At 51.6% G+C, this 70288-nt stretch overlaps 4 protein-coding genes across 4 annotated transcripts; 3 read left to right on the forward strand and 1 right to left on the reverse strand.

Moving 5' to 3' along the window:
• Positions 1-800: 800 nt before the first annotated feature.
• LOC309405979 (inositol 1,4,5-trisphosphate receptor-interacting protein-like 1) lies at positions 801-3121 on the forward strand (the record flags this gene model as incomplete). Its single annotated transcript, XM_082000960.1, has 1 exon — positions 801-3121. The coding sequence occupies exon 1, from the start codon at positions 1481-1483 to the stop codon at positions 3119-3121; it is 1641 nt and encodes a 546-aa protein (XP_081857086.1). The 5' UTR covers positions 801-1480.
• Positions 3122-23515: 20394 nt separating this feature from the next.
• LOC309405980 (inositol 1,4,5-trisphosphate receptor-interacting protein-like 1) lies at positions 23516-25477 on the forward strand (the record flags this gene model as incomplete). Its single annotated transcript, XM_082000961.1, has 1 exon — positions 23516-25477. The coding sequence occupies exon 1, from the start codon at positions 23930-23932 to the stop codon at positions 25475-25477; it is 1548 nt and encodes a 515-aa protein (XP_081857087.1). The 5' UTR covers positions 23516-23929.
• Positions 25478-51438: 25961 nt separating this feature from the next.
• Positions 51439-52977, forward strand: LOC309405981 (inositol 1,4,5-trisphosphate receptor-interacting protein-like 1; the record flags this gene model as incomplete). The annotated part of the gene is made up of 1 exon (XM_082000962.1): positions 51439-52977. The coding sequence occupies one exon, from the start codon at positions 51439-51441 to the stop codon at positions 52975-52977; it is 1539 nt and encodes a 512-aa protein (XP_081857088.1).
• A 2348-nt stretch (positions 52978-55325) lies between these two features.
• On the reverse strand, positions 55326-57139 carry LOC309405982 (inositol 1,4,5-trisphosphate receptor-interacting protein-like 1; the record flags this gene model as incomplete). The annotated part of the gene is made up of 1 exon (XM_082000963.1): positions 55326-57139. The coding sequence occupies exon 1, from the start codon at positions 56964-56966 to the stop codon at positions 55326-55328; it is 1641 nt and encodes a 546-aa protein (XP_081857089.1). The 5' UTR covers positions 56967-57139.
• Between the last annotated feature and the right edge of the window lie 13149 nt (positions 57140-70288).

A 70288-nucleotide genomic window follows, 5' to 3' on the forward strand; every position in this document is an offset into this window, starting at 1 on the left:
GTTTGTGTTTTGTGACTTTGAAAAGAACATAAAAGGTCTTATTTTATTAACAGCCAATAGACTCTTCACCCTTTGAATACCTCTGCATATGGTGCCTCACCCAATTCCCTGGGCAGCCTGTTCCAATGCTTGACACCCCTTTTGGTGATGAAGTTTCTCCTAATATCCAATGTAAACTTCCCCGGGTGCAACATGAGGCCCTTTCCTCTCTTCCTTTCACTTGTTACCTGGGAAAAGAGACAGAAGGATATCTGCTGTGTTTGCTTCTGCCCTCATCCTTACCCATAAGCACTCGACTTGGTCATCAGAATCATTGATTTCTATACCATCAAAACACTTCCTAACAGAGCCACCCCACCGCCTCTCCTTCCATGCCTATCCCTTCTGAAGAGCTTATAGCCATCTATTGCAGCACTCCAGTCATGAAAGTCATCCCACCATGTTTCTGTGATGGCAATTAAGTCATAGGTGTCCTGCTGCACAATGGCTTCCAGCTGCTCTTGTTTGCTGCCCATGCTGCGTGCATTGGTGTGGCTACACTTGAGCTGGACTATCGATTTCACCCCCAACATCAGCATGCCACCCCATGGCTCATCTCTAGTGAGCCTGATTTTACACCCTTTCTCCCTCAAATCTAGTTTAAAGCCCTCTCGATGAGGCCCACCAACTCGGAAGCAAGAATCTTAGAATTAGGAAAAACTTCATCACCCAAAGGGGTGTCAAGCATTGGAACAGGCTGCCCAGGGAAGTGGTTGAGGCACCATGACTGGAGGTATTCATAGGGTGTGTAGACGTGGCGCCTAGGGACGTGGTTTAATGGTGGAGTTGGCAGTCTTAGCTTTGCGGTTGGACTCGATGGTCTTCAGGGTCTTGGCCAAGCTGAGTCATTTTAGGATTCTAGGATTTACCCTGAAGGTTGTGCGGTGTGGAGTCAGGGCTGGGACTCGATGATCCTCGTGGGTCCCTTCCAGCTCAGGATATTCTGTGATGAAGAGAGTGCTGTTGGCAGGCAGAAGATCTTAAAAGCAAACTGTGGCACCGTGCAAGCTGCTGTGAAGAAAACAAACTCTAGCCCAGCCTTAAGCAGTACAAGGGGGCAGCTGTGAGTGGCTGAGCCAGGGTGGGGCCGAAGGGCAGGGCTGGCCGGCGGGCGTGCCTGTGATGCGTACTGATGCCTGTGACAGCACAGGGGACATGTCACAATGGGGGCGGTTATAAAGGGCGCCAGCAGGCAGCCCTGCCCCAGTGCGGCCTGGGCCAGCGGTGAGTGTGCACGTGGGGGAAGGCTGGGCTGGATGAGGGCCAGGGCAGGATCGCGGGCCCCCGGGTGGTGGGTTCTCAGCCTGCACCAAGGGCCCAGCCGCTCGCTGCAGCACCTTGGGCAGGGCACGGTGCCGCTGCTGCCAGGGCTGGGCACAGGCCTTGCTGCCTCCCAGCTGCCTCGCCCCCTCTGCTACCTGCCCCCAGCTCCCTGCGGCCCATGTCCTCGCTCCCCCACCGCCAGCTCCCTCCCTCCCCTCCTCATCTCACTCAGCCCCTTTTCTCTCTCCTTCTGCAGGCCATGGCCGCCACAATATTCTTCACTGTGGTGATGCAAATCATCATCCAGCACCCGCAGCTGGTGGGTGATGAGCTGGATGAGGCCACGCGCGAGCGCATGCAGCAGCGTGCGGAGCAGTTGAGCCAGGAGATGGCTCGGCTGCTGCAGGAGCTGGAGCAGAGCACCCAGCAGGAGCAGAGCACCCAGGAGCAGAGCACCCAGGAGCAGAGTGGCTTGGCCTGGGGAGCCCTGCTCTTTGCTGCCGTGCAGCAGTGGCAATTCTGGGCAGTTGCTGGTGTCCTGGTCCTGCTCTTCGGGTTCTGCTGGTGGCTCAGAACCAGAAGCCGTGAGGTGGACAGCAGCAGCGAAGAGGAAAGCTCCAGCAGTAGCACAGAGCAGGAGGAGGAAGAGGAGCAGGAGCAGGAAGAAAGTGAGGGAGAAGATCCTGATAATGAAAGGGATCTGGGCAGGATTTTTGCAAAGCGCATCAAGTGGCCAGTGCAGAACCTGGCCTACAGGAGGCAGGTGGTGGAGGAGCTGATGGGTGACCTCTTCCATGCATTCCAAGTGCTCTTGTCAAATACTTTCCTCCCGGTGCTGCAACCAGCCATCAGGGTGGGCAGCACCTTTGAAGGTTGGAGTCCTCGTGAGGATGATGCTGTTTACCGCCTGCTTATGCCCCTGCAGCCCCCCCGTGGGCACGTCTTCCACCTGGAGATGGGCACTGTGGAGGAGAGGCCAGTGAGGAACTCCAGGCTCCGCGTGGAGCTGGAGTGCACCTGCACGAGGGAGCCGCTAGATATGCTGTGCTTCCTCCACCAGCCCGAGGAGGAGCTGAGGAGAAATCAGGGTGCCAGCCTCCTAGGCTCCCTCTGCACTGGCCCCTACCTAGATGTGCAGAAAACTGCCCACTGGTTCCAGAATCTCGTGAGGTTAGCCTGGGAGGTGGTGCCTCAGTCACGTCGCTACGATATGAAGGTGCTGCCCTCCAGCCGCTCCTGCAAGCTCCAGCTGACAAATGCCTCCAGGAGAACCCTCTTCATTGAGATGATGTTTGGGGTGCAGCAAGGAGACTCAGACATCTTCCTAAGCAGCCAGACTACAGAAACCATCTTCACCCCAAGCACGATGTGGTCAGTGAGCTATGCTGTGGCAGAGGTGAAGTTCTTCAGGCATGTGGCCAGGCAGGCCCCACATGACAGCTTCCACCTCAAATGCCTGCAGCTCTGTGCCCGCATGCTGGTGGGCACAGGCTTTTCCACCTATACCTTGAAGACAGCTGTGATGCACCTCCTGACCACCATACCCCTGTCAGGCTGGCGCAGGAAGGATTTCCTGCTGCGGCTGGAGGATATCATGCGGTACCTGCGCTGCTGCCTGGAGGAAAAAAGCCTCAACCACTTCTTCTTTGGCAATGAGAGGGTGCCTGAGGAGATCGTCTTGCCCCCAGACTTCCAAGCGGCCGAGCCGCTCAACCTCTTCCAGCACCTGGCGCGGGATCCAGACGCCCATGCCGAGGCACTGCATGAGTTCGATGAGCTGCAAGATCGGCTCACAAGACTGCTGATCTACGGATGCTGAAAGAGGTCTTTATGCTCCGAGCTGTGTATGTGGCGGTCACAGCTGATGTCAGACGACCACCTCATACAGAAGGAAGAAGAGGGGAGAATGCGGGACACAGAAAGGGAAGGGAAAACCCTGCACAGCAGCCCTGTGCCAAGAGCAGTGGCGTTCTCCTCTCAGCAGTCTCCACAGCACAGCAGCTGGTGATGTCTACGATGGCTACAAAGATGGCTTCCGCCCTGCTTTCCCCTTGCACCGTCACGGTGATGTTGACGATGTCACATAGACCCAGAAATTCTTGCTGGCACCTCCAGCTGTGCAGAGCCCAAGCAAGAGGCTCTGCTGATGTGCCTCTTTCTGTTCACTGGGTGCCGGGTGGACAATCTACCCATCTTGACACTGCTCGGGGAGGTGGTCCCTCAGAACTAAGCACGCAGGACATGGAGAAGACGCTATTCACTTAGCATTGGGATTGCCGCTGCAAGCTTTCCGCCACAGCAAAAGCACACTCTGGGGAATCAGACTCGATGCAGCTGAAGAGGCTGTTGCGAGGAGCCTTGCAACAGAGACTCCAGGTACCAGCTGCACAGCGACCGCCCTCTCTCTTCGAGAGCCCATTCCTTCTCTGGACTTTACCCTGTGCAAAGTTGACAATAAATGGTGTGTTTGAACAAACGCTGCGTCTGTGAGTGCCTGTGCATCACTTTGTCAGGGAACATGGGCAGAGGGTGCTGACTGCTCAGCTGCCACAGCGTCAGGGAACATTTTGCAGAAGAGCTGCTGCGGTGGGCTCTGATTTCACTGAGTCTGCAATTAAGGCTCCACCACTGGTCCATGCTCCTAAGTTGGGGCAAGTGGAATAATGTGTCACCCTCCACATCTGTGCAAGACATACTCAATGTCTTCTTTGTTTCAGTCTTCACTAGCATTGTCTCCTCCCACACCTCCTGAGTGGAAGGCCAGCAAGACGGGGACTGGAGGAGCAAAGTCCCTCCCATAGTAAGAGAAGATGAGGTTCGAGACCACCTGCAGAACCTGAACATACACAGGTCTATGGGACCCGATGAGATGCATCCCAGAGCCCTGAGGGAAGTGACTGATACAGTTGCTGGTCTTCACAAAATTTCAAAAGCCATGGCAGTCAGGTGAAGTCCCTGGAGACTGGGCAAAGGGTGACATTTTTAAAACCGGTACCAAGGAGGACCCTGGGAACTACCAATCAGTCAGCTTCACCTCTGTGCCTGGGAAGATCAGGGAACAGATCCTCCTAGAAGCTATGCTAAGGCACGTGGAGGACCGGGAGGTCATTCGAGACAGCCAGCATGGCTTCACCAAGGGCAAGTCCTGCCTGACCAACCTAGTGGTCTTCTATGATGGAGCTGACCACATCAGTGGACAAGGGAAGAGCTAGAGACGTCGTCTATCTGGACTTCTGCAAGGCCTTTGACAAGGCCCCCCACAACATCCTTCTCTCTAAATTGGAGAGAGATGGATTTCATGGGTGGACTGTTTGGTGGTTGAGGAATTGGCTGGATGGTCACACCCAGAGGGTGGTGGTCAACGGCTGAACATCCAGATGGAGATCGGTGACAAGTGGTGTCCCTCAGGGGTCCATACTAGGACTAGTACTCTTTAATATCTTCATCCATGACATTGACAGTGGGATCGAGCGCACCCTCAGCACGTTTGCAGATGACACCAAGCTGAGTGGTGCAGCTGACACACCGGAGGGACGGGATGCCATCCAGAGGGACCTGGACAAGCTCGAGGAATGGGCCCGTGTGAACCTCATGAGGTTTCAACACGGCAAAGGGCAGGGTCCTGCCCCTGGCTCGAGATAAGCTCCATTATCAATCCAGGCTGGGCGAGGAAGGGGTTGAGAGCAGCCCTGCCCAGAAGCACTTGGGGGTACTGGTGGATGAAAAGCTGGACATGAGCTGGCAATGTGCCCTCGCAGCCCAGAAGGCCAGCCGTCTCCTGGGCTGCGTCCAAAGCAGTGCGTCCAGCAGGTCGAGGGAGGGGATTCTGCCCCTCTGCTCTGCTCAGGAGAGACCCCCCCTGCAGTGCTGCGTCCAGCCCTGGAGCCCTCAGCACAGGAAAGCTATGGACCTGTTGGAGAGGGTCCAGAGGAGGTGACAAAAATGACCAGAGGGATGGAACAGCTCTCGTATGAGGACAGGCTGAGAGAGTTGGGGTTCTTCTCTTCTGGAGAAGAGAAGGCTCTGGGAAGACCGTACTGTGGCCTTCCAGGACTTCAAAGGGACCTATAGGAAAGATGGGGACAGACTTTGTAGCAGGGCCTGTCGTGGCAGGACAAGGAGTAATGGTTTTAAACTAAAAGAGGGCAGGTTTTGCCTAGATCTAAGGAAGCAATGCGCACTGCAGCGGGGTTAGACTAGAGGACCTTTAAGGGTTCCTTCCAACCCAAACTATTCTATGATTCTACAATTCTATGATTCTATGGTTCTATCAATACCTGTATCACTCCCCACCTGGTAATGGTGCTGCCCTCCTCCCACTATTCCAAACTCCTTCAGGAGGACTGTTTTCATTGAGTTGACATTTGGCAGGGAGACAGGCAACTCAGACATCTTCCTAAGCATTTGGGAGGCCGAGGCCAGCTTTCCTGGCTGTTAATATCTCTCTGGTAGGACTGTACTTTTCAAGCAGCATTTGGTCATCTCATGATATCGTGTTAATCCTTCATGGGTCCTTAGTATCTTCAGCTGTATCTTTTGGGTTTAGATTGTCTTTAGCAGGAAATGTACGACTTGGAGTAGCTAGAGCAAGCATGTGGGAGCTGTCTGCCTCTGGATATGTATCACGCACCCAGTTTGGCAATATTTAGGTGCATTGTATTTATGTGGTGTAATTCATTTCCCCCTGCTTCATGGCAGAGGCCAGTAAGCATCACAGCCTGTGGCATTCCTCCTGCCCAAGGCATATGCCAGGGCATCTTTGATACTCCCTCTCCTTTAACCCTGGAATTAGTTTCTGTGCCCAAAGAGGAAAACTGCACTGGTAACTATGCTGGATAGGAGACCTTGTTTGAACACTGAGGGCTTTAAAGGTTACGTTCCAGAAGTGTTCACATACGGGAAGAAGGAACCGCTCTGCCGCCAAGTGGCCGAACATATTTCAGACGAAGGGTGTCTCTGGAAAACACAACTACTCTCAGCCGTAGCTCCCACACGCTCTGCTGCAAACCCTGCTCGTGACCCTGTTGCAAGAGGGACGGTCCCAGTCAGGCAGCAGAGCTCCTACGGGCTTGCTGGGTTGGTGCAGGTTTTTCTTAGCACTTGAGTGGACTTAAAGGAACTGCTGTGTTTTGGGAGGGGGATATTGATGGATATAAGGAAAAAAAAATCATAGAATCATAGAATACCAGGTTGAAAGGGACGTGAAGGATCATCTGGTCCAACCTGTCTCGGCCAAAGCACAGTTTAGACAAGATGGCACATCACCTTGTCTAGCCAAATCTTAAAAGTGTCCAACACTTCTCTGGGGACATTATGCCAATGGATGATTGTTGCCAATGTGAAAAGTTTTCCTCTTGTGTCCAGTTGGAACCTCCCCGGAAGGAGTAACTTGTACCCATGACCCCTAGTCTTTTCCAGGCGACTCCTTGTGAAAAGGGATTCTCCATTTTCTTTGTAGCCACCCTTTAAATACTGGACCATGGTGATAAGGTCTCCGCTAAGCCGCCTTTTCTCAAGGCTGAATAAACCCGGTTCTCTCAGCCTTTCCTCATATGGCAGGCTTGTTTCCTCTGGCAGGGTTGCTTTTCCTTTCTTTAAGACCACTGAAGATACCCTCCTCTGTGTCAGATTTCTCAGGCCACTCTCATACTTCACCTGGACTGGTGTTCCACCTGGGCTCCCAAACACCCGCACTGTCCCCTGGAAACTGCCCAAACCACAGGTGCTGAGGAGGAGCCGCCAGGGAGATGGTCTGGTCCTCTTGTTCCCCCGCAACACCTTTGTCAGTTACACCCCGTTAGGGCTTTTTGCCCTGGTCTTTGATTTTTCACAGTCCTAATTCTCTTGGTAATTCTCATGCATCTTGCCTACGCTTCCGGCCTTGGCCACCCATACCTGTCACCGGGTGATTGCCTCACGCTGTCACGGGTGAGGTTCATAGCTACTGCCCAGAGGTCCCAGTCCTCCAAATACGTGGAATTGCCTCCCTTGCGCTCAAGGAATTGACTCAACTCTCAGCACTGACATGGACAACTTGTTCTTCCTCTGTTCTCTCTGGTCTCTCCATGTGAGCTCCTGGGCAAAAGCAGCCTCCCTCCTTCAGTGTCTGACCGTACTGTGCGTATCCCAGCTGGGCTGTCTTCTAGCTGTCGTAACACCCCGTGGGGATGAGTTTCTGCCCAGTCGGCTCACTGGCACATCCCCTTGTATTGCTACCATTCTCCACCGTGTGACCTTTTTGTGTGCCAGCATCCCTCCACACATCCCCTTGCCCAGGCACTGCTTCGCCCACTGGAGGACAGAAATGGGGCTGAACTGGCTGGCCATCAGCCCTCCTTAATGATGCTGATCTTTGGCTGGCTTGCCCTGCTTGCTATGTGCAGTGAGGCTTGGGCAATGCCACAAATCTTACCCAAGCACCAAAAGTCCTTCGCAGCTATGGAAGGCCAGCGCTGTGCTTGCAGAGCTTCACCTTTAATGGAGCAAGCAGACTTTGTGCTTAACTATCAGGGCAATGGCTCTGAGGTTCTAGAGACTTATGAAGAGCATCTGAGGGAACTGAGATTGTTTAGTGCGGAGAACAGGAGGCTGAGGGGGGACCTTATCGCTCACTACAACTACTTGCAAGGAGGCTGTGGCGAGGTGGGTGTTGGTCTCTTTTCCCAGGTATCAAGTGATGGGAAGAGAGGAAACGGCCTCATGTTGCACTCGGGGAAGTTTATCTTGGATATTACGGGATTACAGAGTCACAGAATCATTAAGGTTGGAAAAGACCTTTAGGATCATCACGTCCAACCATCAACCCAACACCACCATGCCCATCAAACCATGTCCTGAAATGCCACATCTACCTGTTTTTTGAATACTTCCAGTGATGGTGACACCACCACCTCCCTGCGCAGCTGTCCTGGTTTCAGCCAGGATAGAGTTAATGTTCTTTGTAGAAGCTAGTGTGAGGCTATGTTTTGGATTTGGGATGAGAAAATGTTGATAACGTGCTGATATTTTAAGTTTTTGCTAAGTAGTCAAGGACAGTCCCGCTTCTCGTGCTGTCCTGCTAGCAAGAAGGCTGGGGGTGCACGGGAAGCTGGGAGGGGACACAGCTGGGACAGCTGACGCAGGCTGACCAAAGAGATATCCATACCATATAACATCATGCTCAGTATATAAAGCTGGGAGGAAGAAGAAGGAAGGGCTGGAGGGACATGGAGTTACGGCATCTGTCTTCCCCAGAAACTATTACGCGTGATACAGCCCTGCTTCCGAACACCTGCCTGCCATGGGGAGTAGTGAATGAATTCCTTGTTTTGCTTTGCTTGCATGTGCGGGAGAAGGATGGATTTCACAACTCTATGAGAGTTATATTCCGAAGCCGTTTATTGTCTTGTCTGACTCCAATATATATCATAATTTTCGCTTAGTCACTGCGCACACACTCATGATTGGTTACAACTTGTTACACACACTGTTGCAATTGGCTATATACAAAATATCACGCGCTGTCCACGCGCCCCTCACACAGTCAGGATTGTTGCTTGCAGGTGTTCCTGTTTTCCTCGCTTCTTCTTAGTTGCTTATCACAGCTCCTTCTCCTCAAGGCCGAGCCGTGCAGATATCCAGCTGTTTACCAGCTTCTCAGTGCCACAGCTCCTTCTCCTTAAGGTCGAGCCATGCAGGGTGATCCCAACATGCATGTGCAGCTTTTGCTTTATCTATTAAACTGTCTTTATCTCAAACCATGAGTTTTCTCACTTTTACTCTTCCGACTCTCTCCCTCATCCCACTGTGGCAGAGTGAGCAAGCGGCTGCATGGTGCTTGGTTGCCGGCTGGGGCTAGACAATGATAGTCCCTTTTGGTGCCCGATGTGGGGCTTGAAGGGTTTGAGATAATGACAGGCTTGATAAGAATGTGCTAGCTAGAATTTATAGCTGTTATTCCTCTTTAGCTATTAATTGGCATGCTCCTGTGTTTGGACACTGGGAACTACAGGCCTGTCAGTCTGACCTCTGTACCGGGGAAGATTATGGAGTAGTTGGTCTTGAAAGTGCTCACAGGGCATCTGCAGGACAACCAAGGGATCAGGCCCAGCCAGCATGGGTTCATGAAAGGCAGGTCCTGCTTGACGAACCTGATCTCCTTCTATGACCAGGTGACCCGCCTAGTGGATGAGGGAAAGACTGTGGACGTTGTCAACCTACACTTTAGTAAAGCCTTTGACAGCGTCTCCCACAGCATTCTCCTGGAGAAACTGGCGGCTCGTGGCTTAGACAGGTGTACTCTTCGCTGGGTGAGGAACTGGCTGGATGGCCGAGCCCAGAGAGTTGTGGTGAACGGCATTAAATCCGGCTGGCGGCCAGTCACAAGCGGTGTTCCCCAGGGCTCGGTTCTGGGGCCAGTCTTGTTCAATATCTTTATAGATGATCTGGATGAGGGAATTGAGTGCTCCCTCAGTAAGTTTGCAGATGACACCAAGTTGGGTGGGAGTGTTGATCTGCTGGAGGGTAGGAGGGCTCTGCAGAGGGATCTGGACAGGCTGGATCGATGGGCAGAGGCCAACTGTATGAGGTTTAATAAGGCCAAGTGCAGGGTCCTGCACTTCGGCCACAACAACCCCATGCAACGCTACAGGCTTGGGGAGGAGTGGCTGGAGAGCAGCCCGGTGGAAAGGGACCTGGGGGTGCTGGTTGACAGCCGGCTGAACATGAGCCGGCAGTGTGCCCAGGTGGCCAAGAAGGCCAACAGCGTCCTGGCCTGTATCAGGAATAGTGTGGCCAGCAGGAGTAGGGAAGTGATCGTGCCCCTGTACTCGGCACTGGTGAGGCCGCACCTTGAATCCTGTGTTCAGTTTTGGGCCCCTCACTACAAGAAGGATATTGAGGTGCTGGAGCGTGTCCAGAGAATGGCAACGAAGCTGGTGAGGGGTCTGGAGCACAAGTCTTATGAGGAGCGGCTGAGGGAACTGGGATTGTTTAGTCTGGAGAAGAGGAGGCTGAGGGGAGACCTTATTGCTCTCTACAACTACCTGAAAGGGGGTTGTGGCGACGAGGGTGTTGGTCTCTGCTCCCAAGTAACTAGCGATAGGACAAGAGGAAATGGCCTCAAGTTACACCAGGGGAGGTTTAGATTGGATATTAGGAAAAATTTCTAAACTGAGAGAGTGGTCAGGCATTGGAACAGGCTGCCCAGGGAGGTAGTGGAGTTACCATCTCTGGAAGTGTTCAAAAAACGTGTGGATGTGGCGCTTCAGGACATGGTTTAGGGGACATGGTGGCGCTGGATTAATGGTTGGACTTGATGATCGTGAAGGTCCTTTCCAACCTAGTGATTCTGTGATTCTGTGATTCTGTGACAAGGGGTAATGGTTTTAAAGTAAAAGAGGGCAGATTTTGACTAGCTCTAAGGAAGAAATGTTTCATGATGAGGGTGGTGCAACAATGGCACAGGTTGCCTAGGGAGGTGGTAGATGCCCCATCCCTGGACAAATTCCAGGTCAGGCTGGATGAAGCTCTGAGCAATGTGACCTAGTTGATGTCCCTGCTCACTGCAGGGGGCTGGGACAAGATGACATTCAAAGGTTCCTTCCAACCCAAAGATTCTGGGATGATTCTATGGTTCTATGCATCCACTCTTCCGGTAATGCTCCTTGACTCTGTGGCAGCTGAGCAGGCAGCACCCTCTGCCCGCGTGCCCTGACAAAGCGATGCACGCGCGCTCACGGACACAGCTTTTGTGTGTTAAACAAGAGATTTATTGACATCTTTGCACAGGGTAAAGCTCCCAGAGGAATGGGGTCTCTTGAAGAGGGCGGGTGGGTGCTTTGCCAGGTGGTAACGGGAATTTCTATTGCAAGACTCCTTGCAATGGCCCCTTCAGCTGCGTTGGGTCCCGCGCCCCAGAGCGTGCTTTTGCTGTGGAGGAACGGTGCGGCAGCAATTCCCACTGCCGACTGAGCAGCGAGCTCTCCGTGTCCAGCACCTCAGCTCCGCAGCACCAGCTCCCCAGGGAGTCTCTTCAGGCCTGGCCCTGTGCCTAAAGAACTGCACCTCTGCCATAGAATGGCTGCCTGGCCACGTCCTGCTGCTGGTAACACTGGCCACTGCCTACTCGATGCTCAGGGAGGTGTCTGAGTCACCTCGCTGCACCGCAAACATCATCTCCATCAGGAGAGCGCTGTCAACAGCATTTGTCATCCGGAGCCTGCAGGAGCGCCTGGAGGGCAGCACTGTGAGACGGCAGTGTCTCGAGTGAGGAAAAACCAGCCTGAGGGCTGCTTTCACCAACATTCGGAACCAGCGGGTGGTTTTCTCCACGTCTAGGTAGGGGCCAGTGCAGAGGGCGCCAAGGAGCCTGGCACCCTGGTTTCTCCTCAGCTCCTCCTTGGGCTGGTGGAGGAAGCACAGCATATCTAGCCACTCCCTCGTGCAGGTGCACTCCAGCTCCACAGGGAGCCTGGAGTTCCTCGCTGGCTTCCTGGTGGAAGATGCACCTGTGGGGGAGCTGGGGCTGCATCATCCTTATGAGGATTCCAAACTTTGAAGGCACTGCTCACCATGATGGCTCGCTTCAGTTGTGGCGTGTAACTATTCCTGGAAAGTTTTCAGCAGATACGGAGAAGTTCATCCACCAGCTCCTCCATGATCGTAAACAATTCTGGCCGCTCAGGGAGGGTTTTTGATGAAATCATGCCCACTACCAGCGCAACAGTGGGTTTTTCTTCTTGCTCTTTCTTGTCTGCCTTCTTTCTAGAGCTGCCTTCCTTGCTGTTGCTGGCAGGCTGTCGGCTTCTTGTTCTGAGCCGCCGGCAGAGCCTGAAGAGCAGAACCAGGACTCCAGCAACTGCCCAGAATTGCCACTGCTGCACGGCAGCAAAGAGCAGGGCTCCCCAGGCCAAGCTGCCCTGCTCCTGGGTGCTCTGCTCCTGGGTGCTCTGCTCCAGCTCCTGCAGCAGCCGAGCCATCTCCTGGCTCAGCTGCTCCGCACGCTGCTGCATGCACTCGCGCGTGGCCTCATCCAGCTCATCACTCACCAGCTGCAGGTGCTGGATGATGGTTTGCATCACCACAGTGAAGACTTTTGTGGCGGCCATGGCCTGTAGAAGGAGGGAGAGAATGGGTTGACTAAGATGAGGACGGAGGGAGCTGGCGGTGAGGGAACGGGGACGTGGGCCGCAGGGAGCTGGGGGCAGGTAGCAGAGGGGGCGAGACAGCTGGGAGGCAGCGAGGCCTGCGCCCAGCCCCGGCAGCGGCGGCACCGTGCCCTGCCCAAGGCGCTGCCGCTAGCGGCTGGGCCCTCGATGCAGGCTGAGAACCCACCACCCGGGGGCCCGCGATTCTGCCCCGACCCTCGTCCAGCCCAGCCTTCCCCCGCGTGCGCACTCACCGCTGGCCCAGGCCGCACTGGGGCAGGGCTGCCTGCTGGCGCCCTTTATAACTGTCCCCATTGTGACACGTCCCCTGTGCTGTCACAGGCATCAGTACGCATCACAGGCACGCCCGCCGGCTAGCCCCGCCCTTCGGTCCCACCCTGGCTCAGCCACTCACAGCTGCCCCCTTGTACTGCTTAAGGCTGGGCTAGAGTTTGTTTTCTTCACAGCAGCTTGCACGGTGCCACAGTTTGCTTTTAAGATCTTCTGCCTCCCAACAGCACTCTCTTCATCATAGAAGATCCTGAGCTGGAAGGGACCCACGAGGATCATCGAGTCCCAGCCCTGACTCCACACCGCACAACTTTCAGGGTAAATCCCAGAATCCTAGAATGATTCAGCTTGGCCAGGACCCTGAAGATCATCGAGTCCAACCGCAAAGCTAAAACTGCCAACTCCACCACTAAACCACGTCCCTAGTCGACACGTCTACACACCCTTTGTATACCTCCGGGCATGGTGCCTCAGCCACTTCCCTGGGCAGCCTGTTCCAATGCTTGACACCCCTTTTGGTGATCAAGTTTCTCCTAATATCCAATGTAAACTTCCCCGGGTGCAACGTGAGGCCCTTTCCTCTCTTCCTTTCACTTGTTACCTGGGAAAAGAGACCGACACTCACCTTGCCACAACCTCCTTGCAGGTAGTTGTAGAGAGTGATAAGGTCTCCCCTCAGCCTCCTGTTCTCTGCACTAAACAATCCCTGTTCCCTCAGAGGCTCCTCAGAAGCCTCTAGTACCTTCAGCAGCTTTGCTGCTTTTCTTGGGACGCACTCCAGAACCTCACTGTCTTTCCTGCAGTGAGGAGCCCCAAACCAAACACACTATTCGAGGTGCGGGCTCACCAGTGCCAAGTAGAGTGGGACGATGGCTTCCCGAGTCCTGCTGACCACACATTTCTGATACAAACCAGCATGAGATTGGCCTTCTTGGCCACCTGAGCACACTGCTGGCTGTCAACAAGTCCTCCAGGTCCTTTCCTGCCAGGCGGCTTTCCAGACACTCTTCCCGAAGCCTAAAGTGTTGCATAGGCTTGTTATGGCCCAGGTGCAGGATCCAGCACTTAGCCTTTTTCAATCTCATGCAGTTGGCCTCAACCCATTGATCCAGCCTGTCAAGATCCCTTAGTAGAGCCTTCCTACCCTCAAGCAGATCAACAACTCCTGCCCAACTTGGTGCACTCGATCCCCTCATCCAGATCATTGATAAGGTTCTTAAACAGAACTGGCCCCAATACTGAGCCCTGGGAAACACCACTTGTGACTGGCCAGCAACTACAGTTAACTCCATTCACCACAACTCTATCCCATATGTCTAAGAGCATTGTCCAATTGCTTCTTGAATGCCAACAGGCTTTGGGCAATGACCGTTTCCTCGGGGGACCTTGTTCCACTGCTTGACCACCCTCTCTGTGAGGAGTGTTTTCCTAATATCCAATCTGAACATCTCTTGACACAGCTTTAAGCCATTCCTTTGTGTCCTTTCACCAGGCCCTAGAGAGGAGAGATTGGCACCTCCCTCTCTGCTCCCCGTCCTGAGGAAGTTGTAGACAGCAATGAGGTCACCCCTCAGTCTCCTCTCCTCTAAGCTCAACAAACCCAGCGTCCTCAGCTGTGCCTCATAAGGACATGCCCGCTAGTCCTTTCACCATCTCTGTTGCATCATCTCCTTTGGACACATCCTAGCACTTTTATAGCCTGCTTCTCACGTGGAGGCCAAAGCTGTGCACAACACTCGAACTGACGCTGCCCCACTACTGATTATGGTGGGTCAGTCCCTTCTTTTGACCGGCAAGCTATATTGTGCCTAATGCAGCCCAGGAGAGGGCTGGCCCTTTTGGATGCCCGGGCATGCTCCTGACTCCTATTGAGCTTCCCATCAACCAAAACCCCCCCAGCCCTTTCCAAAGGCCATACACTTATGTTGGCAGCCTGCGTTCCCAAAGGAGAGTCCTCGCCAGCCAAGCCAGCCTTCTGCCCCTCTTGCTTGCTTGCAATACACTGGAATTGCCCACCCCCGTGCTCTTAAGAAATGGCTCTTCAAAAGTGAACGCCATTATAGACACCAATACCCTCAAAAGCAGATTCCCAGGGGAGCTCACAATCTGGCTCCTTGAGTAGCCGCAAGTCTGCTCTCCCAGAGTCCAGGCTAGTAGCTCTGCAGGCAGATTTTCCCATATCACCAAAGATTTTAAACGCAACCATTGCTTGACCACTGTGGCCATGAGAGCCATCAATCATTACTTCACCCACAAGACCACCTCTGTGTACAAACAAGAGGTTGAGGAAGGCACCTTTCATAGTCGGCTCCTGTAGTACCCATCTCAAAAAGAAATCTTCAACATGGGCTTCCGGAACTTCCTGGGACTCTTGAGCATGTCTGCTCTATGATGGTCCCAGTTAGCAGCTGGGAAGTTAAAGTCGTCCATAACGATGACATAGGGCAACTGATTGAGAGGTTTCCCTTGATTCCTTGTAGAATCATACCGGGGTGTCATCATCCTGGCTGGGTGATCCATAGCAGACTCCTGCAAGAACACCCGCTTTGTTAGCTTTTCCCCTAATCTTTACGCAGAGGCTCTCCACTGTGTCACCCTCAGCTGCAAGCTCTGTACAGTCCAACCCCTCCTCACCTGCCCTGCCTCTCTCTCCTGAAGAGCCTATGACCGTCCGTCACAGCACTCCAGTCACAGGACTCTTCCCAACAAGTCTCACTTATGCCAATGGTGTCGTAGCTCTGGGACTGAGCCAACGCCTCTAGTTCCTCCTGTCTATTCCTCACACCGCATGCATTTAGGCTGCAAACACTTCAAAAGTGCTCCGGGCTGCTCAGTACATCGTTGAGCAGAGTGAAAGTTCTCACTAGCACACTGTCTCTCAAACATTGTCAGGCCGCCCCATAGCTTATCGCTGGTAAGCCTGATATTATGCCTTCCCCCCTTCAAACCTGGTTCAAAGCTCTTTCCTAATTACTGAGCAAAGATACTTTTCCTCTCCTTGAGAAGGGTGAGTCTCGTCAGGCCCCAGCAGGCCTGGTGTCATGTAGATCATGCCATGACTGAAAATCCCATCTTCTGCCGGTCGAGAAGTTGCGCCGGCCTGTTTCTTTCCCCGTCATTCCCTACAACTGGGAGGACAGAGGAGAATACTGCCTGCACTCCTGATCCCTTTACCGATCTCCCCGAGGCCTCAAGTCTCTTTTGATTGCCCTTGGGCTTCTCGTCACAACTTCGTTGGTACCCACAGGAAAAAGCAAGAGCGGCTAATGATGTGAGGGCCGTACGAGGCTAGGAAGTTTCCTGGTAACGCCTCCAACCCGAGCCCCAGGGAGGCAGAACGCTTCCCAAATAGGCAGGTGTGCTCAGCAGTCCAGGGGAGAAGGCAAGGAATTCTTTCTTTTGCTTTGCCTGGGCATGTAGCTTTTGCTTTACCTCCTGAACTGTCCCCTCTCAACCCACAAGTTTTCTCACTTTTAATGGGGCAAGTGATTGAGAGGCTGTGTGCTGCCAAGCTGCCTACTGGGATTAAGCCACAACCCTTGGGAAGCCAATGCCCAGTGAACCATGAAACCAGAGCCCACTGCATCATGACTGGCAAACTGTCAACAACAGATGTGGAGAAGGCTGAGGTACTGAACGACTGCGTTGCCTCAGTCTTCACTGGCACTGTGTCTTCCCACACCTCTCAAGGGGCTGGCCTGCAAGACGTGTACTGGAGGAGCAAAGTCCCTCCCACTGTCTGAGAAGATCAGGTTTGAGACCACCTGAGGAACCTGAACATGCGCAAGTCTATGGGACCTGATGAGATGCATCCCAGAGCCCTGCAGGGATTCGCTGATGTAGTGGCCAAGCCACTCTCCATGGTATCTGAGAAGTCCTGGTAGTCAGGTGAAGTCCCTGGAGACTGGGCAAAGGGTGACATTGCACCCATTTTTAAGACCGGTACCAAGGAGGACCCTGGGAACTACCAATCAGCCAGCTTCACCTCTGTGCCTGGGAAGATCAGGGAACAGATCCTCCTAGAAGCTATGCTAAGGCACGTGAAGGTCCGGGAGGTCATTCGAGACAGCCAGCATGGCTTCACCAAGGGCAAGTCCTGCCTGACCAACCTAGTGGTCTTCTATGATGGAGCTGACCACATCAGTGGACAAGGGAAGAGCTAGAGACGTCGTCTATCTGGACTTCTGCAAGGCCTTTGACAAGGCCCCCCCCAATATCCTTCTCTCTAAATTGGAGAGAGATGGATTTCATGGGTGGACTGTTTGGTGGTTGAGGAATTGGCTGGATGGTCACACCCAGAGGGTGGTGGTCAACGGCTGAACATCCAGATGGAGATCGGTGACAAGTGGTGTCCCTCAGGGGTCCATACTAGGACTAGTACTCTTTAATATCTTCATCCATGACATTGACAGTGGGATCGAGCGCACCCTCAGCACGTTTGCAGATGACACCAAGCTGAGTGGTGCAGCTGACACACCGGAGGGACGGGATGCCATCCAGAGGGACCTGGACAAGCTCGAGGAATGGGCCCGTGTGAACCTCATGAGGTTTCAACACGGCAAAGGGCAGGGTCCTGCCCCTGGCTCGAGATAAGCTCCGTTATCAATCCAGGCTGGGCGAGGAAGGGGTTGAGAGCAGCCCTGCCCAGAAGCACTTGGGGGTACTGGTGGATGAAAAGCTGGACGTGAGCTGGCAATGTGCCCTCGCAGCCCAGAAGGCCAGCCGTCTCCTGGGCTGCGTCCAAAGCAGTGCGTCCAGCAGGTCGAGGGAGGGGATTCTGCCCCTCTGCTCTGCTCAGGAGAGACCCCCCCTGCAGTGCTGCGTCCAGCTCTGGAGCCCTCAGCACAGGAAAGCTATGGACCTGTTGGAGAGGGTCCAGAGGAGGCCACAAAAATGACCAGAGGGATGGAACAGCTCTCGTATGAGGACAGGCTGAGAGAGTTGGGGTTCACGTGATCAACATGTGGCTTAGGGGCTGGTGCCGTCATCAGAATTTTGTTTTTTTTGACCACGTGGCAGTTTACACGGCACCAGGCCTGCTCACAGCTGATGGAGTGCAACTGATGCCAAGGGGCAAAAGGATTCTTGCTCATGAGCTGGCAGGCCTCATTGAGAGGGCTTTAAACTAGATTTGGAGGGGGGAGGGGATAGAACCGGGCTCCCTGGAGTTGAACCTAGGGGTAGGTTCAACGTGCCAGAGTTGAAATCGATAGCCCAGCTCAGGTGCATCTACACCAATGCACGCAGCATGGGCACCAAACAGGAGGAGCTGGAAGCCATTGTGCAGCGCGACAGCTATGACGTAGTTGCCATCACAGAAACATGGTGGGATGCTTGTCATGACTGGAGTGCTGCAATGGATGGCTATAAGCTCTTCCGAAGGGATAGGCAGGGAAGGAGAGGTGGTGGGGTGGCTCTGTATGTTAGGGAGTGTTTTGATTGCATAGAAATTGAAGGTTGTGAAGACCAAGTAGAGTGCTTATGGGTAAGGATGAGGGGGAAGGCCAATGAGGCAGATATCCTGCTGGGAGTCTGTTACAGACCACCCAACCAGGACGAAGAGACAGATGAGACATTCTATAAGCGACTGGCGGAGGTCTCGCATTCGCTGGCCCTTGTTCTTGTGGGGGACTTCAACCTACCAGACATCTGCTGGAAGTATAACACAGCAGAGAGGAAACAATCTGGGAGGTTCCTGGAGTGTGTGGAGGATAACTTCCTGACGCAGCTCGTGAGTGAGTCTACCAGGGGAGGTGCCTTACTGGACCTGCTGTTTACAAACAGAGAAGGACTGGTGAGAGATGTGGTGGTCGAAGGCTGTCTTGGGCTTAGCGACCATGACATGATAGAATTCTCAATTGTGAGTGAAGTAAGGAGAGGGGTCAGCAAAACTGCTATCATGGACTTCCGGAGGGCAGACTTTGGCCTGTTCAGGTCACTGGTTGAGAGAGTCCCTTGGGAGACAGTCCTGAAGGACAAAGGGGTCCAGGAAGACCGGACAGTCTTCAAGAAGGAAATCTTAAAGGCGCAGGAGCAGGCGGTCCCCATGTGCCATAAGAAGACCTGGCGGGGAAGGCGACTGGCCTGGCTGAACAGGGAGATTTTACTGGGACTCAGGGAAAAGAGGAGAGTTTATCACCTCTGGAAGAAGGGGCAGGCAACTCACGAAGAGTACAAGGATCTTGTTAGGTCAAGCAGAGAAAATTAGAAAGGCAAAAGCCCAGCTAGAGCTTAGTCTGGCCACAGACGTAAAGGATAATAAAAAATGCTTTTACAAATATATTAACAACAAGAAGAGAGGCAAGGAGAACCTCCATCCCCTACTGGATATGGCGGGGAACATTGTCTCCAAGGACGAGGACAAGGCTGAGGTACTTAATGCCTTCTTTGCCTCAGTCTTTAATAGCCAGTCCAGGTATCCACAGGATATTCAGCCCCCTGAGCTGGAAGATGGGGATGGAGAGCACAATGTACTCCTCATAGTCCAGGAGGAAGCAGTCAAGGACATGCTAAACCACCTGGACACCCACAAGTCTATGGGGCCTGATGGGATCCACCCGAGAGTACTGAGAGAGCTGGCGAAGGAGCTTACCAAGCCACTCTCCATCGTTTACCAGCAGTCCTGGTTAACAGGGGAGGTCCCAGAAGACTGGAGGCTTGCCAATGTGACGCCCGTCTACAAGAAAGGCCGGAAGGAGGATCCTGGGAACTACAGGCCTGTCAGCCTGACCTCTGTACAATGGAAGATTATGAAGTGGTTGGTCTTGAGAGTGCTCACAGGGCATCTGCAGGACAACCAAGGGATCAGGCCCAGCCAGCATGGGTTCATGAAAGGCAGGTCCTGCTTGACCAACCTGATCTCCTTCTATGACCAGGTGACCCGCCTAGTGGATGAGGGAAGACTGTGGACGTTGTCTACCTGGACTTTAGTAAAGCCTTTGACAGCGTCTCCCACAGCATTCTCCTGGAAAACTGGCGGCTCGTGGCTTAGACAGGTGTACTCTTCGCTGGGTGAGGAACTGGTTGGATGGCCGAGCCCAGAGAGTTGTGGTGAACGGCATTAAATCCGGCTGGTGGCCGGTCACAAGCGGTGTTCCCCAGGGCTCGGTTCTGGGGCCAGTCTTGTTCAATATCTTTATAGATGATCTGGATGAGGAAATTGAGTGCTCCCTCAGTAAGTTTGCAGATGACACCAAGTTGGGTGGGAGTGTTGATCTGCTGGAGGGTAGGAGGGCTCTGCAGAGGGATCTGGACAGGCTGGATCGATGGGCAGAGGCCAACTGTATGAGGTTTAATAAGGCCAAGTGCAGGGTCCTGCACTTCGGCCACAACAACCCCATGCAACGCTACAGGCTTGGGGAGGAGTGGCTGGAGAGCAGCCCGGTGGAAAGGGACCTGGGGGTGTTGGTTGACAGCCGGCTGAACATGAGCCGGCAGTGTGCCCAGGTGGCCAAGAAGGCCAACAGCGTCCTGGCCTGTATCAGGAATAGTGTGGCCAGCAGGAGTAGGGAAGTGATCGTGCCCCTGTACTCGGCACTGGTGAGGCCGCACCCTGAATCCTGTGTTCAGTTTTGGGCCTCTCACTACAAGAAGGATTTTGAGGTGCTGGAGCATGTCCAGAGAAGGGCAATGAAGCTGGTGAGGGGTCTGGAGCCCAAGTCTTATGAGGAGCGGCTGAGGGAACTGGGGTTGTTTAGTCTGGAGAAGAGGAGGCTGAGGGCAGACCTTATCGCTCTCTACAGCTACCTGAAAGGGGGTTGTGGCGACGAGGGTGTTGGTCTCTTCTCCCAAGGAACTAGCGATAGGACAAGAGGAAATGGCCTCAAGTTACGCCAGGGGAGGTTTAGATTGGATATTAGGAAAAATTTCTACACTGAGAGAGTGGTCAGGCATTGGAACAGGCTGCCCAGGGAGGTGGTGGAGTCGCCATCTCTGGAAGTGTTCAGAAAACGTGTGGATGTGGCACTTCAGGACATGGTTTAGGGGACATGGTGGCGCTGGATTAATGGTTGGACTTGATGATCTTGAAGGTCCCTTCCAACCTAGTGATTCTCTGATTCTGTGTGATTCTCTTCTGGAGAAGGGAAGGCTCTGGGAAGACCTTACTGTAGCCTTCCAGGACTTCAAAGGGGCCTATAAGAAAGGTGGGGACAGACTTTGTAGCAGGGCCTGTCGTGCAGGACAAGGGGTAATGGTTTTAAACTAAAAGAGGGCAGGTTTTGACTAGATCTAAGGAAGAAATGCGCACTGCAGCGGGGTTAGACTAGAGGACCTTTAAGGGTTCCTTCCAACCCAAACTATTCTATGATTCTACAATTCTATGATTCTATGGTTCTATCAATACCTGTATCACTCCCCACCTGGTAATGGTGCTGCCCTCCTCCCACTGTTCCAAACTCCTTCAGGAGGACTGTTTTCATTGAGTTGACATTTGGCAGGGAGACAGGCAACTAAGACATCTTCCTAAGCATTTGGGAGGCCGAGGCCAGCTTTACTGGCTGTTACTTTCTCTCTGGTAGGACTGTACTTTTCAAGCAGCATTTGGTCATCTCACGATATCGTGTTAATCCTTCATGGGTCCTTAGTATCTTCAGCTGTATCTTTTGGGTTTAGATTGTCTTTAGCAGGAAATGTATGACTTGGAGTAGCTAGAGCAAGCATGTGGGAGCTGTCTGCCTCTGTCTGGATATGTACCACACCCCCAGTTTGGCAATATTTAGGTGCATTGTATTTATGTGGTGTAATTCATTTCCCCCTGCTTCACGGCAGAGGCCAGTAAGCATCACAGCCTGTGGCATTCCTCCTGCCCAAGGCATATGCCAGGGCATCTTTGATACTCCCTCTCCTTTAACCCTGGAATTAGTTTCTGTGCCCAAAGAGGAAAACTGCACTGGTAACTATGCTGGATAGGAGACCTTGTTTGAACACTGAGGGCTTTAAAGGTTACGTTCCAGAAGTGTTCACGTATGGGAGGAAGGAACCGCTCTGCCGCCAAGTGGCCGAACATATTTCAGACGGAGGGTGTCTCTGGAAAACACAACTACTCTCAGCCGTAGCTCCCACACGCTCTGCTGCAAACCCTGCTCGTGACCCTGTTGCAAGAGGGACGGTCCCAGTCAGGCAGCAGAGCTCCTACGGGCTTGCTGGGTTGGTGCAGATTTTTCGTAGCACTTGAGTGGACTTAAAGGAACTGCTGTGTTTTGGGAGGGGGATATTGATGGATATAAGGAAAAGAAAATCATAGAATCATAGAATTCCAGGTTGAAAGGGATGTCAAGGATCATCTGGTCCAACCTGTCTCAGCAAAAGCACAGTTTAGACAAGATGGCACAGCACCTTGTCTAGCCAAATCTTAAAAGTGTCCAACACTTCTCTGGGGACATTATGCCAACGGATGATTGTTGCCAATGTGAAAAGTTTTCCTCTTGTGTCCAGTTGGAAACTCCCCAGGAGGAGTCACTTGTACCCATGACCCCTTGTCTTTTCCAGGCGACTTCTTGTGAAAAGGGAGTCTCCATTTTCTTTGTAGCCACCCTTTAAATACTGGACCATGGTGATAAGGTCTCCGCTAAGCCGCCTTTTCTCAAGACTGAATAAACCCAGTTCTCTTAGCCTTTCCTCATATAGCAAGCTTGTTTCCTCTGGCAGGGTTGCTTTTCCTTTCTTTAAGACCACTGAAGATATTCTCCTCTGTGTCAGATTTCTCAGGCCACTCTCATACATCTCTTGGACTGGTGTTCCACCTGGGCTCCCAAATACCCGCACTGTCCCCTGGAAACTGCCCAAAACACAGGTGCTGAGGATGAGTCGCCAGGGAGATGGTTTGGTCCTCTTGTTCCCCCGCAACACCTTTGTCAGTTACACCCCATTAGGGCTTTTTGCCCTGGTCTTTGATTTTTCACAGTCCTAATTCTCTTGGTAATTCTCATGCATCTTGCCTACGCTTCCGGCCTTGGCCACCCATACCTGTCACCGGGTGATTGCCTCACGCTGTCACGGGTGAGGTTCATAGCTACTGCCCAGAGGTCCCAGTCCTCCAAATATGTGGAATTGCCTCCCTTGCGCTCGAGGAATTGACTCAACTCTCAGCACTGACATGGACAACTTGTTCTTCCTCTGTTCTCTCTGGTCTCTCCATGTGAGCTTCTGGGCAAAAGCAGCCTCCCTCCTTCAGTGTCTGACCGTACTGTGCGTATCCCAGCTGGGCTGTCTTCTAGCTGTCGTAACACCCCGTGGGGATGAGTTTCTGCCCAGTCGGCTCACTGGCACATCCCCTTGTATTGCTACCATTCTCCACCGTGTAACCTTTTTGTGTGCCAGCATCCCTCCGCACATCCCCTTGCCCAGGCACTGCTTCGCCCACCGGAGGACAGAAATGGGGCTGAACTGGCTGGCCATCAGCCCTCCTTAATGATGCTGATCTTTGGCTGGCTTGCCCTGCTTGCTATGTGCAGTGGGGCTTGGGCAATGCCACAAGTCTTGCCCAGGCATCAAAAGTCCTGCGCAGCTGTGGAAGGCCAGCGCTGTGCTTGCAGAGCTTCATCTTTAATGGAGCAAGCAGACTTTGCCCTGAACTACCAGGGCAATAGCTCAGTGACACGGAGGTCTTGTTTCACAATGTCAAGTAGGGTTAATAGATTACAAGGCTCATTGGCTTGATAACATAGATGGAGGGAAGGGAACAACATACCGTCTTGTTGCTTGATGGACAAGGAAGAAAATGCCACTCTATGGAATGGTCAGCATGTTAAAGTCTCCACGGTCTCTGCTCTTCTCATTCCCTTTGGCATACTGGGTATGTTGCACCATGTACCTTAACACAGCATAGCAATACTTTATAATGAGAGCTCCTTTCAGGTTAGAAACCTTTCCATGAACGGCCTCTAGCTGGAACCAGAGATTCATGGCCTGGGCCAGCGGTGAGTGCGTACGTGGGGGAAGGCTGGGCTGGCGAGGGACGGGGCAAATCGCGGGCCCCCAGGGGGTGGGTTCTCAGCCTGCACCGAGGGCCCAGCCGCTCGCGGCAGCGCCTTGGGCAGGGCACAGTGCCGCTGCTGCCGGGGCTGGGCACAGGCCTCGCTGCCTCCCAGCTGCCTTGCCCCCTCTGCTACCTGCCCCCAGCTCCCTGCGGCCCACGTCCTCGCTCCCCCACCGCCAGCTCCCTCCCTTCTCATCACACTCAACCCATTCTCTGCCTCCTCCTGCAGGCCATGGCCGCCACAAAATTCTTCACTCTGGTGATGCAAATCATCATCCAGCACCCGCAGCTGGTGGGTGATGAGCTGGATGAGGCCACGCGCGAGCGCATGCAGCAGCGTGCGGAGCAGCTGAGCCAGGAGATGGCTCGGCTGCTGCAGGAGCTGGAGCAGAGCACCCAGCAGGAGCAGAGCACCCAGGAGCAGAGCACCCAGGAGCAGAGCGGCTTGGCCTGGGGAGCCCTGCTCTTTGCTGCCGTGCAGCAGTGGCAATTCTGGGCAGTTGCTGGTGTCCTGGTCCTGCTCTTTGGGTTCTGCTGGTGGCTCAGGAAATGGAGGTCTGAGGCAGAGAGCAGCAGCGATGAGGAAAGCTCCAGCTGTGACACGGAACAGATGGAGGGACAGGAGTCAGAAGAGGACAATGATGATGCAGATGAGCTGGGAAGGTTTTTTGAGGAGCACATACAGTGGCCAGTGCAGAACCTGGCCACAGACTGCCCAGTGGTTGAGGAACTGGTGAACAACTTCATCCTTGTCTTCATGCAGCTCTTGACCAATAGTTTCTTTCCGGTGTTGCAAGCAGCCATCGCTGTGGGCAGTGCCTTCGAAGGCTGGAGTCCCCGTGAGGATGATGCTGTCTACCGCCTGCTTGTGCCCCTGAAGCCCCCTCGTGGGCACACTTTCCTCATGGAGCCGGGCACTGCTGGGGAGCTGCCGGAGAGGAACTTCTGCATCCTCGTGGAGCTGGAGTGCACCTGCATGACAGAGCAGCTGGCAGGAGAGATGCTGTGCTTCCTCCACCAGCCCGAGGAGGTGCTGAGGGGGAATCAGGACCCCAGCCTCCTACACACCCTCTGCACCAGCTCTTACCTAGATGTGCAGAAAACTGCTCGCTGGTTCCAACAATTGGTAAAAGCTGCCTGGGTGATTTTACCTCAGTCATCCAAATACAGTCTAACGCTGGTGCCCTCCAGCCGCTCCTGCAAATTCCAGGTTCAAGAAAGAGGCAAAAAACCCCTCCTAATTGAGATGATGTTCGGGGTGCAGTATGGTGACTCGGACATCTTTGTGAGCAGCCAGAGCACTAAAGCCATCTTCACCCCAAGCACGATGTGGTCAGTGAGCTATGCTGTGGCAGAGGTGAAGTTCTTCAGGCATGTGGCCAGGCAGGCCCCACATGACAGCTTCCACCTCAAATGCCTGCAGCTCTGTGCCCGCATGCTGGTGGGCACAGGCTTTTCCACCTATACCTTGAAGACAGCTGTGATGCACCTCCTGACCACCATACCCCTGTCAGGCTGGCGCAGGAAGGATTTCCTGCTGCGGCTGGAGGATATCATGCGGTACCTGCGCTGCTGCCTGGAGGAAAAAAGCCTCAACCACTTCTTCTTTGGCAATGAGAGGGTGCCTGAGGAGATCGCCTTGCCCACAGACTTCCAAGTGGCCGAGCCGCTCAACCTCTTCCAGCACCTGGCGCGGGATCCAGCCGCCCATGCCAAGGCATGGCATGGGTTCGTGGAGCTGCGAGATCGGCTTAAAAGACTGCTGATCTACGGATGCTGAAAGAGGACTTCATGCACAGAAGTGTGTTTGCAGGTTTCACAGCTGATGGCAGCTTTGATGGAGCCTTGCAACAGAGACTCCAGTTTCCAGCTGCACAGCGACCACCCTCTCTCTTCAAGAGTCCATTCCTTCTCTGGACTTTACCCTGTGCAAAGTTGACAATAAATGGTGTGTTTGAACAAACGCTGTGTCTGTGAGTGTCTGTGCATCACTTTGTCAGGGAACATGGGCAGAGGGTGCTGACTGCTCAGCTGCCACAGAGTCAGGGAGCATTTTGCAGAAGAGCTGCTGCGGTGGGCTCTGATTTCACTGAGTCTGCAATTAAGGCTCCACCACTGGTCCATGCTCCTACGTTGGGGCAAGTGGAATAATGTGTCACCCTCCACATCTGTGCATGACAGAATATGACTCGTGCAGTGCAGCAGATGGAGCAAAGGGCCCTGGAGCGGAGCAGCGTGTCCTGGGGAGCTCTGCTCTTTGATGCCTTGCAGCAGTGACAGGAATGGGACTTTCCTCTAGTCCTTGTCCTGGTCTTTGGGCTCTGCTGGCAGCTGAAGAAAAGGAGCCGTGAGGCTGTCAGTAGCAGTGAGGAAGAGAGCTCCAGCACTGTCATGGAGATGGAGGAAGAAGAGGAGGAGGAAGCAGAGGAGTCAGTGATGGGCAGGGGGAGGAAGAAAGTTGAGAAGATCCTTATGATGACAGCAATTTGGGGATGGTTTTTGCAAAGTGCATCCAGTGACCAGTGCAGAACCTCGCCTCCAGGCAGTGGGTGGCCGAGGAGCTGCTGGTGACTTCCTCCATGTTTTCAGATTGCTATTCTTGAGTGATTTCTTCCTGGTGCTGCAGCCAGCCTTTGAAGGTTGGAGATCCCTTGAGGATGATCATGTCGTGAGAGGCTCCTGCATCCGCATGGAGCTGGAGTGTACCTGCAAGAGGGAGCAGCTGGTGGAGAACATTTTGTGCTTCCTCCACCACCCTAAGGATGTGCTGAGTCAATAACGAATAATCACTGGTAACAACGGATGAGGATGTGAAATATGTTTATCTGATTCGTGTGATGAAGTGTAATCTTCTGTACTTTCATGGATTTCTCCTGCACCATAAAAAGGGGTATTTTACAGGAGAAAGTTAAACTACTTTGCTGGTATATCAGCTCAAACCAGTTTGACCACTGACCGCATAGTATTGTGTAAAGAAAGTGCATGCATAAGGTTTGGGGTCATCCTGGGGGCACGCCGAGGAAGATTCGAGAAGACTGTAGCAGGAGAAGAGGGCATGCGCTGAAGAAGACACGCCTGTTCATTAATATGTATTAGAAGACACGCCTATTCATGAATATGTATTGGCGAACAGGATCACGCTGAGGAAGATTCGAGAAGATTCTAGAAGGAGAAGAGGGCATGCGCCGAAGAAGACACGCCTATTCATGAATATGTATTAACGGACAGGATATAAACCAGGAACAGGAACTGTACCGCGTGCATCTTGGTGGAGCAGAGACTCCCGGCGCACCCAGCGCTGTTTGCTTGCCTCTATTCGCTTAATAAATTGCAAATTTGAATAGGAATCCTGTTTGGGACTAAATCATTTATAACAATTGGGGGCTCGTCCGGGAGGGTCTTGGTTCCTGAATTCTGACTTGATCTAGGAGGGGCGCCCCACCTTTTGGTGGCTCCTGATCGGGTCGGGTCAGGACTAAGGCCATCCTGAACCTGAATAGGGGCAAGCAAAGAATTTGATTTTTTTATGAGCTCCCTTGCCGGCTGCAGCAGTTTATTTTGCCCGTAATTCTGCGCGTGAAGATCTGAACGAAGACGACGGAGTCGTAAGTATTTAAGGTGTATACCGTTCGGTTGGGTAGGGTTCGGTTGCCTGTGTGTGTAAGAGTGTGACTGAGATGGAACCTAGTTCCGAAGCGATTGTGGAGGTCTTCTAACTGTGGTTCCAATCTCCCGCGAGGGACTTGGCCGGTGAAGGACCGAAGCGATTCTTAGAGGATTTGTGGGTGGGTGATTGATAGGTCCTAAACCCCCTGCAAGACACTCTTACTGGTAGCCAAGGGCTGTAGGAATTGCCACAGTAAAAATTCCTAGTTGGGTCAGACGAAATCGAGAACCCAGGACCAGAAGAAAGGGAGCGAATTACTAGAAATACCTCCGGAGAGTCCATTAGGAATAATGATTGAAAATCGGGATGATAGGGGCCCCAGAAAAGGAAAAAGTAAATTAAAATTAGTTCAATATTGTATGGTAGAATGGCCAAAAGAACCTTTGAGACCACATGTCTTTTGGCCCGTTTTTGGATCTTTTGAAGACTGGGTCTGCCAGGCCTTAAATATATATGTTAATTCAAAGGAACCTTTTAGTCAGGAGGAAAGTGATTATGCAGGATTATGGGACAGAACTTTACGTTCTTTTCCAGCCTCAATACTTACATTAAAAACAGATTAAAAGTTTGAGGAAGAAGAAGAGGGAAAAAGTGAAAAGGAAAATCTGTACCACCGTTGCCCCTATCTCCACCACCAACAGCACCGGAATTAGATCGACCTCCGGCTGCATGTACGAGAAGTAGGACTGCTGTATCTGAGGGAGCTTCTCTATATCCCTTATGAGAAGTACCCCTCGGAGGCAATCAGGGAGGCATCGAGTTTGTGGCAGTCCCATTAAATACCACAGATGTAAGAAATTTCAAGAAAGAAATGGGCACCCTATTAGATGATCCCCTCGGAGTAGCTGAAAAATTGGACCAATTCCTAGGCCCCAGTACTTATACCTGGGAAGAAATACAGTCCATTTTAGGGATCCTATTCACTGTTGAGGAAAGGGGAATGATTAGACAAGCTGGAATGAGAATTTGGGAAAGACAGAATCAGGCAGGACCCCCGGGAGATCAGAAATGGCCAAATGTGGATCCCCACTGGGATCATCAACAACCCCAAGGAAGACAAAATACGTTAATCATACAGGGAATAGGGGAAGCGGTTCCCCGAGGGCAAAACATTACTAAAGCATTTAATGAACAACAAGGGAAAGACGAATCTCCAACAGAATGGTTGGAGAGGTTGAGGAAAAACCTACAAATGTATTCTGGAATTGATCCGAACACAGTGGATGGAACCGCACTCCTTAAAACACAATTTATAGCTAAATCCTGGGGGAATATAAGAAGGAAATTAGAAAAATTGGAAGATCGGCAAGAAAGAAGATTAGAGGAGTTACTTAGAGAAGCCCAGAAAGTCTATGTTAGGAGGGACGAAGAAAAACAAAAAGCAAAAGCAAAAATTTTTGTAGCAGCAGTAAGGGAAAGTCAGAAAAATAAGACGCCTCCTGGAGAGAAAAGGGAAAAAAGAATAGAGCAGACACCCCGGGGACAGCCTTATCGAGAAAGATTTACAATTCCCGTCTGTAACAAGAGGGGACATGTTCAGAAGAACTGCCGTAAGCGGGAACAAGATGAGAAGATGTTCAAAGAAGACTAGGGGTGTCAGGGGCTCTATCTTCTGGGGACTTCAACATCAACAGAGCCCTTGATAAAATTATTAATTGGTCCGCATAAAGAGGAAGTTTTATTTTTAGTGGATACAGGGGCCAAAAAGTCAACCATTCAAAAACTTCCAAAAAGGAATAGAAAAAGGGAAGAGTTACGTGTCAGTAGTAGGAGCAAAAGGAGAGCCTTTTAAAGTAAATATATTGAAAGATGTAGAAGTAGAAACAGAAAAGAAAATTTGTCTTAATGATTTACTTTTGCTCCCTGAAGCGGAATACAATTTATTAGGAAGGGATTTGATTTTGAAGTTAAACTTGAGCATTCGGAATCAAGGGGACAAATTGCAGATTAAATTATACACTTTAACACAAGAGGATGAAGAAGCTATTAACCCCTCAGTGTGGTATAAGGAAGGGGAAACTGGAAAGATAAAAATGGACCCCATAAGGGTTCAAATAATAGATCCGCACCGCCCAATTAGAATCAAGCAATACCCTATACCTATGGAGGGTCGAAAAGGATTAAAACCTGTAGTTGACAGACTTTTGGAAAAAGGAACCCTAGAACCATGTATGTCACCTCATAACATGCCCATTCTTCCCGTGAAGGAACCGGACGGGTCATACAGGATGGTGCAGGACTTAAGAGCTGTAAATCAGCGAACAATCACTAAATTCCCTGTGGTGGCAAATCCTTATACTTTATTGAGTCATATATCTCCCAAACATACTTGGTATAGTGTAATAGATTTGAAAGATGCCTTTTGGGCCTGTCCTCTGGATGAGGGATCCAGAGATTATTTTGCCTTTGAGTGGGAGGACCCCGAAACAGGACGAAAACAACAATTAAGATGGACTGTGTTACCACAAGCGTTTACAGAGTCACCAAATCTATTTGGACAAACTTTAGAAAAAATTCTACAAGATTTCACAATACCTAAGGAGGTAAAATTATTGCAATATGTGTACGATTTATTAGTAGCAGGAGAAACTGAAGAGGGCATCCGAAAAGCCACCATTAAATTGCTAAATTTTCTAGGGGAAAAGGGATTAAAGGTGTCCCGATCAAAGCTACAGTTTGTAGAACAAGAAGTAAAATACTTAGGACACTGGCTGAGTAAGGGAAGGAAGAAGTTAGATCCTGATAGGGTATCTGGGATTCTATCCTTAAGACCCCCACAAACTAAAACGGAAATTAGGCAAATACTGGGATTATTAGGATATTGTAGACCATGGCTTGAAAATTATAGTGATAAAGTAAAATTCTTTTATGAAAAATTAACTAATAACCAACTTAAATGGTTTATTGAAGATGATCAGAGATTTGAGGAAGTAAAAAAGGCATTAATACAAGCACCTGTACTGAGCCTCCCAGATCTAGAAAAACCTTTCTATCTCTTTGTGAATACATCAAGCCAGGCAGCATATGGAGTTCTTACTCAAGACTGGGCAGGAATCAAAAAACCCGTGGGGTATTGTTCTAAGTTACTTGATCCAGTAAGCAGAGCATGGCCTGCTTGTCTCCAAGCTTTGGTTGCTACAGCATTATTAATAGAAGAAGTTAGGAAGATTACCTTTAGTGCTCCTTTAAAAGTGTATACCCCACACAATGTCAGAAATGTTTTACAACAAAAAGTGGAAAAATGGTTAACGGACAGCCGAATCCTAAAGTATGAAGCAATGCTAATAGACTCCCCTGACTTAGAACTGAGGGTGACTTCTGCTCAGAGTCCAGCACAATTTTTGTTTGGAGAACCATCAGAGGTATTACAACATAACTGTTTAGAGGTAATTGAGACCCAGACAAAGGTGAGACCAGATTTAAGAGATGCTGAGTTGGAAAATGGAGAAGCGCTGTTTATAGATGGCTCCTCCAGAGTGGTAGAAGGGAAGAGAAAATCGGGTTATGCAGTAATTAATAAGGACTTGGAACTTGTGGAATCAGGACCTCTGAGTCCATCATGGTCAGCTCAGGCTTGTGAGCTGTATGCCCTATGTAGGGCCCTGGAATTACTAAAAGGAAGAAGTGGGACAGATTCTAAATACGCATATGGGGTGGTCCACACTTTTGGAAAAATTTGGGAAGAAAGAGGTTTGATTAATACTCAAGGGAGGAATTTAATACATCAAGAATTAACAGTAAAGATTTTGAAGGCGTTAAGAGAACCAAAGGAGATAGCAGTGGTACATGTGAGGGGACACCAAAAGGGATGAGATTACCGAACTAGAGGAAATAACTTAGCAGATAAAGAGGCCCAGGAAGCAGCCTTGAGGGCTAAAGTTGCCAAAATTAATGTAATACAAACAAAGGAGGACACCAGCAAAGAAGAACGAGAGGAAAGAGAGAAGAAGCTTACGCCAGAAGAACAAACAAAATTGGAGAAAATAGGAGCTAAATTAGAACAAGGAAAGTGGACACTGCCTGATGGGCGAGAAATGTTGCCAAAAGCCTACACCAGGCGAATATTAGAACGTTTGCATGCGCAAACACATTGGGGTACAAAAGCGTTAAGTGATCATTTTCTTAAACAATTTGGTGGTATTGGAATTTTTGAAATAGCAAAGCAAATTACACAAGGTTGCTTAACCTGTCAAAAGGTAAATAAGACAGTGTTTCGACAAACAGCCATGGGAGGGAGAAAAACAGCTTACAGACCTTTTGAGAAAGTACAAGTCGATTTCACTGAATTGCCTAAGGTAGGGAGGATAAAATATTTATTGGTAATAGTAGATCATTTAACACAATGGGTAGAAGCGTACCCTGTAGCACGAGCTACGGCACAGATGGTGGTAAAAATGTTATTGGAACATTTGATACCTAGATATGGGATAATCCAGTACCTTGATTCTGACCAGGGCACACATTTTACTTCTAAAATAATAAAACTATTATGTCAATCATTAGATATACAGTGGGAATGCCACACTCCGTGGCACCCACAAAGCTCGGGGAAGGTAGAAAGAATGAATCAAACAATAAAACAACCATTGGCTAAATTAATGATTGAGACACAAATGCCCTGGACGAAATGTTTACCATTGGCACTTCTAAACATAAGAACGAAACCATACAGTGAGACTGGATTATTGCCATATGAAATGTTATATGGCATGCCTTATTTTCAAGGAATGCCTCTGGGGAACAATGTAATTGAGGATCATAGTATCCAACAATATATAATTACCATTGGAAAAAGATTAAAAGAATTAAGAGAGATTGGGATGGTGGCCCAAACACCACCTTTAGGATTTGCAATTCATCAGTTAGAACCAGGAGATAAAATTCTGATAAAAACATGGAAAGAAGGAAACTTATCTCCCTTCTGGGAAGGACCTTTCCTTGTTTTATTAACTGCAGAAACAGCTGTGAGAACTGCTGAAAAAGGATGGACACGTGTCACGAGTGAAAGGTCCAGTGAAGGAGTGGAAAGTCACATCTGGCTGAATTGCTGTGGGAATTTTATTGCGGCTACTCCTGTAATAGAAACAGGAGTGAAACATGAAATTCCCACAGTTGCTAAAAATCTATTTGTAAATCTTGCTGAAAACTCTGCTAAGTCATTGAATATAACTGTTACGTTTGTGGTGGAACAAATCAAGGTGAACGATGGCCATGGGAAGCTATGGAGAGAAATACAAGTAATCCCCCAAGTTTGGAAAACAATGGGAATGGGTAATAGGAAACAACAATGGGTACTCCAAACGTTGGCAAAAGAAGAACAGGAAAAAGGAGCTGGAACTAGAATTTGTCCTTAGTGTAGAAGGTGGTGTGTATTTGTAAGATTAGTGTTGCAGGCTAACTGGCAGTTTTCTGTAGCCATAAAGCCTTGCAAATAAAGAGGATTGCCAGGCTCAGGCAACTGCTCGGGTCTGGACAAACCACTGATCTATCAAAGCTCTGGCCTTCACAAGCAGTGCTCAATTAATTTGGGTGCTAAGAAAGCACCCCCCTAAAGGAAAGAAGAGGGCAAGACCGGAGGGGAACTGGTGTTGCGGCTTAAAAAGGGTCTGCCAAGGGCTGCAACCCCTTTGGGCTGTGACCGCCGATCACTATGGACCTGTCTGGACCTCTTCTAGTTCTACTTGGGGTGAGTTCCTTGACTCTGACTACGGCAAATAACTGCAGTCAATATTGGAACAAGTCCAGCTGGGGTTTACCCCAGAAAAATGGAAAAACCGAGGACCTTCTCCAATTGTACAGCCCGTACCTGTAATCAACAATAAAACCTAGTTTTTTCCTGTTACCCATAAATTAGGGAGAACAAATGGCCTCCTGAGAGACAAACTTGGAATGGAATCAATCTAGGAGGATTTTGGGGAGATTTTATGGGTGGTGATCGGCTTACTAAAATGGGGATAGTTGTATTGAGGATATGTGGGGGATTGTTACCAGATTAATCTACTCGGTTATACTCAATTGGAAATGAAAACACGAATCAATACTATAAAGAAAAAGATAGGGGATTGTGAAATATGTTAATCTGATTCATGTGATGAAGTGTAATCTTCTGTACTTTTATGGATTTCTCCTGCACCATAAAAAAGGGTATTTTACAGGAGAAAGTTAAACTACTTTGCTGGTATACCAGCTCAAACCAGTTTGACCACTGACCGTATAGTATTGTGTAAAGAAAGTGCATGCATAAGGTTTGGGGTCATCCTGGGGGCACGCCGAGGAAGATTCGAGAAGACTCTAGCAGGAGAAGAGGGCATGCGCCGAAGAAGACACGCCTGTTCATTAATATGTATTAGAAGACACGCCTATTCATGAATATGTATTAGCGAACATATAGCTGAGGAAGATTCGAGAAGATTCTAGAAGGAGAAGAGGGCATGCGCCGAAGAAGACACGCCTATTCATGAATATGTATTAACGGACAGGATATAAACCAGGAACAGGAACTGTACCACGTGCGTCTTGGTGGAGCAGAGACTCCCGGCGCACCCAGCGCTGTTTGCTTGCCTCTATTCGCTTAATAAATTGTAAATTTGAATTGGAATCCTGTTTGGGATTAAATCATTTATAACAAGGAGAAGGCTGAGGTACTCAATGTCTTCTTTGCTTCAGTTTTCACTAGCATTCTCTCTTCCCGTACCTCTTGAGTGGAAGGCCTGCAAGACAGGGACTGGAGGAGCAAAGTCATTCCCATAGTAAGAGAAGATGAGGTTCGAGACCACCTGCGGAACCTGGACATACTTCCCCGGGTGCAACGTGAGGCCCTTTCCTCTCTTCCTTTCACTTGTTACAGCATTTGTCAGCCGGAGACTGCAGGAGCACCTGGAGGGCCGCACTGTTACACGGCAGTGTCTCAAGTGAGGAAAAACCGGCCTGAGGGCTGTTTTCACCAACATTTGGAACCAGCGGGGACTTCTCTGGGGACATTATTCCAATGGACGATTGTTGCCAATGTGAAAAGTTTTCCTCTTGTGTCCAGTTGGAATCTCCCCAGGAAGAGTAACTTGTACCCATGACCCCTAGTCTTTTCCAGGCGACTCCTTGTGAAAAGGGAGTCTCCATTTTCTTTGTAGCCACCCTTTAAATACTGGACCATGGTGATAAGGTCTCCGCTAAGCCGCCTTTTCTCAAGGCTGAATAAACACAGTTCTCTCAGCCTTTCCTCATATGGCAGGCTTGTTTCCTCTGGCAGGGTTGCTTTTCCTTTCTTTAAGACCACTGAAGATACCCTCCTCTGTGTCAGATTTCTCAGGCCACTCTCATACTTCACCTGGACTGGTGTTCCACCTGGGCTCCCAAACACCCGCACTGTCCCCTGGAAACTGCCCAAACCACAGGTGCTGAGGAGGAGTCGCCAGGGAGATGGTTTGGTCCTCTTGTTCCCCCGCAACACCTTTGTCAGTTACACCCCGTTAGGGCTTTTTGCCCTGGTCTTTGATTTTTCACAGTCCTAATTCTCTTGGTAATTCTCATGCATCTTGCCTACGCTTCCGGCCTTGGCCACCCATACCTGTCACCGGGTGATTGCCTCACGCTGTCACGGGTGAGGTTCATAGCTACTGCCCAGAGGTCCCAGTCCTCCAAATACGTGGAATTGCCTCCCTTGCGCTCAAGGAATTGACTCAACTCTCAGCACTGACATGGACAGCTTGTTCTTCCTCTGTTCTCTCTGGTCTCTCCATGTGAGCTCCTGGGCAAAAGCAGCCTCCCTCCTTCAGTGTCTGACCGTACTGTGCGTATCCCAGCTGGGCTGTCTTCTAGCTGTCGTAACATCCCGTGTGGATGAGTTTCTGCCCAGTCGGCTCACTGGCACATCCCCTTGTATTGCTACCATTCCCCACAGTGTGACTTTTCTGTGTACCAGCATCCCTCAGCACATCCCCTTGCCCAGGCACTGCTTCGCCCACCGGAGGACAGAAATGGAGCTGAACTGGCTGGCCATCAGCCCTCCATAATGATGCTGATCTTTGGCTGGCTTGCCCTGCTTGCTATGTGCAGTGAGGCTTGGGCAATGCCACAAGTCTTGCCCAGGCATCAAAAGTCCTGCGCAGCTGTGGAAGGCCAGCGCTGTGCTTGCAGAGCTTCACCTTTAATGGAGCAAGCAGACTTTGTGCTTAACTATCAGGGCAATGGCTCTGAGGTTCTAGAGACTTATGAGGAGCATCTGAGGGAACTGAGATTGTTTAGTGCAGAGAACAGGAGGCTGAGGGGGGACCTTATCGCTCACTACAACTACTTGCAAGGAGGCTGTGGCGAGGTGGGTGTTGGTCTCTTTTCCCAGGTATCAAGTGATGGGAAGAGAGGAAACGGCCTCATGTTGCACTTGGGGAAGTTTATCTTGGATATTACGGGGTTACAGAGTCACAGAATCATTAAGGTTGGAAAAGACCTTTAAGATCATCACGTCCAACCGTCAACCCAACACCACCATGCCCATCAAACCATGTCCTGAAATGCCACATCTACCTGTTTTTTGAATACTTCCAGTGATGGTGACACCACCACCTCCCTGCGCAGCTGTCCTGGTTTCAGCCAGGATAGAGTTAATGTTCTTCATAGAGGCTAGTGTGAGGCTATGTTTTGGATTTGGGATGAGAAAATGTTGATAACGTGCTGATGTTTTGAGTTGTTGCTAAGTAGTCAAGGACAGTCCCGCTTCTCGTGCTGTCCTGCTAGCAAGAAGGCTGGGGGTGCACGGGAAGCTGGGAGGGGACACAGCTGGGACAGCTGACGCAGGCTGACCAAAGAGATATCCATACCATATAACATCATGCTCAGTATATAAAGCTGGGACGAAGAAGAAGGAAGGGCTGGAGGGACATTTGGAGTTATGGCGTCTGTCTTCCCCAGAAACCATTACGCATGATACAGCCCTGCGTCCCTGGAGATGGCTGAACACCTGCCTGCCCATGGGGAGTAGTGAATGAATTCCTTGTCTTGCTTTGCTTGCATGTGCAGCTTTTGCTTTATCTATTAAACTGTCTTTATCTCAAATCATGAGTTTTCTCACTTTTACTCTTCCGACTCTCTCCCCCATCCCACTGTGGCAGAGTGAGCGAGCAGCTGCATGGTGCTTGGTTGCCGGCTGGGGCTAAACAACGATAGTCCCTTTTGGTGCCCGATGTGGGGCTTGAAGGGTTTGAGATAATGACAGGCTTGATAAGAATGTGCTAGCTAGAATTTATAGCTGTTATTGCTCTTCAGCTATTAATTGGCAGGCTCCTGTGTTTGGACACTGGGAACTACAAGCCTGTCAGCCTGACCTCTGTACCGGGGAAGATTATGTAGCGGTTGGTCTTGAGAGTGCTCACAGGGCATCTGCAGGACAACCAAGGGATCAGGCCCAGCCAGCATGGGTTCATGAAAAGCAGGTCCTGCTTGACCAACCTGATCTCCTTCTATGACCAGGTGACCCGCCTAGTGGATGAGGGAAGACTGTGGACGTTGTCTACCTGGACTTTAGTAAAGCCTTTGACAGCGTCTCCCACAGCATTCTCCTGGAAAACTGGCGGCTCGTGGCTTAGACAGGTGTACTCTTCGCTGGGTGAGGAACTGGCTGGATGGCCGAGCCCAGAGAGTTGTGGTGAACGGCATTAAATCCGGCTGGCGGCCAGTCACAAGCGGTGTTCCCCAGGGCTCGGTTCTGGGGCCGGTCTTGTTCAATATCTTTATAGATGATCTGGATGAGGGAATTGAGTGCTCCCTCAGTAAGTTTGCAGATGACACCAAGTTGGGTGGGAGTGTTGATCTGCTGGAGGGTAGGAGGGCTCTGCAGAGGGATCTGGACAGGCTGGATCGATGGGCAGAGGCCAACTGTATGAGGTTTAATAAGGTCAAGTGCTGGGTCCTGCACTTTGGCCACAACAACCTCATGCAACACTACAGGCTTGGGGAGGAGTGGCTGGAGAGCTGCCCAGGGGAAAGGGACCTGGGGGTGCTGGTTGACAGCCGGCTGAACATGAGCCGGCAGTGTGCCCAGGTGGCCAAGAAAGCCAAGAGCGTCCTGGCCTGTATCAGGAATAGTGTGGCCAGCAGGAGTAGGGAAGTGATCATGCCCCTCTACTCGGCACTGGTGAGGCTGCACCTTGAATCCTGTGTTCAGTTTTGGGCCCCTCACTACAAGAAGGATGTTGAGGTGCTGGAGCATGGCCAGAGAAGGGCAACGAAGCTGGTGAGGGGTCTGGAGCACAAGTCTTATGAGGAGCGGCTGAGGGAACTGGGGTTGTTTAGTCTGGAGAAGAGGAGGCTGAGGGGAGACCTTATCGCTCTCTACAACTACATGAAAGGGGGTTGTGGTGACGAGGGTGTTGGTCTCCTCTCCCAAGTAAGCAGCAATAGGACGAGAGGAAATGGCCTCAAATTAGGCCAGGGGAGGTTTAGATTGGATACTAGGAAAAATTTCTTCACCGAGAGGGTGGTCAAGCATTGGAACAGGCTGCCCTGGGAGATGGTGGCGTCGCCATCTCTGGAAGTGTTCAAAAAACGTGTGGATGTGGCACTTCAGGACATGGTTTAGGGGACATGGTGGCGCTGGATTAATGGTTGGACTTGATGATCTTGAAGGTCCTTTCCAACCTAGTGATTCTGTGAGTCTGTGATTCTGTGATCTTAAAAGAGCTTAAGATCACCTGACAGTATTTCCCTATGATGCACATGACCTACAAGTCAGGATGCTTTGGAAGGCTACATGTCCTATAAATATTCCACTGCTGGAATTGCCTGATGCAGCATGGGAGCTGCCTGACTTTTGGAGTGTGGTGGGAGAGGAGGTTCACCTCTCACCACCCAGAAGAGACTACAGTTCCCATGATGCAGTGCGAAATGGGGTGGAGGGGAAGAGACTGCGGCTGCCAAGAAGTGTTTCCATGTGAGGAGAACCTTTCTACTAAATACATGAAACAAGGGAATCCATCGCTATAAAAGTAGAAGGACAAATCTGAGTTTTCCTTGTACAAAATTTTGGGGTTTGGAGTGCAAGTAAGTGCTGGAATGTCCCAGGGTGTCAGCGTGAATTTTGCTAACCTGCAAGGCCAGGCTTTGCAGATGGGGTCCCTGCACCCAAGAAAACCCCACTTGCTCTGTCACATTCTATGGGACTGCCAACTGCCAGCACAAGTGAGAGCCCTTCCTTGGTCTTTGCGTTCGGCAAAGCCCCAGTTTGGGCAAACCCTGAATGCCCTATTAAAGCACATCAGATTTACACTGGCATGAAGGACAATGACGGAGGACAGGCAAGCTCAACAAGCTGCTGATGCGATACAGCTCAGGCTACAGCTTTCTGCCTTTGTATCGCTGAAGCCTTAAGGTTGGCTCATACGTGGGGTAGGCTGACCTTCAGCAGCTCTCCTGCTAACAAGCACAGGGCACCCTAAGGGTGTGTTTTCTCACCTGGTATCTCAGCACAGACAAGAGCCTAAATAAAACTGCAGGAACTTTCCCGTTTGCAGCAGTGGGAGCACGGATCAGAGCAGTGCCAGCAGCAGCAGCCATGAAAAAGAGCAGATGCTGAGCACCACTGCCAAAATTAACCAAAGTGCCTGCAAGAAGCAACTGTGTAAGATCCTCCCACGCACCATTCTGCATAGATGTGCCTTCTATGTCCTCTGTCTGCTCTCAACATGTCACATTTTCTCCAGCTGAGGGTCGCCTGCGGGATGGGGTCCTAACCTGGGTGATCCGAGAAGCCCCATAGCTGAGCTAACCAGAGACCCTCACCCAAATCTTACACTCGGGCACCAGTGAACAGCTCTGAAATCACTCAGCAGCCAACACCCCTCCATATTAACAACCACGAGTATGTAGACGCATCAGAGCAATAGCAAAGTGCACCGTGTGTGGCAGGACCAGCTCAGACCAATAGCTGGGGAAGCAGGAGAAATGATAAGGGACTTTATTTATTAGGCACTGGGTCAAAAACCCCATCTTCCAGGCCCAAGTGTTTCATTTGTGCCCCTGCCAAAGAGAAGCCACTGCTAATAACAGGATGAACAACTCCACAAAATATATACTGTGGAGCCAAAGGTCCTCGATACAGGGAAAGCTGCCTCCCCTGTGACAGAGCGAGGCTGGAATGAGCATGACCTGTGCTGCTGCAGGTCCAGCATCCTTTCCCCACACGGTCTCCAGCACCGCTTCAGCCGCCTGGCAGGGAGGACACAGGTGAATTCCTCCCCTGGCTTCACAGACCCCCGGGCCAGGCAAGGAAGAGGAGTGTGCAGGGAAGAGACCATCAGCAGGACGCAGCAGCTTCTTGCAGCCATAAATCTCAGAAATTGCAAACATACATCAATGTTTGTCATTTTTGGGTTTTGTTTCTTGTTTAGTTTTTTTTTTTTGACTATAAGACTTGTGGCATTCTCAGTGTTGGAGACATGGATTTGACTTTTCTGCTCTCAATCCTGCCTAGATCAGTGTCAAAAAGGTGCCTCCACCCCCTCTTTCTTCTGTTATGGCATGTGATTTTAAGGGTTTTAATGCGTAACACCAATTCTCTCTCCCCAGCTTGTGCTCAGGAGCTGGGAGAGCAGCTGACCCCCCCAGCTTTAACCTGCAAGCAGGCAGGATTGTGCGATAGCGTAACTGGGCCGTGGCAGATTGCCAGTGGGTTAGCTGCCAGCACGCTTCCCAAAGCCATGTTCTAGCCTATCCGGAAGACTCATCTGTATGGCTGGAGTCAACTCACAGCTGCCAGCATCTGGGCTATATCCTGCCCCAGATTCATCCTGCCAACAATTCAGAGGGCTGCAGCAGGACGGCAGGGTGGAAAACAAAAGGAACCTCAGCAAGTCAAGTCTCCTTCACACCTGGGCTGTCTCTGTCTTCCTCTGCTCTCATGGCCATCTTGTCAAAGCCTTAACCCATGTAAGAAATACTGAAATAATATTGAAATTCCTTTACTAATTCATAATAATACACAATAAAAAGATAGTAATAACTCTATTGTATGATAAATGATAGTGAAACAGTACAGAGTCATTAACACTTGCACAGCAGTTTCCATTAACTGTTACATGCCACATGCATGATTCCAGGAAGCGTGTTGTTTGGAAATAGCAACTTTTCCACCATTCCCTACCAGCTTTTTGTGTATATGTCATTTTAATCTGCTTGGAAAACACAGGCTGTGATTGACATGGATAAAAGTCTTTATCCATTCAATCTCTCACCCTTTCAGCTTGCCACACATTTCTTCCAGCTTGCAACTCAGCTCGGAGCAGTCAAAGCATGTGAATAGGGACTACAGGGATCACAATCTTTCAGCCTTTTCTGGAGGAAGGTCTAGCCCTGGCAGAAATAAACCAACCGACCACGCCCTGGCATGAGACTTTCCCGCTATCTCTGACCCCACCAAAGGCTATGCTCCTGTCCCAAGGGCGAGGGTAGAAAGCAAGATGAGGAGAGCACATGGAAAAGGAGCTGCATAAGCTCTAGCATCAGAATGAAGTTGCTACTAATGATTTTATGAAATGACTCTACAAAACACTATTTCAGCCAAAGCCTGCTCCCCATCATGACCCTTAGGTCTCACCCACAGCTTGCGAAACTCATGGGGAAAGCTTCATCAATGCCATGAGCCAGCGGTTTCGATAGTCTCCGGAAGAAATACAAAGATGTATTGTCCTCTGAGGTGATGCTTTGGCCAGAGCTTAACCCTGGGGAGATGCCAGTGCCCACAGACAGCAGGTGCTGTGGACAACTCAGTATAGCACCACGAGGGGTACTGCTGTATCGTGCTTGCACAGAGAGGAATTCAAGCCACAGTGGTTGCACTCCAGCCACGATTCAGCTCTGCCACTCTGCCAAAGCCTGGAGACCTCGGTCTGGTTCAAGTTGGTCCTTGGGAGCTGCCACTCTCACCTCCCGTGTGACTGGCTCAGTGGTGACCAAAAGCCCCTGGCAACGCCTGTGTGTGCTTTACTCCTTCCTTGTGCTGGGGCAGTCAGGTCTTTCGTGCAACTGCTGCCATGTCCTGTTACAGCACTCCACGCTTGACACAGGCTGTTTCGCTTTCCTCCCCCACTCGTGTTGCCTTAACAAGACTACAGACCAACTATAGACAATGGAGGATCGATGTTTTGGAGAAGGTAAGAATGTCTTTAGCTTGTTATGCTATCTTCAGGACCATAGTGGAATACATGAATCTCTGGCTCCAGCTAGAGGTTGTTCATGGATAGGTTTCTAACCTGAAAGGAGCTCTCATTATAAAGTATTGCTATGCTGTGTTAAGGTACATGGTGCAACATACCCAGTATACCAAAGGGAATGAGAAGAGCAGAGACCGTGGAGACTTTCACATGCTGTCCATTCCAGACAGTGGCATTTTCTTCCTTGTCCATCAAGCAGCATCAAGCTCCGTGTGGAGCTGGAGTGCACCTGCACGAGGGAGCAGCTAGATATGCTGTGCTTCCTCCACCAGCCCGAGGAGGAGCTGAGGAGAAACCAGGGTGCCAGGCTCCTAGGCACCCTCTGCACTGGCCCCTACCTAGACGTGGAGAAAACCACCCGCTGGTTCCAAATGCTGGTGCAAGCAGCCCTCAGGCTGGTTTTTCCTCACTCGAGACACTGCCGTCTCACAGTGCTGCCCTCCAGGCGCTCCTGCAGGCTCCGGATGACAAATGCTGTTGATAGCGCTCTCCTGATGGAGATGATGTTTGCAGTGCAATGAGGTGACTCAGACACCTCCCTGAGCATCGAGTAGGCAGCGGCCAGTGTTACCAGCAGCAGGACGTGGCCAGACAGCCATTCTATGGCAGAGGTGCAGTTCTTTAGGCACAGGGCCAGGCCTGAAGAAACTCCCTGGGGAGCTGGTGCTGCAGAGCTGAGGTACTGGACACGGAGAGCTCGCTGCTCAGTCGGCACTGGGAATTGCTGCCGCACCATTCCTCCACAGCAAAATCACGCTCTGGGGCGCGGGACCCAACGCAGCTGAAGGGGCCATTGCAAGGAGTCTTGCAACAGAGATTCCCGTTACCACCTGGCACAGCGCCCACCCGCCCTCTTCAAGAGACTCCATTCCTCTGGGAGCTTTACCCTGTGCAAAGATTTCAATAAATCTCTTGTTTAACACACACATCGCTTTGTCAGGGCACGCGGGCAGAGGGTGCTGCCTGCTCAGCTGCCACAGAGTCAAGGAGCATTACCGGAAGAGCTCATGCATAGAACCATAGAATCATCCCAGAATCTTTGGGTTGGAAGGAACCTTTGAATGTCATCTAGTCCCAGCCCCCTGCAGTGAGCAGGGACATCGTCAACTAGGTCACATTGCTCAGAGCTTCATCCAGCCTGACCTGGAATGTGTCCAGGGATGGGGCATCTACCACCTCGGAAGAGTAAAAGTGAGAAAACTCATGGTTTGAGATAAAGACAGTTTAATAGATAAAGCAAAAGCTGCACATGCAAGCAAAGCAAGACAAGGAATTCATTCAATACTCCCCATGGGCAGGCAGGTGTTCAGCCATCTCCAGGGAAGCAGGGCTGTATCATGCGTAATGGTTTCTGGGGAAGACAGACGCCATAACTCCAAATGTCCCTCCAGCCCTTCCTTCTTCTTCGTCCCAGCTTTATATACTGAGCATGATGTTATATGGTATGGATATCTCTTTGGTCAGCCTGCGTCAGCTGTCCCAGCTGTGTCCCCTCCCAGCTTCCCGTGCACCCCCAGCCTTCTTGCTAGCAGGACAGCACGAGAAGCGGGACTGTCCTTGACTACTTAGCAACAACTCAAAACATCAGCACGTTATCAACATTTTCTCATCCCAAATCCAAAACATAGCCTCACACTAGCCTCTATGAAGAACATTAACTCTATCCTGGCTGAAACCAGGACAGCTGCGCAGGGAGGTGGTGGTGTCACCATCACTGGAAGTATTCAAAAAACAGGTAGATGTGGCATTTCAGGACATGGTTTGATGGGCATGGTGGTGTTGGGTTGACGGTTGGACGTGATGATCTTAAAGGTCTTTTCCAACCTTAATGATTCTGTGACTCTGTAATCCCGTAATATCCAAGATAAACTTCCCCGAGTGCAACATGAGGCCGTTTCCTCTCTTCCCATCACTTGATACCTGGGAAAAGAGACCAACACCCACCTCGCCACAGCCTCCTTGCAAGTAGTTGTAGTGAGCGATAAGGTCCCCCCTCAGCCTCCTGTTCTCCGCACTAAACAATCTCAGTTCCCTCAGATGCTCCTCATAAGTCTCTAGAACCTCAGAGCCATTGCCCTGATAGTTAAGCACAAAGTCTGCTTGCTCCATTAAAGGTGAAGCTCTGCAAGCACAGCGCTGGCCTTCCACAGCTGCGCAGGACTTTTGATGCCTGGGCAAGACTTGTGGCATTGCCCAAGCCTCACTGCACATAGCAAGCAGGGCAAGCCAGCCAAAGATCAGCATCATTATGGAGGGCTGATGGCCAGCCAGTTCAGCTCCATTTCTGTCCTCCGGTGGGCGAAGCAGTGCCTGGGCAAGGGGATGTGCTGAGGGATGCTGGTACACAGAAAAGTCACACTGTGGGGAATGGTAGCAATACAAGGGGATGTGCCAGTGAGCCGACTGGGCAGAAACTCATCCCCACGGGATGTTACGACAGCTAGAAGACAGCCCAGCTGGGATACGCCCAGTACGGTCAGACACTGAAGGAGGGAGGCTGCTTTTGCCCAGGAGCTCACATGGAGAGACCAGAGAGAACAGAGGAAGAACAAGTTGTCCATGTCAGTGCTGAGAGTTGAGTCAATTCCTTGAGCGCAAGGGAGGCAATTCCACGTATTTGGAGGACTGGGACCTCTGGGCAGTAGCTATGAACCTCACCCGTGACAGCGTGAGGCAATCACCCGGTGACAGGTATGGGTGGCCAAGGCCGGAAGCGTAGGCAAGATGCATGAGAATTACCAAGAGAATTAGGACTGTGAAAAATCAAAGACCAGGGCAAAAAGCCCTAATGGGGTGTAACTGACAAAGGTGTTGCGGGGGAACAAGAGGACCAAACCATCTCCCTGGCGACTCCTCCTCAGCACCTGTGGTTTGGGCAGTTTCCAGGGGACAGTGCGGGTGTTTGGGAGCCCAGGTGGAACACCAGTCCAGGTGAAGTATGAGAGTGGCCTGAGAAATCTGACACAGAGGAGGGTATCTTCAGTGGTCTTAAAGCAAGGAAAAGCAACCCTGCCAGAGGAAACAAGCCTGCCATATGAGGAAAGGCTGAGAGAACCGGGTTTATTCAGCCTTGAGAAAAGGCGGCTTAGCGGAGACCTTATCACCATGGTCCAGTATTTAAAGGGTGGCTACAAAGAAAATGGAGACTCTCTTTTCACAAGGAGTCGCCTGGAAAAGACTAGGGGTCATGGGTACAGGTTACTCCTCCTGGGGAGATTCCAACTGGACACAAGAGGAAAACTTTTCACATTGGCAACAATCATCCGTTGGAATAATGTCCCCAGAGAAGTGTTGGACACTTTTAAGATTTGGCTAGACAAGGTGCTGTGCCATCTTGTCTAAACTGTGCTTTTGCCAAGACAGGTTGGACCAGATGATCCTTCACGTCCCTTTCAACCTGGTATTCTATGATTCTATGATTTTTTTTCCTTATATCCATCAATATCCCCCTCCCAAAACACAGCAGTTCCTTTAAGTCCACTCAAGTGCTAAGAAAAATCTGCACCAACCCAGCAAGCCCGTAGGAGCTCTGCTGCCTGACTGGGACCGTCCCTCTTGCAACAGGGTCACGAGCAGGGTTTGCAGCAGAGCGTGTGGGAGCTACGGCTGAGAGTAGTGTTTTCCAGAGACACCCTCCGTCTGAAATATGTTCGGCCACTTGGCGGCAGAGCGGTTCCTTCTTCCCGTATGTGAACACTTCTGGAACGTAACCTTTAAAGCCCTCAGTGTTCAAACAAGGTCTCCTATCCAGCATAGTTACCAGTGCAGTTTTCCTCTTTGGGGACAGAAACTAATTCCAGGGTTAAAGGAGAGGGAGTATCAAAGATGCCCTGGCATATGCCTTGGGCAGGAGGGATGCCACAGGCTGTGATGCTTACTGGCCTCTGCCATGAAGCAGGGGGAAATGAATTACACCACATAAATACAATGCACCTAAATATTGCCAAACTGGGTGCGTGATACATATCCAGACAGAGGCAGACAGCTCCCACATGCTTGCTCTAGCTACTCCAAGTCATACATATCCTGCTAAAGACAATCTAAACCCAAAAGATACAGCTGAAGATACTAAGGACCCATGAAGGATTAATACGATATCATGAGATGACCAAATGCTGCTTGAAAAGTACAGTCCTACCAGAGAGAAAGTAACAGCCAGTAAAGCTGGCCTCGGCCTCCCAAATGCTTAGGAAGATGTCCGAGTTGCCTGTCTCCCTGCCAAATGTCAACTCAATGAAAACAGTCCTCCTGAAGGAGTTTGCAGTAGTGGGAGGAGGGCAGCACCATTACTAGGTGGGGAGTGATACAGGTATTGATAGAACCATAGAATCATAGAATTGTGGAATCATAGAATAGTTTGGGTTGGAAGGAACCCTTAAAGGTCCTCTAGTCTAACCCCGCTGCAGTGAGCATTTCTTCCTTAGATCTAGGCAAAACCTGCCCTCTTTTAGTTTAAAACCATTACCCCTTGTCCTGCCACGACAGGCCCTGCTACAAAGTCTGTCCCCATCTTTCCTATAGGTCCCTTTGAAGTCCTGGAAGGCCACAGTACGGTCTTCCCAGAGCCTTCTCTTCTCCAGAAGAGAAGAACCCCAACTCTCTCAGCCTGTCCTCATACGAGAGCTGTTCCATCCCTCTGGTCATTTTTGTGGCCTCCTCTGGACCCTCTCCAACAGGTCCATAGCTTTCCTGTGCTGAGGGTTCCAGAGCTGGACGCAGCACTGCAGGGGGGGTCTCTCCTGAGCAGAGCAGAGGGGCAGAATCCCCTCCCTCGACCTGCTGGACGCACTGCTTTGGACGCAGCCCAGGAGACGGCTGGCCTTCTGGGCTGCGAGGGCACATTGCCAGCTCACGTCCAGCTTTTCATCCACCAGTACCCCCAAGTGCTTCTGGGCAGGGCTGCTCTCAACCCCTTCCTCGCCCAGCCTGGATTGATAACGGAGCTTATCTCGAGCCAGGGGCAGGACCCTGCCCTTTGCCGTGTTGAAACCTCATGAGGTTCACACGGGCCCATTCCTCGAGCTTGTCCAGGTCCCTCTGGATGGCATCCCGTCCCTCCGGTGTGTCAGCTGCACCACTCAGCTTGGTGTCATCTGCAAACGTGCTGAGGGTGCGCTCGATCCCACTGTCAATGTCATGGATGAAGATATTAAAGAGTACTAGTCTTAGTATGGACCCCTGAGGGACACCACTTGTCACCGATCTCCATCTGGATGTTCAGCCGTTGACCACCACCCTCTGGGTGTGACCATCCAGCCAATTCCTCAACCACCAAACAGTCCACCCATGAAATCCATCTCTCTCCAGTTTAGACAGAAGGATGTTGTGGGGGGCCTTGTCAAAGGCCTTGCAGAAGTCCAGATAGACGACGTCTCTAGCTCTTCCCTTGTCCACTGATGTGGTCAGCTCCATCATAGAAGACCACTAGGTTGGTCAGGCAGGACTTGCCCTTGGTGAAGCCATGCTGGCTGTCTCGAATGACCTCCCGGACCTTCACGTGCCTTAGCATAGCTTCTAGGAGGATCTGTTCCCTGATCTGCCCAGGCACAGAGGTGAAGCTGACTGATTGGTAGTTCCCAGGGTCCTCCTTGGTACCGGTCTTAAAAATGGGTGCAATGTCACCCTTTGCCCAGTCTCCAGGGACTTCACCTGACTGCCAGGACTTCTCAGATACCATGGAGAGTGGCTTGGCCACTACATCAGCGAATCCCTGCAGGGCTCTGGGATGCATCTCATCAGGTCCCATAGACTTGCACATGTTCAGGTTCCTCAGGTGGTCTCAAACCTGATCTTCTCAGACAGTGGGAGGGACTTTGCTCCTCCAGTACACGTCTTGCAGGCCAGCCCCTTGAGAGGTGTGGGAAGACACAGTGCCAGTGAAGACTGAGGCAACGCAGTCGTTCAGTACCTCAGCCTTCTCCACATCCGTTGTTGACAGTTTGCCAGTCATGATGCAGTGGGCTCTGGTTTCATGGTTCACTGGGCGTTGGCTTCCCAAGGGTTGTGGCTTAATCCCAGTAGGCAGCTTGGCAGCACACAGCCGCTCAATCACTTGCCCCATTAAAAGTGAGAAAACTTGTGGGTTGAGAGGGGACAGTTCAGGAGGTAAAGCAAAAGCTACATGCCCAGGCAAAGCAAAAGAAAGAATTCCTTGCCTTCTCCCCTGGACTGCTGAGCACACCTGCCTATTTGGGAAGCGTTCTGCCTCCCTGGGGCTCGGGTTGGAGGCGTTACCAGGAAACTTCCTAGCCTCGTACGGCCCTCACATCATTAGCCGCTCTTGCTTTTTCCTGTGGGTACCAACGTAGTTGTGACGAGAAGCCCAAGGGCAATCAAAAGAGACTTGAGGCCTCGGGGAGATCGGTAAAGGGATCAGGAGTGCAGGCAGTATTCTCCTCTGTCCTCCCAGTTGTAGGGAATGACGGGGAAAGAAACAGGCCGGCGCAACTTCTCGACCGGCAGAAGATGGGATTTTCAGTCATGGCATGATCTACATGACACCAGGCCTGCTGGGGCCTGACGAGACTCACCCTTCTCAAGGGGAGGAAAAGTATTTTTGCTCAGTAATTAGTGGGGTCGATGGAAAGAGCTTTGAACCAGGTTTGAAGGGGGGAAGGCATAATATCAGGCTTACCAGCGATAAGCTATGGGGCGGCCTGACAATGTTTGAGAGACAGTGTGCTAGTGAGAACTTTCACTCTGCTCAACGATGTACTGAGCAGCCCGGAGCACTTTTGAAGTGTTTGTAGACTAATGCACGCGGTGTGAGGAATAGACAGGAGGAACTAGAGGCGTTGGCTCAGTCCCAGAGCTACGACACCATTGGCATAAGTGAGACTTGTTGGGAAGAGTCCTGTGACTGGAGTGCTGTGACGGACGGTCATAGGCTCTTCAGGAGAGAGAGGCAGGGCAGGTGAGGAGGGGTTGGACTGTACAGAGCTTGCAGCTGAGGGTGACACAGTGGAGAGCCTCTGCGTAAAGATTAGGGGAAAAGCTAACAAAGCGGGTGTTCTTGCAGGAGTCTGCTATGGATCACCCAGCCAGGATGATGACACCCCGGTATGATTCTACAAGGAATCAAGGGAAACCTCTCAATCAGTTGCCCTATGTCATCGTTATGGACGCCTTTAACTTCCCAGCTGCTAACTGGGACCATCATAGAGCAGACATGCTCAAGAGTCCCAGGAAGTTCCGGAAGCCCATGTTGAAGATTTCTTTTTGAGATGGGTACTACAGGAGCCGACTATGAGAGGTGCCTTCCTCATCCTCTTGCTTGTACACAGAGATGGTCTTGTGGGTGAAGTAATGATTGATGGCTGTCATGGCCACAGTGGTCAAGCAATGGTTGCGTTTAAAATCTTTGGTGATATGGGAAAATCTGCCTGCAGAGCTACTAGCCTGGACTCTGGGAGAGCAGACTTGCGGCTGCTCAAGGAGCCAGATTGTGAGCTCCCCCAGGAATCTGCTTTTGAGGGTATTGGTGTCCATAATGTTGTTCACTTTTGAAGAGCCATTTCTTAAGAGCACGGAGGTGGGCAATTCCAGTGTATTGCAAGCAAGCAAGAGAGGCAGAAGGCTGGCTTGGCTGGCGAGGACTCTCCTTTGGGAACGCAGGCTGCCAACCTAAGTGTATGGCCTTTGGAAAGGGCTGGGGGGGTTTTGGTTGATGGGAAGCTCAATAGGAGTCAGGAGCATGCCCGGCTGTCCAAAAGGGCCAGCCCTCTCCTGGGCTGCATTAGGCACAATATAGCTTGCCGGTCAAAAGAAGGGACTGACCCACCATAATCAGTAGTGGGGCAGCGTCAGTTCGAGTGTTGTGCACAGCTTTGGCCTCCACGTGAGAAGCAGGCTATGAAAGTGCTAGGATGTGTCCAAAGGAGATGATGCAGCAGAGATGGTGAAAGGACTAGCGGGCATGTCCTTATGAGGCGCAGCTGAGGACGCTGGGTTTGTTGAGCTTAAAGGAGAGGAGACTGAGGGGTGACCTCATTGCTGTCTACAACTTCCTCAGGACGGGGAGCAGAGAGGGAGGTGCCAATCTCTCCTCTCTAGGGCCTGGTGAAAGGACACAAAGGAATGGCTTAAAGCTGTGTCAAGAGATGTTCAGATTGGATATTAGGAAAACACTCCTCACAGAGAGGGTGGTCAAGCAGTGGAACAAGGTCCCCCGAGGAAACGGTCATTGCCCAAAGCCTGTTGGCATTCAAGAAGCAATTGGACAATGCTCTTAGACATATGGGATAGAGTTGTGGTGAATGGAGTTAACTGTAGTTGCTGGCCAGTCACAAGTGGTGTTTCCCAGGGCTCAGTATTGGGGCCAGTTCTGTTTAAGAACCTTATCAATGATCTGGATGAGGGGATCGAGTGCACCAAGTTGGGCAGGAGTTGTTGATCTGCTTGAGGGTAGGAAGGCTCTGCTAAGGGATCTTGACAGGCTGGATCAATGGGTTGAGGCCAACTGCATGAGATTGAACAAGGCTACGTGCTGGGTCCTGCACCTGGGCCATAACAAGCCTATGCAACACTTTAGTCTCCGGGAAGAGTGTCTGGAAAGCCGCCTGGCAGGAAAGAACCTGGAGGTCTTGTTGACGGCCGGCAGTGTGCTCAGGTGGCCAAGAAGGCCAATCTCATGCTGGTTTGTATCAGAAATGTGTGGCCAGCAGGACTCGGGAAGTCATCGTCCCACTCTACTTGGCACTGATGAGCCCGCACCTTGAATAGTGTGTTTGGTTTGGGGCTCCTCACTGCAGGAAAGACACTGAGGTTCTGCAGCGCATCCCAAGAAAAGCAGCAAAGCTGCTGAAGGTTCTAGAGGCTTTTGAGGAGCATCTGAGGGAACTGGGATTGTTTAGTGCAGAGAACAGGAGGCTGAGGGGAGACCTTATCACTCTCTACAACTACCTGCAAGGAGGTTGTGGCAAGGTGAGTGTCGGTCTCTTTTCCCAGGTAACAAGTGAAAGGAAGAGAGGAAAGGGCCTCACGTTGCACCCGGGGAAGTTTACATTGGATATTAGGAGAAACTTGATCACCAAAAGCGGTGTCAAGCATTGGAACAGGCTGCCCAGGGAAGTGGCTGAGGCACCATGCCTGGAGGTATACAAAGGGTGTGTAGACGTGTCGACTAGGGACGTGGTTTAGTGGTGGAGTTGGCAGTTTTAGCTTTGCGGTTGGACTCGATGATCTTCAGGGTCCTGGCCAAGCTGAATCATTCTAGGATTCTGGGATTTACCCTGAAAGTTGTGCGGTGTGGAGTCAGGGCTGGGACTCGATGATCCTCGTGGGTCCCTTCCAGCTCAGGATATTCTGTGATGAAGAGAGTGCTGTTGGCAGGCAGAAGATTTTCAATGCAAACTGTGGCACCATGCAAGCTGCTGTGAAGAAAACAAACTCTAGCCCAGCCTTAAGCAGTACAAGGGGGCAGCTGTGAGTGGCTGAGCCAGGGTGGGGCCGAAGGGCGGGGCTGGCCAGCGGGCGTGCCTGTGATGCGTACTGATGCCTGTGACAGCACAGGGGCGTGTCACAATGGGGGCGGTTATAAAGGGCGCCAGCAGGCAGCCCTGCCCCAGTGCGGCCTGGGCCAGCGGTGAGTGCGCACGTGGGGGAAGGCTGGGCTGGACGAGGGCCAGGGCAGAATCGCGGGCCCCCAGGGGGTGGGTTCTCAGCCTGCACCGAGGGCCCAGCCGCTCGCGGCAGCGCCTTGGGCAGGGCACGGTACCGCCGCTGCCGGGGCTGGGCGCAGGCCTCGCTGTCTCCCAGCTGCCTCGCCCCCTCTGCTACCTGCCCCCAGCTCCCTGCGGCCCATGTCCTCGCTCCCCCACCGCCAGCTCCCTCCCTCCTCATCTCATTCAACCCATTTTCTCTCTCCTCCTGCAGGCCATGGCTGCCGCAAAATTCTTCACTGTGGTGATGCAAATCATCATCCAGCACCCGCAGCTGGTGGGTGATGAGCTGGATGAGGCCACGCGCGAGCGCATGCAGCAGCGTGCGGAGCAGCTGAGCCAGGAGATGGCTCGGCTGCTGCAGGAGCTGGAGCAGAGCACCCAGCAGGAGCAGAGCACCCAGGAGCAGAGCACCCAGGAGCAGAGCGGCTTGGCCTGGGGAGCCCTGCTCTTTGCTGCCGTGCAGCAGTGGCAATTCTGGGCAGTTGCTGGGGTCCTGGTCCTGCTCTTTGGGTTCTGCTGGTGGCTCAGGAAAAGGAGGTCTGATGCAGAGAGCAGCAGCGATGAGGAAAGCTCCAGCTGTGACACGGAACAGATGGAGGGACAGGAGTCAGAAGAGGACAATGATGAGTTGGGAAGGTTTTTTGAGGAGCACATACAGTGGCCAGTGCAGAACCTGGCCACAGACTGCCCGGTGGTTGAGGAACTAGTGAACAACTTCATCCTTGTCTTCACGCACCTCTTGACCAATAGTTTCTTTCCGGTGTTGCAAGCAGCCATCGCTGTGGGCAGTGCCTTCGAAGGCTGGAGTCCCCGTGAGGATGATGCTGTCTACCGCCTGCTTGTGCCCCTGATGCCCCCTCGTGGGCACACTTTCCTCATGGAGCCGGGCACTGCTGGGGAGCTGCCGGAGAGGAACTTCTGCATCCTCGTGGAGCTGGAGTGCACCTGCATGACAGAGCAGCTGGCAGGAGAGATGCTGTGCTTCCTCCACCAGCCCGAGGAGGCGCTGAGGAGGAATCAGGACCCCAGCCTCCTACACACCCTCTGCACCAGCTCTTACCTAGATGTGCAGAAAACTGCTCGCTGGTTCCAACAATTGGTAAAAGCTGCCTGGGTGATTTTACCTCAGTCATCTAAATACAGTCTAACGCTTGTGCCCTCCAGCCGCTCCTGCAAATTCCAGGTTCAAGAAAGAGGCAAAAAACCCCTCTTAATTGAGATGATGTTCGGGGTGCAGTATGGTGACTCGGACATCTTTGTGAGCAGCCAGAGCACAAAAGCCATCTTCACCCCAAGCACGATGTGGTCGGTGAGCTATGCTGTGGCAGAGGTAAAGTTCTTCAGGCATGTGGCCAGGCAGGCCCCACATGACAGCTTCCACCTCAAATGCCTGCAGCTCTGTGCCCGCATCCTGGTGGGCACAGGCTTTTCCACCTATACCTTGAAGACAGCTGTGATGCACCTCCTGACCACCATACCCCTGTCAGGCTGGCGCAGGAAGGATTTCCTGCTGCGGCTGGAGGATATCATGCGGTACTTGCGCTGCTGCCTGGAGGAAAAAAGCCTCAACCACTTCTTCTTTGGCAATGAGAGGGTGCCTGAGGAGATCGCCTTGCCCGCAGACTTCCAAACGGCCGAGCCACTCAACCTCTTCCAGCACCTGGTACAGGATCCAGCCGCCCATGCCATGGCATGGCATGAGTTCGTGGAGCTGCGAAATCGGCTTAGAAGACTGCTGATCTACGGATGCTGAAAGAGGACTTCATGCACCAAGCTGTGTTTGCGGGTTTTACAGCTGATGGCAGCTTTGACGGAGCCTTGCAACAGAGACTCCAGTTTCCAGCTGCACAGCGACCGCCCATTTGCTCTTCGAGAGCCCATTCCTTCTCTGGACTTTACCCTGTGCAAAGTTGACAATAAATGGTGTGTTTGAACAAACGCTGTGTCTGTGAGTGTCTGTGCATCACTTTGTCAGGGAACATGGGCAGAGGGTGCTGACTGCACAGCTGCCACAGCATCAGCGAGCATTTTGCAGAAGAGCTGCTGCGGTGGGCTCTGATTTCACTGAGTCTGCAATTAAGGCTCCACCACTGGTCCATGCTCCTAAGTTGGGGCAAGTGGAATAATGTGTCACCCTCCACATCTGTGCATGACAGAATATGACTCGTGCAGCGCAGCAGATGGAGCAAAGGGCCCTGGAGCGGGCTTCTAGGAGGATCTGTTCCCTGATCTTCCCAGGCACAGAGGTGAAGCTGGCTGATTGGTAGTTCCCAGGGTCCTCCTTGGTACCGGTTTTAAAAATGTCACCCTTTGCCCAGTCTCCAGGGAATTCACCTGACTGCCATGGCTTTTGAAATTTTGTGAAGACCAGCAACTGTATCAGTCACTTCCCTCAGGGCTCTGGGATGCATCTCGTCGGGTCCCATAGACCTGTGTATGTTCAGGTTCTGCAGGTGGTCTCGAACCTCATCTTCTCTTACTATGGGAGGGACTTTGCTCCTCCAGTCCCCGTCTTGCTGGCCTTCCACTCAGGAGGTGCGGGAGGAGACAATGCTAGTGAAGACTGAAGCAAAGAAGACATTGAGTACCTCAGCCTTCTCCTCATCCGTTGTTACCAGTGATTATTTGATATTTACTCAGCACATCCTTAGGGTGGTGGAAGAAGCACAACATGTTCTCCACCAGCTGCTCCCTCTTGCAGGTACACTCCAGCTCCATGCGGATGCAGGAGCCTCTCACGACATGATCATCCTCAAGGGATCTCCGACCTTCAAAGGCTGGCTGCAGCACCAGGAAGAAATCACTCAAGAATAGCAATCTGAAAACATGGAGGAAGTCACCAGCAGCTCCTCGGCCACCCACTGCCTGGAGGCGAGGTTCTGCACTGGCCACTGGATGCTCTTTGCAAAAACCATCCCCAAATTGCTGTCATCATAAGGATCTTCTCAACTTTCTTCCTCCCCCTGCCCATCACTGACTCCTCTGCTTCCTCCTCCTCTTCTTCCTCTATCTCCATGACAGTGCTGGAGCTCTCTTCCTCACTGCTACTGACAGCCTCACGGCTCCTTTTCTTCAGCTGCCAGCAGAGCCCAAAGACCAGGACAAGAACTAGAGGAAAGTCCCATTCCTGTCACTGCTGCAAGGCATCAAAGAGCAGAGCTCCCCAGGACACGCTGCTCCGCTCCAGGGCCCTTTGCTCCATCTGCTGCGCTGCACGAGTCATATTCTGTCATGCACAGATGTGGAGGGTGACACATTATTCCACTTGCCCCAACTTAGGAGCATGGACCAGTGGTGGAGCCTTAATTGCAGACTCAGTGAAATCAGAGCCCACCGCAGCAGCTCTTCTGCAAAATGTTCCCTGACGCTGTGGCAGCTGAGCAGTCAGCACCCTCTGCCCATGTTCCCTGACAAAGTGATGCACAGGCACTCACAGACGCAGCGTTTGTTCAAACACACCATTTATTGTCAACTTTGCACAGGGTAAAGTCCAGAGAAGGAATGGGCTCTCGAAGAGAGAGGGCGGTCGCTGTGCAGCTGGTACCTGGAGTCTCTGTTGCAAGGCTCCTCGCAACAGCCTCTTCAGCTGCATCGAGTCTGATTCCCCAGAGTGTGCTTTTGCTGTGGCGGAAAGCTTGCAGCGGCAATCCCAATGCTAAGTGAATAGCGTCTTCTCCATGTCCTGCGTGCTTAGTTCTGAGGGACCACCTCCCCGAGCAGTGTCAAGATGGGTAGATTGTCCACCCGGCACCCAGTGAACAGAAAGAGGCACATCAGCAGAGCCTCTTGCTTGGGCTCTGCACAGCTGGAGGTGCCAGCAAGAATTTCTGGGTCTATGTGACATCGTCAACATCACCGTGACGGTGCAAGGGGAAAGCAGGGCGGAAGCCATCTTTGTAGCCATCGTAGACATCACCAGCTGCTGTGCTGTGGAGACTGCTGAGAGGAGAACGCCACTGCTCTTGGCACAGGGCTGCTGTGCAGGGTTTTCCCTTCCCTTTCTGTGTCCCGCATTCTCCCCTCTTCTTCCTTCTGTATGAGGTGGTCGTCTGACATCAGCTGTGACCGCCACATACACAGCTCGGAGCATAAAGACCTCTTTCAGCATCCGTAGATCAGCAGTCTTGTGAGCCGATCTTGCAGCTCATCGAACTCATGCAGTGCCTCGGCATGGGCGTCTGGATCCCGCGCCAGGTGCTGGAAGAGGTTGAGCAGCTCGGCCGCTTGGAAGTCTGGGGGCAAGACGATCTCCTCAGGCACCCTCTCATTGCCAAAGAAGAAGTGGTTGAGGCTTTTTTCCTCCAGGCAGCAGCGCAGGTACCGCATGATATCCTCCAGCCGCAGCAGGAAATCCTTCCTGCGCCAGCCTGACAGGGGTATGGTGGTCAGGAGGTGCATCACAGCTGTCTTCAAGGTATAGGTGGAAAAGCCTGTGCCCACCAGCATGCGGGCACAGAGCTGCAGGCATTTGAGGTGGAAGCTGTCATGTGGGGCCTGCCTGGCCACATGCCTGAAGAACTTCACCTCTGCCACAGCATAGCTCACTGACCACATCGTGCTTGGGGTGAAGATGGTTTCTGTAGTCTGGCTGCTTAGGAAGATGTCTGAGTCTCCTTGCTGCACCCCAAACATCATCTCAATGAAGAGGGTTCTCCTGGAGGCATTTGTCAGCTGGAGCTTGCAGGAGCGGCTGGAGGGCAGCACCTTCATATCGTAGCGACGTGACTGAGGCACCACCTCCCAGGCTAACCTCACGAGATTCTGGAACCAGTGGGCAGTTTTCTGCACATCTAGGTAGGGGCCAGTGCAGAGGGAGCCTAGGAGGCTGGCACCCTGATTTCTCCTCAGCTCCTCCTCGGGCTGGTGGAGGAAGCACAGCATATCTAGCGGCTCCCTCATGCAGGTGCACTCCAGCTCCACGCGGAGCCTGGAGTTCCTCACTGGCCTCTCCTCCACAGTGCCCATCTCCAGGTGGAAGACGTGCCCACGGGGGGGCTGCAGGGGCATAAGCAGGCGGTAAACAGCATCATCCTCACGAGGACTCCAACCTTCAAAGGTGCTGCCCACCCTGATGGCTGGTTGCAGCACCGGGAGGAAAGTATTTGACAAGAGCACTTGGAATGCATGGAAGAGGTCACCCATCAGCTCCTCCACCACCTGCCTCCTGTAGGCCAGGTTCTGCACTGGCCACTTGATGCGCTTTGCAAAAATCCTGCCCAGATCCCTTTCATTATCAGGATCTTCTCCCTCACTTTCTTCCTGCTCCTGCTCCTCTTCCTCCTCCTGCTCTGTGCTACTGCTGGAGCTTTCCTCTTCGCTGCTGCTGTCCACCTCACGGCTTCTGGTTCTGAGCCACCAGCAGAACCCGAAGAGCAGGACCAGGACACCAGCAACTGCCCAGAATTGCCACTGCTGCACGGCAGCAAAGAGCAGGGCTCCCCAGGCCAAGCCACTCTGCTCCTGGGTGCTCTGCTCCTGGGTGCTCTGCTCCTGCTGGGTGCTCTGCTCCAGCTCCTGCAGCAGCCGAGCCATCTCCTGGCTCAACTGCTCCGCACGCTGCTGCATGCGCTCGCGCGTGGCCTCATCCAGCTCATCACCCACCAGCTGCGGGTGCTGGATGATGATTTGCATCACCACAGTGAAGAATATTGTGGCGGCCATGGCCTGCAGAAGGAGAGAGAAAAGGGGCTGAGTGAGATGAGGAGGGGAGGGAGGGAGCTGGCGGTGGGGGAGCGAGGACATGGGCCGCAGGGAGCTGGGGGCAGGTAGCAGAGGGGGCGAGGCAGCTGGGAGGCAGCAAGGCCTGTGCCCAGCCCTGGCAGCAGCGGCACCGTGCCCTGCCCAAGGTGCTGCAGCGAGCGGCTGGGCCCTTGGTGCAGGCTGAGAACCCACCACCCGGGGGCCCGCGATCCTGCCCTGGCCCTCATCCAGCCCAGCCTTCCCCCACGTGCACACTCACCGCTGGCCCAGGCCGCACTGGGGCAGGGCTGCCTGCTGGCGCCCTTTATAACCGCCCCCATTGTGACATGTCCCCTGTGCTGTCACAGGCATCAGTACGCATCACAGGCACGCCCGCCGGCCAGCCCTGCCCTTCGGCCCCACCCTGGCTCAGCCACTCACAGCTGCCCCCTTGTACTGCTTAAGGCTGGGCTAGAGTTTGTTTTCTTCACAGCAGCTTGCACGGTGCCACAGTTTGCTTTTAAGATCTTCTGCCTGCCAACAGCACTCTCTTCATCACAGAATATCCTGAGCTGGAAGGGACCCACGAGGATCATCGAGTCCCAGCCCTGACTCCACACCGCACAACCTTCAGGGTAAATCCTAGAATCCTAAAATGACTCAGCTTGGCCAAGACCCTGAAGACCATCGAGTCCAACCGCAAAGCTAAGACTGCCAACTCCACCATTAAACCACGTCCCTAGGCGCCACGTCTACACACCCTATGAATACCTCCAGTCATGGTGCCTCAACCACTTCCCTGGGCAGCCTGTTCCAATGCTTGACACCCCTTTGGGTGATGAAGTTTTTCCTAATTCTAAGATTCTTGCTTCCGAGTTGGTGGGCCTCATCGAGAGGGCTTTAAACTAGATTTGAGGGAGAAAGGGTGTAAAATCAGGCTCACTAGAGATGAGCCATGGGGTGGCATGCTGATGTTGGGGGTGAAATCGATAGTCCAGCTCAAGTGTAGCCACACCAATGCACGCAGCATGGGCAGCAAACAAGAGCAGCTGGAAGCCATTGTGCAGCAGGACACCTATGACTTAATTGCCATCACAGAAACATGGTGGGATGACTTTCATGACTGGAGTGCTGCAATAGATGGCTATAAGCTCTTCAGAAGGGATAGGCATGGAAGGAGAGGCGGTGGGGTGGCTCTGTTAGGAAGTGTTTTGATGGTATAGAAATCAATGATTCTGATGACCAAGTCGAGTGCTTATGGGTAAGGATGAGGGCAGAAGCAAACACAGCAGATATCCTTCTGTCTCTTTTCCCAGGTAACAAGTGAAAGGAAGAGAGGAAAGGGCCTCATGTTGCACCCGGGGAAGTTTACATTGGATATTAGGAGAAACTTCATCACCAAAAGGGGTGTCAAGCATTGGAACAGGCTGCCCAGGGAATTGGGTGAGGCACCATATGCAGAGGTATTCAAAGGGTGAAGAGTCTATTGGCTGTTAATAAAATAAGACCTTTTATGTTCTTTTCAAAGTCACAAAACACAAACATACGCAGATGCTTTGGGCCAAAGAAGAGAGCTGAAAATCTGTCTGGCAGTGAGAATTTAGCTGAAATGAGGAGGAGGGCTCCTATCTCACCACCCTGGGGGAAGAGTGCTGCATTTGTTCAGCCAAAAGCGCTGTATCTGGAGATAATGGGAAAGTCAGGACTGGGTCTCCAGAGCTCCTGGTTTAGAGGGTCGAGTCTGGGGGAACGAACATTACATTTTGTTAGAAAACCACTAGTGTTTTTACAGCACAGCTTTAATAAAGCTAATTTATGTCTGACTGAAAATGAAATACCTTACAACCCTGCACTTAGCGTTTGCTTAGTGGCATATACTGTGTCTGACCCACAGCTGGATTCACGATGTGTCCAGAAAGACTCATGCCTGTGAGACACGGAGAAACATGTGGCAATCTGAGGAGGAAATTCCTGGCTGGCACAGTTGGGCAGCCACCCTCTGAAGCCACCAGCTTCAGGCACTCCGGGGTTAGATTTCTGACAAAGGGCAGAGTAAGAACTGAATGCTGAACTCAGGTGTTGATGCTCTGGGCCATTGCAGTGGTGCAAAGGACCCCCCACGTCGGGGAAGGATTTCTTCACGAAAACAGGCGGTGCACAGCAACCTCTATCCCAGGTCGACACCTGCGCTGCCAGCATGGCACAGAAGAGAGACAGAGGAAAAAACCAAAGCAAGCTGGAATTAAGTCAGGAATATCCCATCAAAAGGGTTCTCTCTGGAAGAGGTAGGTCTCAAAAAAAAAAAATCTTCCTTTTGAAAAACATCATAGAATCACAGAATGGTTTGGGTTGGAAGGGACCTTTAAAGACCATCTACTCCAACCCCCTGCAGTGAGAAGGGACATCATCAACTAGAGCAGGTTGCTTAGAGCCCCGTCCAACCTGACCTGGAGTGTTTCCAGGGAGGGGGCATCTACCACCTCTCTGGGCAACCTGGGCCAGTGTTTCACCACCCTCATTTTAAAAAATGTCTCCCTTAGATCTAGTCTAAAGCTACGCTCTTTTAGTTTAAAGCTATTACCCCTTTGCCCTATTGCAACAGGCCCTGCTAAGAAGTCTGTCCCCATCTTTCTTATAAGCCCCCTTTACGTACTGGAAGGCTGCACTAAGGTCTCCCCGGAGCCTTCTCTTCTCCAGGCTGAACAACCCCAACTCTCTCAGCTTGTCCTCGCCTGTCCTCTCTGAACAGCCTGTAGCCATGGACAGCCACAGTCCAGTCATAGGATTTGTCCCACCATGTTCCTTTGAGGTCTTTTGCTGATGCAATAGGCTGAGGGGCCTTGCTAGCACCCCGTCCCTCTAACCTTGGTGTGTCACCCCACAGCTTGTCATGGGTAAGCCTGATATTGTCCCCTTCCCCCTTCAAGTGTAGTGTAAAGCCCTGTCAATAAACCCCAATAGCTTGTGAGCAAAGACCCTCTTCCCCCTTTGAGAAATGTTAATCCCATCTGATGCCAGCAAGCTAGGTGCCATGTAGGCTGTTCCATTATCAAAAAACCCCAAATTGTGGCAATGGCACCAGTCATGGAGCCATGTATTAATAGACTGGACCCACCTGTTTCTTCCTATGTCACTGCCCGCAACCGGAAGGAGAGAGGAAAAAATAACCTGTGCTCCAGATTCTCTAACCAACCACCCAAAGGCCTCGAAGTCTCCTTTGATCGCCCTTGGAGTACATGTTGCAGCTTCATCACGACCCACACGGAAGAGCAGTAGTGGGTAATAGTCCGAGGGCCGCACCAGGCTAGGAAGTTTCCTCGTGATGTCCTTAACCCAGGCCCCAGGGAGGCAGCAGACTTCCCTAAGAGAAGGGTCTGTCCAGCGTATTGGACCTTCTGTCCCCCTCAGGAGGGAGCTGCCTACAACTATCATCTGTCTTTTCTTCCTCATGGAGGTGGTCGTGATGTGGGGGTAGGCCTTTCTTACCTTGGCAACACCTCTGGTGCAGCTGGACTATCGTCCACATCATCCATGGACTGGCCTTCCACATGCAGAGCCTCGTACCTGTTGTAAGGAGGCACCTGGGGAGGCGAGGTGGGCAAGGAGGGGGTTCGCCTGCCACCTTGAGCATGGACTTGCCTCATTTGCTCCTTCCTTTTAAGCTACTGCCTTCAGCCTGGTGGGGGGAAGATACAGGACTCCCTTGATGTGTTTTTTTTTCTGGTAGCTGTTCTGTTTCTGTCTCAGGGAGGGCAGAGAATGGTTCCACGAGCCCATCTGTTTCTCAGACTCCCTGATGCTGCTCAACCTTTCTACCTCCTCTGGTAGCTCTGCCAGCAGGCTGAGCCGATTGTCTGAGGACATGGCTTTCCGCTGGGTGGCTGCCATAGCTAAGCTCCTGCTGAGAGGGTGATGACCACCAACTGAACTCATCTCTTGAGCTGGTGGGGCCACTACGCCCTCCCTGCACGTCCTTCTGCGCAAACCGCCGCGCCACGCTCTGTTGGCAGCGCTCCTGGTTGCCCGCACTCTCCAGGCTGGGTTTTATAGGCGTGGGGGGTGGGCCGCCATTGCTCTGCCAGTGCCCAGGTGTAGATAGCTAGGGTCTGGCGGCCGGAAGATATCGCGCTGTACGGAAAGTTAGGGCCCCTCTCCTGAAAGCCAATAGCGTTTAGTTTATGATGCAAGCAGATGGAAGTGAGGTTATAAACCTAAGCTATATAATGCCGTGTCACACACCAATAAACGCCATTTGCCGTCCACCGCACTGGTGTCAGCGAGCTGATGGCCCGAGCGGCCTGCGGTTGGTCGCCGTGCCGTTCCTGAACCAGGTCGCCACGCCTGCGAAGGCAACAAGTGGTTCCGAAACCCGGGAATCGTCGCCTGGACGGGTGAACGGCGGCCGGAGCGGCAGGACCAGCCCGGCGGGGAGGACGCTCCCAGACCAAGAAGGAGGATGGAAGCCCTTGTGAAGGTCGTATCACAATTACATAAACAGTGGGGTATTGATTGTAAACCCAAAGATTTTACTCTCGCAGTTGCGAGACTTTTGCAAATTGGGGCCATTGCCCAGCCGGTGGATATTCTCCACCCTGAAGTGTGGGATAAATGCACTAAAGCATTAGCCGAAGAGACGATGTCCTCGGGTTGTGGGAAAAACCTTAAGTCGTGGGGGAAGGTCGTACAGGCCCTGCAGAAGGCCATACAAGAACAGGACACCTGGAGGGCGGCAAAGAACTGTTTGTTGGTCATCCCGAAATTGGGAGTCGGGGCAGCCACGCAGACTTTGCACCCCCCAGACGATGACGATTCTACTGAGCCTAAAGATCTGCAAGAGGGCAACACGTCCCCTCAATTCCCGAACCCCGACCTGCTTACGGACGGACAGAAACGAGCTAAATCCTTCTGGGGTAAGCTAGCCGAGGAAGCCAGGGGCGCCGCCGAGAAATCAGAGTCTGAGGAAGTCTGGGCTACACCACCGCCCTATGCGCCCCAAGATGGCGCCGAGCAAGAAGGTAAAGGGCGGGGCGAGGATGCCCTTAGCAGGAACAGGGAGGAAGCGTTAGCGTTAACAAGCGCACACAAACGTGAAGGGGAGGAGAACGAGAAAAAGAAAGGTGATGAGGGTGACCGGGAAGGTGAGGGGAGCGCGAGCGAAGGGCGGAAAGCCAATCAGAGCGGCCATCTGAAAAAATGCCCTGATAGGACAAACACCCCGCCGAGCAGAGGGCGGGACGAATCGAGAGGGCGGGAACGGCCCGCCCGCAAGGGAAGCGGGCGGGGCCGGAGCCCAACAAAAAGGTACTGCAAACCGGAAGTAACCAGTCACTCGAGTTCCGACTGTGGATCAGACACTAGCAGGGACGAGTGGCTCACAACTGATTCAAACTTAGAGGAGGAGGAAACAGAGATAAATAAAGTCAGGAGCCAAAATATTCCCATCCAAATTAAAGAGGAACCGCAAAGGGGAGAAATCCCTCTCATGGACTGGAGGAAAATAAAGATTGCGTGTGCCAGCTGGGCCCCATCGGCCGCGCTAGCGTTCCCGGTCCGGGTGACAGATGCGGGACAGAGGGTCCACTCGCCAATAAAACCTGAAGATATACAAGCGATTGTTAAGGCAATTGCGGATAAAGGACTTAATTCTGCCATGGTCTCCACCCTCATAGATGGTGTCTTTGGGGGAGACGATATGCTCCCGTTCGATATAAAACAAACTTGTAGATTGATCTTCGACGGGGCAGGGATGATTGTTTTTAAACAAGAATGGGAGGACAACTGTGCGAGACAACTAGCCCGAGTAACCGGGGCGGATCACTCGCTACATGGCTCCAGCCTGCAGCGGCTGATGGGTACAGACCCAACAGTGATTACCCCCCAGGCGCAGGCCCAGGGCCTGCGGGCCCATGAAGTAATGACAACTACTCGTGCAGCCAGAGAAGCTATTCGCACAGCCTCTAGAGTTATTGTCAAGCCATCGCCATGTTCCACAATAAAACAAAATGAAAATGAGAGCTTTACGCAATTTGTGGATTGCCTCCAGGCAGCGGTCGACTCCTCGACCCTGCCCGCGGATGCGAAGGGCCCGGTTGTTGCAGATTGCTTACGTCAGCAGTGCAATTTGACAACCAAGGAAATCCTACGATCACTGCCAGTGAGGTCAAGTATCGCGGACATGATTAAGCATGTCGCGAAGGAAGAGCATCTAGCCCCGATCCAGGTGGCTGTTCATATCGCAATAGCTAATGTGATGGCATGTTTTAAATGTGGCCAGGCGGACCACATTGTAGCAAACTGCCCTCGGTCGGGGGACCCACCAACAGCGCTTCCCCCGCGCCAGAACCGACCCAGAGGACCGTGTTGGGCCTGCGGAAAGAAAGGACATTTTGCTAAGGAATGTAGATCTAAAACTCAGGGAAACGGGAGGGGGAGAGGACACCTGGGCCGCGCACAGCCCCTCTCCCACTTGGGACATCAGGCGGCCCAACTACGCCAACCCCGGGTGGGGCGAAGCGCTCCCGAACCCGTGTCCTGGTTTCAGCCAGGATAGAGCTGGTTTTCTTCACAGAAGCCAGTGTGACATTGTGTTTTGGATTTGGGAGGAGAAACTGTTGATAATGTGCTGATGTTTTGGGTTGTTGCTGAGCAGTCAAGGACAGTCCAGCTTCTCGTGCTGGCCTGCTAGCAAGGAGGTTGGGGGTGCATGGGGAGCTGGGAGGGGACACAGCCGGGACAGCTGACCCAGACTGGCCAAAGAGATATTCCCTACCATACGACGTCATGCCCAGTACATAAACTGGAGTTGGCCGGGGGGTGGAAATCGCTGCTCGGGGACGGGCTGTCGATCGCCGGGTGGTGAGCAATTGCTGTATTGGGCATCACTTGTTCTTGTACATTCCTTTGTGGTATTATCATTGTTGTTTCCTTCTTTCTTTCTGTCCTATTAAACCGTGTTTATCTCAACCCACAAGGTTTTTTTCCTAATTCTCTCCCCGACCCTATTGTGGGAGGGGGAGTGAGCGAGCGGCTGCGTGGTGCTTAGTTGCCGGCTGGGGCTAAACCACGACAGTCCTTTTTGGCGCCCAACGTGGGGCACGAGGCTTGAGATAATAACGGTTGCAGGTCACAATATCAGTTTATTTGATTTGCATGATGCTCTCGTCTTTGTTGTACATGTTAAGGATCGGTGTTGGTCTCTGCGGGCTGCTGTACTCACCTGCGAGTTTTGTTTTTAGAGCACTGACCTTGAGCTTAATGTGGTATCATCTGAGCTCTGTACTAAAGCCGTTACTGTATTTTGGCTACAGTCTTGTGGAGACGATTAGCAATTATACTTCTGCCTCTGAAAGGCTTTCTATGGAGAAAATGCAGAATGGTACCTTTGCTACCCTCTATCATAACGTTTCCTCCTTCATCACAGTAATTTTTCCGTATTTTGAACACCCTTGGGTAGTTATAATACCTCTATTGCTACTTCTGGGGAACATTGTTTCGGTTTTGTCTAAGGTTGGCAAGCGATTTAAGAACATCACTCAGAGATCTGCCCCAAGGCTGGATAGTTATGAATGGCAGGGCGTGTGGAACAGCATGGGCAAATGCCTGGGGCGGTGGGCACCTCCGGTGTTTTGGAACCTCACTCCTGAACAAGTGCAGAATCCTGATAAACTAGCAGAATATTTGGAAGAAGTATGCTGTCGGCCTGGCAGCTCCAAGGAGACACAAATCATTGCCATGTGCTGGGGCCTGGCCCATGCCTACCGAGCTCTATTTAACACTGTGCAAAGGGGAGAGAGGCTCTCTGGGTCTGATGGCAATGTGGCAGGCACTGTGACTACTCCAACCCCTGCAACAGGCACTGTAGCTACTCAGACTGTTGCAGCTGAACTAGAGAACCAGCCCATCCCAGTATCAGTTGCCCCTGTACAAAAGAAGAGATCTTGGAAGCGGAAGTCAGCTCATTTAATAAGGGATGAGGAAGATTCTGCTAAGAAGGAGGCAGAGGAAGCGAGTGAGGAGGCAGAGTGCTCTGAAGCAGGGCCATCACAAGGACTGAAGAGGGAAGAGAGCGGGTCATCGCTGGAAGAGGAGGAAGAGGAAGAACTCATAAAAGAGACGGTAACTAACTGATCTCTATCCCTGAGTGAATTGCGAGATATGCGAAAGGATTTCAGCTGTCATCCAGGTGAGCACATTGTCACCTGGCTGCTCCGATGCTGGGATAATGGGGCCAGTAGCCTGGAATTAGAGGGTAGGGAAGCCAAGCAGCTGGGATCCCTTTCTAGGGAAGGGGGCATTGACAAAGCAGTTGGAAAAGGTGCACGAGTCCTCAGCCTCTGGAGACGACTCCTGTCGGGTGTGAAGGAAAGGTATCCCTTCAAGGAAGATGTTCTATGTCACCCAGGCAAGTGGACCACCATGGAGAAAGGTATCCAGTACCTGAGGGAGCTAGCTGTGCTGGAAGTGATTTATGGTGACTTGGACCAATTAACATCTTCTCATCTTGTTCCGGCTTACGGAAATCTTTCTCGATAAGGCTGTCCCCGGGGTGTCTGCTCTATTCTTTTTTCCCTTTTCTCTCCAGGAGTCGTCTTATTTTTCTGACTTTCCCTTACTGTTGCTACAAATATTTTTGCTTTTGCTCTTTGTTTTTCTTCGTCCCTCCTAACATAGACTTTCTGGGCTTCTCTAAGTAACCCCTCTAATACTGTATTTCTTCCCAGGTATAAGTATTGGGGCCTAGGAATTGGTCCAATTTTTCAGCTACTCCGAGGGGATCATCTAATAGGGTGCCCATTTCTTTCTTGAAATTTCTTACATCTGTGGTATTTAATGGGACTGCCACAAACCCCATGCCTCCCTGATTGCCTCCGAGGGGTACTTCTCGTAAGGGATATAGAGAAGCTCCCTCAGATACAGCAGTCCTACTTCTCGTACATGCAGCCCGAGGTCGGTCTAATTCCGGTGCTGTTGGTGGTGGAGATAGGGGCAACGGTGGTACAGGTGGAGTTACTACGGCCACCACAGGGGGAGCCGCCGCCGGAGATGGATTATTAGAATATGGAGGCGGTAGGTTATCCAGTGGCTCCCATTTATCATCTTTCTCCTTTTCCTTTTCACTTTTCTCCTCTTCTTCCCCAAACTTTTAATCTGTTTTTAATGTAAGTATTGAGGCTGGAAAAGAACGTAAAGTTCTGTCCCATAATCCTGCATAATCACTTTCCTCCTGACTAAAAGGTTCCTTTGAATTAACATATATATTTAAGGCCTGGCAGACCCAGTCTTCAAAAGATCCAAAAACGGGCCAAAAGACATGTGGTCTCAAAGGTTCTTTTGGCCATTCTACCATACAATATTGAACTAATTTTAATTTACTTTTTCCTTTTCTGGGGCCCCTATCATTCCAATTTTCAATCATTATTCCTAATGGACTCTCCGGAGGTATTTCTAGTAATTCGCTCCCTTTCCTCTGGTCCTGGGTTCTCGATTTCGTCTGACCCATCTAGGAATTTTTACTGTGGCAATTCCTACAGCCCTTGGCTACCAGTAAGAGTGTCTTGCAGGGGGTTTAGGACCTATCAATCACCCACCCACGAATCCTATAAGAATCGCTTCGGTCCTTCACCGGCCAAGTCCCTCGCGGGAGATTGGAACCGCGGTTAGAAGACCTCCACAATCGCTTCGGAACTAGTCTCAGTCACACTCTTACACACACAGGCAACAGAATCCTACCCAACCGAACGGTATACACTTTAAATGCTTACGACTCCGTCGTCTTCATTCGGATCTTCGCGCGCAGAATTACGGGCAAAATAAACTGCTGCAGCTGGCAAGGGAGCTCATAAAAAATCAAATTCTTTGCTTGCCCCTATTCAGGTTCAGGATGGCGTTAGTCCTGACCCGACCCGATCAGGAGCCACCAAAAGGTGGGGCGCCCCTCCTAGATCAAGTCAGAATTCAGGAACCAAGACCCTCCCGGACGAGCCCCCAGTTGTTATAAATGATTTAGTCCCAAACAGGATTCCTATTCAAATTTACAATTTATTAAGCGAATAGAGGCAAGCAAACAGCGCTGGGTGCGCCGGGAGTCTCTGCTCCACCAAGACGCATGCGGTACAGTTCCTGTTCCTGGTTTATATCCTGTCCGTTAATACATATTCATGAATAGGCGTGTCTTCTTCGGCGCATGCCCTCTTCTCCTTCTAGAATCTTCTCGAATCTTCCTCAGCGTGATCCTGTTCGCCAATACATATTCATGAATAGGCGTGTCTTCTAATACATATTAATGAACAGGCGTGTCTTCTTCAGCGCATGCCCTCTTCTCCTGCTAGAGTCTTCTCGAATCTTCCTCGGCATGCCCCCAGGATGACCCCAAACCCTATGCATGCACTTTCTTTACACAATACTATGCGGTCAGTGGTCAAACTGGTTTGAGCTGATATACCAGCAAAGTAGTTTAACTTTCTCCTGTAAAATACCCCTTTTTATGGTGCAGGAGAAATCCATAAAAGTACAGAAGATTACACATCATCACACGAATCAGATGAACATATTTCACACCTGGTATCTCAGCACAGACAAGAGCCTAAGTAAAACCACAGGAACTTTACCGTTTGCAGCAGTGGGAGCACGGATCAGAGCAGTGCCAGCAGCAGCAGCCATGAAAAAGAGCAGATGCTGAGCACCACTGCCAAAATTAACCAAAGTGCCTGCAAGAAGCAACTGTGTAATATCCTCCCACGCACCATTCTGCATAGATGTGCCTTCTATGTCCTCTGTCTGCTCTCAACATGCCACATTTTCTCCAGCTGAGGGTCGCCTGCGGGATGGGTCCTAACCTGGGTGATCCGAGAAGCCCCATAGCTGAGCTAACCAGAGACCCTCACCCAAATCTTACACTCGGGCACCAGTGAACAGCTCTGAAATCACTCAGCAGCCAACACCCCTCCATATTAACAACCGCGAGTATGTAGACGCATCAGAGCAATAGCAAAGTGCACCGTGTGTGGCAGGACCAGCTCAGACCAATAGCTGGGGAAGCAGGAGAAATGATAAGGGACTTTATTTATTAGGCACTGAGTCAAAAACCCCATCTTCCAGGCCCAAGTGTTTCATTTGTGCCCCTGCCAAAGAGAAGCCACTGCTAATAACAGGATGAACAACTCCACAAAATATATACTGTGGAGCCAAAGGTCCTCGATACAGGGAAAGCTGCCTCCCCTGTGACAGAGCGAGGCTGGAATGAGCATGACCTGTGCTGCTGCAGGTCCAGCATCCTTTCCCCACACGGTCTCCAGCACCGCTTCAGCCGCCTGGCAGGGAGGACACAGGTGAATTCCTCCCCTGGCTTCACAGACCCCCGGGCCAGGCAAGGAAGAGGAGTGTGCAGGGAAGAGACCATCAGCAGGACGCAGCAGCTTCTTGCAGCCATAAATCTCAGAAATTGCAAACATACATCAATGTTTGTCATTTTTGGGTTTTGTTTTTTGTTTAGCTTTTTTTTCTTGACTATAAGACTTGTGGCATTCTCAGTGTTGGAGACATGGATTTGACTTTTCTGCTCTCAATCCTGCCTAGATCAGTGTCAAAAAGGTGCCCCCACCCGTCTCTTTCCTCTCTTATGGCGTGCGATTTCAAGGGTTTTAATGGGTAACACCAATTCTCTCTCCCCAGCTTGTGCTCAGGAGCTGGGAGAGCAGCTGACCCCCCCAGCTTTAACCTGCAAGCAGGCAGGATTGTGCGATAGCGTAACTGGGCCGTGGCAGATTGCCAGTGGGTTAGCTGCCAGCACCGTTCCCAAAGCCATGTTCTAGCCTACCTGGAAGACTCATCTGTATGGCTGGAGTCAACTCACAGCTGCCAGCATCTGGGCTATATCCTGCCCCAGATTCATCCTGCCAACAATTCAGAGGGCTGCAGCAGGACGGCAGGGTGGAAAACAAAAGGAACCTCAGCAAGTCAAGTCTCCTTCACACCTGGGCTGTCTCTGTCTTCCTCTGCTCTCATGGCCATCTTGTCAAAGCCTTAACCCATGTAAGACATACTGAAATAATATTGAAATACTTTGCTAATACATAATAATACACAATAATAAGATAGTAATAACTCTATTGTATGATAAATGATACTGAAACAATACAGTTGTATTATCTGTATACAGATCTCGAACCTGATCTTCTCCTACAATGGGAGAGACTTTGCTCCTCCAGTCCCCGTCTTGCTGGCCTTCCACTCAAGAGGTGCGGGAGGAGAGAATGCTAGTGAAGACTGAGGCAAAGAAGACATTGATTACCTCAGCCTTCTCCTCATCTGTTGTTACCAGTGATTATTCGTTATTGACTCAGCACATCCTTAGGGTGGTGGAAGAAGCACAACATGTTCTCCACCAGCTGCTCCCTCTTGCAGGTACACTCCAGCTCCATGGAGATGCAGGAGCCTCTCACCGACTTCTCCTCCACGGTACACAGATCAAGGTGGAAGGCGTTCCCAAGAAGAGAATGTGGGGGAATAAGCAGGTGGTAAACATGATCGTCCTCAAGGGGACTCCAACCTTCAAAGGCGATGCCCATCCCAATGTTTGGCTGCAGCACCAGGAAGAAATCACTCAAGAATAGCAATCTGAAAACATGGAGGAAGTCACCAGCAGCTCCTCGGCCACCCACTGCCTGGAGGCGAGGTTCTGCACTGGCCACTGGATGCTCTTTGCAAAAACCATCCCCAAATTGCTGTCATCATAAGGATCTTCTCAACTTTCTTCCTCCTCCTGCCCATCACTGACTCCTCTGCTTCCTCCTCCTCTTTTTCCTCCATCTCCATGACAGTGCTGGAGCTCTCTTCCTCACTGCTACTGACAGCCTCACGGCTCCTTTTCTTCAGCTGCCAGCAGAGCCCAAAGACCAGGACAAGGACTAGAGGAAAGTCCCATTCCTGTCACTGCTGCAAGGCATCAAAGAGCAGAGCTCCCCAGGACACGCTGCTCCGCTCCAGGGCCCTTTGCTCCATCTGCTGCGCTGCACGAGTCATATTCTGTCATGCACAGATGTGGAGGGTGACACATTATTCCACTTGCCCCAACTTAGGAGCATGGACCAGTGGTGGAGCCTTAATTGCAGACTCAGTGAAATCAGAGCCCACCGCAGCAGCTCTTCTGCAAAATGCTCGCTGATGCTGTGGCAGCTGTGCAGTCAGCACCCTCTGCCCATGTTCCCTGACAAAGTGATGCACAGACACTCACAGACACAGCGTTTGTTCAAACACACCATTTATTGTCAACTTTGCACAGGGTAAAGTCCAGAGAAGGAATGGGCTCTCGAAGAGCAAATGGGCGGTCGCTGTGCAGCTGGAAACTGGAGTCTCTGTTGCAAGGCTCCGTCAAAGCTGCCATCAGC

Source organism: Phaethon aethereus (genome assembly GCF_964289735.1).
Source record: "Phaethon aethereus genome assembly, chromosome: 5".
NCBI classification, from domain to species: domain Eukaryota; kingdom Metazoa; phylum Chordata; class Aves; order Phaethontiformes; family Phaethontidae; genus Phaethon; species Phaethon aethereus.